Below are 70,925 nucleotides of genomic sequence, written 5' to 3'. Positions count from 1 at the left end.
TCTGCACCGTCAGCACAAAGCCCGACCCAGGCTCAAACTCGCGAACCACAAGATCACGACCTGAGTGGAAATCAAGTCAGAGGCTCAACTGACTGAGCCGCCCAGGCGCCCCTGCTGTTGCTTAATGCATCTTCTCAAAAGTGAGTGTTTGCGTTCACTAAGGAAGAAACTTGGAAAGTTCAAGTCCCTTGAGGTTATACAGCAAAAGGCCTGACTGGCCAGAACATTCCTACAGTTTCTATGAGCCCTGCGGGTCCCACATTGGGTCATGACCTGTATCACCTCAGGAATGAAGAAATTAGACAGATCCAAATTAAAAGCCACAGGGAAGAGTCTTGGATGACGGTGGTGGGGGTGATGGCATAGTATTTCAAAATCCGCAAATTCCTACATAAAAACAGTTCAACCAGGAAAGCCCACCCAAATCTCACCGACTAGATCCACAACAAAACCGGTGACAAGGACTCAAACTCTCACGAAGGCGCACTAGGGTGTCTGGGAGCCCTCCCTGGGGAATCTGTCACAACATTTTTGGAGGATTAAAAATGGCCCCTGATCTTTTAAAAATCCGTCTCACTAGGGTTATGTTATCTTCCCTTGAACTAGAGTGGCCTCTGTGGCTGCTTCGATCACTAGAATACCAAGAAATGATAATGTGCCAGTCTCTGGGCTCAGGCCTTAAGAATCTTGCGGTTCTGGGGCGCCTGGGTGGCGCAGTCGGTTAAGCGTCCGACTTCAGCCAGGTCACGATCTCGCGGTCCGTGAGTTCGAGCCCCGCGTCGGGCTCTGGGCTGATGGCTCGGAGCCTGGAGCCTGTTTCCGATTCTGTGTCTCCCTCTCTCTCTGCCCCTCCCCCGTTCATGCTCTGTCTCTCTCTGTCCCAAAAATAAATAAAAAATGTAAAAAAAAAAAAAAAAAAGAATCTTGCGGTTCTCCCTTCCTGTCCCACCCACCCTGAGCCCGCGGCCAATATCAGAAGTCAGGCTACTCTAAGGAAGCCCACGCTAGCCACAAGGAAAGGTTGCATGAAGAGAGGTCAAGGCCTGACCGGCCCCTGGTGGGTTGAGCCCATCCTGGTCCAAATACTGGACAGGTGAGCCAAAGCCAGTAGCCTTTGGAAAATTCCAGCCCCAGCCACCATCTGACTGCAACTATAGGCGAGATCCTAGGGGAAAACCACCCAGCTGAGCCCCATCAACTCACGGAACCATGACAGTTTAAAAGATTGATTTATGCCTCTGTGTTTTATGAAGCTTTGTCATGAAACCACAGATAAACAGAAGTACCTTGCAGCAGGAGGCCAGACCTCCAGCAGCCGGAGGAACTTGACAGAAATTCTGATTCCTTGGGCTAGACCCCTAGAGTCAGAATCTGCGAGAAAGCTTGACCCTCCAACCGTTGTTCACACAGTTCACTTTGTGCCGCCTTGCTGCTGCTCTGAGCGGCACTCACGGTCAACCCTTGCGTGAGCCACGCCGGATGTCTGTGTTTTTTTTCTGTCACTCGCCCTGAGTACGTTCCTACTCCTGCACACAGGAGGGTGGTTTGGTTTTTTTTTTCAATTGAGATATAGCCCACCTGCCATAAAACTCGCTATTTTATTTTATTGTAATTATTTATTTTACTTTTTATTTTTAAAATGGTTATTTTTGAGAGAGAGAGAGAGAGGCAGAGCGTAAGTGGGGAAGGGGCCGAGGGAGGGGGAGACACGGCATCTGGGCTCAAGGCTCTGAGCTGTCAGCACAGAGCCCAATGTGGGGGTTCGAACTCCCGAAGGGTGAGATCGTGACTTGAGCCGAAGTCGGATGCTGAACCGACTGGGCCGCCCAGGTGCCCCTAAAGCTCACTATTTTAATGTGTACAGTTCAGTGGTTTTTAGTAAATTCACAAGGTTGCACCACCCTCGCCCCCATCCAATTTCGGCGCACTTTCTTCACTCCCAAAAGGAGTTAATAGTCACACCCCTTCCCTCTCTGCCCCGTTCTCCTCACCCCTCTGCCTCTGGCAACCACTGATCTACTTGCTGTTTCTAGAGATTCACCTACTCCGATTCTTGACTCAAAGAAAATCACAGGGGCACCCGGGTGGCTCAGTCGGCTGAGCACCCAACTTAGGTCCAGGTCATGATCTCACGGTTCGCGAGTTCGAGCCCCGCATCGCTCTCAGCTCAGAGCCTGCTTCGGATCCTCTGTCTCCCTCTCTCTGCCTCTCCCCTGCTGGCACTCTCTCTCAAAAGTAAACATTAAAAAAAAAAAAGAAAATCACAGATGATGTTGCCTTCCGCGCCTGTTTTCTTTCACTTAACATAATGCTTTCAAGGTTAATGTCCATCTCAAAACATAGTTCACCAAACCTTTGCTGCCATATAGCTCCATTCTTCCCCTTCTTTACGCGGTTACTGTCACAACGTAAATATACATTGTGTGCCCATCCACATAGATTTGTAAGTATTGCTTTATGTGGTTGTCTTTTTTTATATTTATTTCTTTTTTACTAACCTCTATACCCGACGTGGGGCTCAAACTCACAACCTTGAGATCATGAGTTCCACACTCTTCTGACTGAGCCAGCCAGGTGCCCCTGTGTAGTTGTCTTTTAAATCAGATATGAAGGGGCATCAGGGTGGGTGAGTTCGTTAAGCGTCTGACTTTCGCTCAGGTCATGATCTCATGGTTCATGGGTTTGAGCCCCATGTTGGGCTCTGGGCTGATAGCTCGGAGCCTGGAGCCTGCTTCCGATTCTGTGTCTCCCTCTCTCTCTCTGCCCCTCCCCCACTCGTGCTCTGTCTCTCTCCCTCTCTCAAAAATAAATAAACATTATGGGGCGCCTGGGTGGCTCAGTCGGTTAAGCAGCCGACTTCGGCTCAGGTCATGATCTTGCGGTCCGTGAGTTCGAGCCCCGCGTCGGGCTCTGTGCTGACAGCTCAGAGCCTGGAGCCTGTTTCAGATTCTGTGTCTCCCTCTCTCTGACCCTCCCCTGTTCATGCTCTGTCTCTCCCTGTCTCAAAAATAAATAAAAACGTTAAAAAAATTAAAAATAAATAAATAAACATTAAAAAAATAATAAAAGAAATCAGATGCGAAAAGAAGGGCAGCTTCAAACTAAAAATGTGATCACATTGGCTTCTGTGTTTACCTATGTAGTTACCAGGATTCAGAACAATGCAGAGAGAAGGGTGGGGAATGAACGGGTCGGGAAGGGAAGTGCACAGCACACAAAGATTAGTTGCTCACCAGGATGATTTGGAGGCAGTCCACTTGGTGCTGAGCTCAGGACCGTTACCCATGGTTGCAGAAACACCTTTTCACCCCAGATTGCATGAGGAAGGTTGTCGCCCTGGTGACTGCTGGCAGTCAGGGAGGAAGCCATTGTAAGAAAGAAGGGCAGAGCAGACAAAACGGCAGAGCTTGATCAAACCCCTCCTGAAGCTCATTTCACTTGATCCCATAAATCCCCTTTATTGTCAGGATTCCTGTCTCCTGAGTCTGACAGCACCCTGACTGCAACGGCTTCTCTCCCTTCACTCTTCTCATACACCAAGCCTTTGCACTTGGCCCTCCCTCCGCTTTGAATGCCCTTCCCTCATGCCCACCTGGCGCGAACCTAGGTATCCTTTAATAGCCTTCTCAGTGAAGCTTTCCCTGAGTTCCCAGTTGGGGCTGACTCTTCTGCAGCACAACCAGAGGTCCCAGGGCACGCTGCTATTGTGTAATCACTGCGCTGCCGCGATTAGTTCTTGATCCGTCCATCCCTGGAGTGCAGACTCCTATGGGGAAGGGCTCGGTCCAGTTTTCTCTTGACCCTCAACCTCCAGCACAGAGCTCAGTCTACACTTCTGCGACTGATTTACCCATGTTGATAAATGTAGCAGCAGCAGCTGCCTTTCATTACTTCACTGCTCCGTAAGATCCCATGATATCAGGCCGCAGTTTCTTTGTCCATGCTCCTGTTATCAGCTGATCCCTGCAGTCATTTCCATCTTTTTTGCTATAACCAATAATGGTGCCCAGAACACTCTTTCACATGCCTCCTTCTCGGTTTACTAGGATTTTGTTTCACTGCTAAGTACTAGGGACACGAATAACAGTGGCGTACTTGGCCGGACCACGGCCTCCAAACGCTAGCTATCAAGTCTTAATCCCCGGAACCTTGGAAGTATTACCTTATTCGGGGAAAGGGTCTTCACAAATGTAATTAAGTTAACGGTCTTGAGATAAGGATTTCCTCCTCCTCGTAGGCCAGGAAGCAGAGGGGGAGTTGATGTGCACACAGAGAAGGCAGTGTAGATGGAGGCAGAGATTGGGATGATCTAGTCACAACCAGAGGAAGGCTGGAACCCGGAAGAGACAAGGAGCGAATTCTCCTTTAAAGCCTCTGGAGGGACTGAGGCCCTGGTGACTCCTTGATTCTGGCCCAGCCCTACTGATTTCAGCCTCCAAAACTGTGAGGTGATAAATGCGTGTTGCTTTAAGCCACCCATTTGTTACAGCGGCCACAGGAAATAAACACAAACGCTTGAACAAGATAGAAGATGACACCCATGGGGTGCCTGGCTGGCTCCATCAGTAGAGCACGCGACTTGATCTCGGGGTTGTGAGTTCGAGCCCCAGGTTGGGTGGAGAGATTGCTTAAAAATAAAATCTTAAAAAAAAAAAAAAAAAAAGAAAAGAAAGACTTATGCATATAAGTCTGAGCATGGACAGCCCAGGGTTGCCATGGTGTCTCCAAAGACAATGATGATTCAGGCTGACTTAGCTTTCTGTTTTCCCATCCCTAGGGTATGTCCCTGTCCTCATGCTCCAAGAAGGCACTCCAGCACCACATCCTATTTTTTTATTTTATTTTTTTTAATGTTTCTTTATTTTTGAGAGAGAGAGAGAGAGAGAGAGAGAGAGGGAGAGAGAGAGAGAGGAGCAGAGAGAGAGGGAGACACAGAATCCGAAACAGGCTCCAAGCTCTGAGCACAGAGCCCGATGTAGGGCTCAAACCCACAGGCTGCAAGATCATGACCTGAGCCAAAGTCAAATGTGTAACTGACTGAGCCACCCAGGCACCTCCACATCCCATTTCTAAGTGTGTGTTTGGGGCGGCGGGGGGGGGGGGGGGGGGGTTAGCGAGGATGGGCACCCTTGAGCTGTCTTTTCAGAAAACTTCCCAGAAACTGTCATGTAACACTTATGTCTCATCCATTGGCCACCCTAGCCACAGGGAAGCAGAAAAGTGGGAAATGTAGTCTCTCTTTCAGGTGACCAGCTGACCAGCTGAAAATCAGGAGATTTAAGAAGGGGAAGACAGGGGCGCCTGGGTGGCTCAGTCACTGAGGCGTCTGAGTTCAGCTCAGGTCATGATCTCGCAGTTCACAGTTCATAGTTCGCGAGCTCAAGCCCTTTGTTGGGTCTGTGCTGACAGCTCAGAGCCCAGAGCCTGCTTCAGATTCTGTGTCTCCCTCTCTCTCTCTGCCCCTCCCCTGCTGGCACTCTGTCTCTCTCTCTCTCTCTCTCTCAAAAATAAATAACATTAAAAAAAATTTTTTTTTAAATACAAAGAAGGGAAGGACAGATACCCAGGTCAGCAGCTGGCTAACTCTTTGTGCTATTTGTCTACATTCTATAAATTTTTGAAAAAGTTAAAAAACATCACCGTGAATAATTTGTGTATTTTTTAAATGTTTGAAATGAAAAGGGAAAGAAATGAAAAACTTCTAAACGTTTAAAAAATATCATCATGTATTATTTAATACGCAATGAAATGTTTGAGTTAAAAGGAAAACAATTGTTTTTTTAGTTTATAAAAATCACCATGCACTATTTGCATATTTTTTTTAATGTTTGAAGTAAAAAAAAAAAAGAGAGAGACAGAAGGCAGGATGTAGTAACTTACTGCGTCCAGGGCCTGGCCATCCATGGGGAGCTGGTCTGGAAGCAGGACTGGGGGGAATGATTCTAGGAGAAAACAGACTGAACACCCAGAAAACCATTGTGAGCAGGACATATGGTCTGACAGATTCCTGGAACAGTCCCCTCCCCAACCCCACTAAAGTGACTGTCACACCAGAGTCAGCAGCAAGTTCCTGGGGGAGCATCAGCTCAGAGCACGCAGGATGGGATTTCCAGCAGAGTCCTGTTGAGTGCTGTATTGGGTTGAATAGTGCTCCCTCCTACACACACACACACACACACACACACACACACACACACACACGCACACAAAGTCATGTTCAACTGGAACCTCAGAATACAGGTGTTCTAAGTTAAGATGAAGTCATACTGGGATGGTGGGAGCCCTAAAGTCAATATTGCTGGTGTCCTCAAAAGAAGAGAAGGATGCAAAGACACAAGCATGAAAATGCCTTGTGAGGACTGATGTGGCAATGCTGGGGTTCAGAGAAAATGGAAAAGAAAGAATTTTTGAAATGTCTTCAGTACAGAAAGCTGATTTTATTAAAGCAACAGGGACAGGACCCGTGGGCAGAAAGAGCTGCACTGGGGTTGTGAGAAGAGACTGATTATACACTTTTAAGTTGGGAGGGGGTTAGGGATAGCGTTAAGTCTCCGAGGAATTCGGAAGCAGGGTTTCTGGGACCTTGAGAGGCCTAGGTGTCGTTAGGAAAAGGTTGTTCGTTACTGTCTAATACAGCCTTAGTCATGAGACCCTTCAGACGGATATCAGTGGGCCATTCGCTTGGCGGATGATTGCCAGCATATATCTCGGGGGGTAGAGATAAAGGAAGTTTCCAAATGAAATTGTTTAAAGTTTATTTATTTATTTATTTTGAGAGAGAGAAAGCATAAGTGGGATAGGTGCAGAGAGAAAGGGAGACAGAGGATCCCCAGCAGAGGATCCTCTGTGCTAATGGCACAGAGCCCAACGCAGGGTCGAGACCCATGAACACACTGAGATCGTGACCTGAGCCAAAGTCAGACGTTCAAGTACTGAGCCACCCAGGTGCCCCCCAGAGGAATTTTTTAAATGCTTATTTATTTATTTATTTATTTATTTATTTATTTAGAGAGAGAGGTCGGGAGACAGAGTGCACGTGCACAAGTAGAGGGGAGGCAGAGTGAAGGGGAGAGAGTGAATCCCAGGCTCCACGCCGTTAACGCAGAGCCGGGCGTGAGGCTGGATCCTACAAACCATGAGATCATGACCTGAGCCAAATTCAAGAATCAGAGGCCCAACCGACCGGGCCACCTAGGGACCCCCCACCAAAGGAATTTTTATGTGTTAAAGTAGACCTATAGGATCCTGGAGGTCAGGGTAATGTTAAGCTAGGATTGCCTTTTGCCCTTAGCAAAGTGTCATCATCGAGGCAGCTGAGCTCCCAGAGGAAGGCCACTCTGCCTGTCTCAAGGGCTTGTCAATGGGCTGTAAATGGTACGCATATTTTTTTTTTCTTTTGCCTTTGTTTCCCACGTTGAGGACAAGGCGGAGGTTGGAGACAGGTATTACAAGTCAAGGATAACGAAGGACTGCCAGCAATCACAGGAGCTGGGGGCTGGCCTGGTTCGGCTGGAAGGGTGGAAGGCTGCAGCCAAGGAAGCTCGGAGGGCGTGGGGAGGGCGAGACGTGCGGAGGCCTGGGCCCAAGTTCATTCTGGGCTTGCCTGTTTGTGTGTTCGGTTGGCTCTGGGATGGATCTCTGGGAGGAGACGGGCTTGCTGTTTGGGGAGGCATAAAGTTCTGCCTTAAGCCACATGATGCTTCAGTGTGACTCTTTTCTACCTCTATGCTTGCTCAAGTGATGGAGACTGGGCTGTGCTACAAATAAATCATTTTCTTGTTCTTGTTGTTGTTGTTGTTGTTAAAAAAAAAAAAAAAAAAAAAGGCCAAGAAGGATCCTGCCTTAGAGACTTCAGAGGGAGAGGGACCCTGCCCACACCTTGACTTCTGACTTTGAGCCTCCAGAACCATAAAAGAATAAATTTCTGTTGTTTCAGGCCCCCCAGTTTGTGGTATTTTGTTATGGCAGCCCACGAAGCTAATACAAACACCTACTATGTGCTAGACATTGTGTCAAGCCCTAAAGACAACAGTGAAAGAGTGAGCCAAGACCCGCGTCCTGAAGAGCTCTCAGTCTAGTGGGGGAGGCGGACTTGAGCTGAAACCCAGAAAGCTGTGGGTATAAAGGGCAGAGTCCCCTAATCAAGCCCCTGGTTGGGAAAGTTCGCCAAGCAAGGCCCGGAAAGCTGAGCTCTTTGGAGGGACATTTTCCCCCAGGTGGTGGCCAAGCTGATTCTCCTTCCCTGTCATCCCCACCAGGTGCAGTCGGGATCCCTCAACCTTTTCTGGGTCACTACACATGCCATGGTGCTCTGTGCTTGCCCTGAATCACGGTAATTGGATTCCATGTCTGTCTCTCCCTAGGCTGCAAGGACCAGGTCTTACTGATCTTTAAAATCACTGATATGCTTAGCCAAGTGCCTGGAACCAAGGAAATGCCTAAAGGCTGTTGAAAACAAGGAGGTTAAAACCCAAGCTAAAAAGGACATGAGAGATCTTTTTTGGAGTGAAGGAAATTTTCGATACTTGGTTCATGATGGTGATTACACAACTCCACAAATTTACCAAAGATCATTTGTGACTTGTGAACGTTACAGTATATCAGTTATACCTAATAAAGCTGTTAAGGGGCGCCTCGGTTGGCTCAGTCGGTTAAGTGTCCGACTTGATTTTGGCTTAGGTCTTGATCTTTGAGTTTCGAGGGATCGAGCCCCGTGTCCGGGTTCAGCGCTGACAGTGCAGAGCCTGCTTGGGATTCTCTTTCTCTCCCTCTGTGTCTGCCCCTCCCTCGCTGTCTCTCTTTCTCTTAAAATAAATAAATAAAGTAAAAAAAAAAAAAGCCTAACGGATTTGAATGGCCACAATGGAAAAGACAGAAAATACCTGTGCAACTGGAACACTGTTGCACCACGGATGCGCATGTAAATCAGCTCAACTGTGTTGGAGGCAGCTTGGCAGTAGCTGCCAATGCTAAACAAATATTTATATAACCAACGGTCCAACAATCTCATTCACCGGTATACACCCAACAAAAATACATATAATCTCCGTGAAGTGAAAGATTCATAACAGCGTTATGCCTAATGGCCCCAAACCGGAAATTACCCAAACGCCCATCAACAACAGAAAGGACAAGCCATGTGGGAACTACAGAACCATAATGAACTGTGTTCATTCAAAAATACAACTACAGGGGTGTCTGGGTGGCTCACTCGGTGGAGCATGTGACTCTTGATCTCGGGGTTGTGATTTGGAGTCCCTCTTTGGGGGTAGCATTTACTTGACAAAAAAATAAAATAAAATAAAACTGGGGCGCCCGGGTGGCTCAGTCGGTTAAGTGTCTGACTTTGGCTCAGGCCATGATCTCACAGTTCTTGAGTTCAAGTGCAGATCGGGTTCTGCGCTGACAGCTCAGAGCCTGGAGCCTGCTTCCGATTCTGTGTCTCTTTCTGCCCTCCCCCACTGACACTCTGTCTCTCAAAAATAAACATTAAAAAAAATACAACTACACATGACAACATGGATAAAGCTCACAAACGAATGTTGAATGAAAAGGCCAGACCCAAAGGAGCACACACGGTATGACTGTTTGGGTGTAAATGACAAAACAAGAAAGATTGATGAACAGAGGGCTCTGTGAGTCAGGACAGTGGTGATCTTTGCACGCGGAGGGAGGAGTGGGTTGGCAGACGGCAAGAGGGAGGCTCCCGAGGTGTTGATCATATTCTATTCTGCCTCTTGAGATGATTGAATGCTGGCTACATTCATTTTCTCTGTTTGTGAGAATTCATTGAACTGAATCTGTAAGATGCACTTTTCTATATGTATTTTATACTTCACTAGGAAGTAAACAAAAACCGGACTAGCGACAGGTTTCTCGCCTCTCTATCTCCACCTCGTGGTCACTTTGTGAACTACGACACCCAGCCAGTGCTGGCTCCAGACATGGGCTGGGCTGAGCGTGAGGAAAACAGGTTAATTAATACTTGGGGGAGAAGAAAAAAAAATCCAGCCAACCAGCCAAGCGCACACTGTGTCCAAAAAAATCACTGTGGGGACTTACAGGTTGAAGAAGTACTCAGAACCAACTAAAATCCAAATGTCCTCTGAAGTGGGTTGGCACCTGGTCACCAAGTCAACTCCCTCTCGGCTCTCATCTCCCACAGCTGCCTCTAACCCTACCTTCCAGAATCCAGCCACACCCAGTCGTCCCCTCCCCCGCCTCCATTCCTAGGGCTCTTTGCCCCTGCTGACTCCACCCTAGATCCAGGTGTGGGGCATGTGACTCAGGGTAGGCCAATCAGGGCTAATATTCCCTGGCTTAACTGATTGGCTCAGGGGGTGGGACTGTGACCGAGCCTGTCCAATCAGAGTGAGCCTGGGACTTTGGCGGCGAATGCGAGCGCAGAGGCTGCTGAATGTCTTTCTGGAAGGAGACAGCTCCAGAAGCTGTTAACCACTGTCTGATGAGCTGTCTACGAGTGGAAGCAACACTACGGATGAAAAGCGAGTGGTGGGGAGAGAAAAATGGGGGCCTGGACTCATCTGGTCTCTGGCACAAAACTTGACTGAAGTGGAATCTAGGACAATTTGCTTATGTGGGAAAGTTTCCCTTTGGGGAGGGAGGGGGCGGGTTGAAGGTACTGTGTGTGTGTGTGTGTGTGTGTGTGTGTGTGTGTGTTGTTTTGTGTGCCCTGCAACTGAAGGAAGCCAACAGAAAGGGTCCGATGGCATGTGCTTCCAGAAGAATTAGCATTTGGATTGCAGGGAGGGTTGGATCCTAGGATCCAATCAACAGTCGGGAGCCCGAGGGCGACTTCACTAAAGGGGAGATCCGTGCTGTGATGTGAGAGCTGGAAGACTTAAACAGGCAGAATTAATTGACAGTAAACCACACAGGAAATAGAAGCAAGAGGTGAATTCCTCCATTTTATTTTTTTTTTTCCAACGTTTTTTATTTATTTTTGGGACAGAGAGAGACAGACAGAGCATGAACGGGGGAGGTGCAGAGAGAGGGAGACACAGAATCGGAAACAGGCTCCAGGCTCCGGGCCATCAGCCCAGAGCCCGACGCGGGGCTCGAACTCACGGACTGAGAGATCGTGACCTGGCTGAAGTCGGACGCTTAACCGACTGCGCCACCCAGGCGCCCCGAATTCCTCCATTTTAGATTTTACTTTTTCTGTTTCCTGCAATGAAAATTTTCAACCGTAGACCCATTGGAAGAACAGCTTGGTTAGCACTTTCTCATTCCCTAGATTCAACAGTAGTTCCCAGTTTGTCTTATTTAACTTTTTGGCCAAAGCACTTCAAAAGAAGGCGCAGAGATCATGGCTAGAGGGAAAGCTGTCAAAGCTGAACTGGGACTTCCTCCTCCAGCCTCAAGAATGTATTTTTGGGGAGCCCCTGGGTGGCCCAGTCAGTTGAGCGTCCCACTTCGGCTCAGGTCATGATCTCGCAGTTCGTGAGTTCAAGCCCCGCGTCGGGCTCTGTGCTGACAGCTCAGAGCCTGGACCCTGCTTCAGATTCTGTGTCTCCCTCTCTCTCTCTCTCTCTCTGCCCCTTACCGGCTCATGCTCATTCAAAAATGAATAAACGTTAAAAGAAAATTTAAAAAAAATGGATTTTTGGTCTGCACGTAGATGGCGTTCCTTCAGGACCTGTCCTGTGCTGGTAAACGGACCCAAGAATGCTCCTCACTTGCTGTACTTGTCTTGTAGGGTTATTCCTGACATAACGTGTAATTGACTGTAGCTTTACCGAAGAATAGGAAGGAGCCTCTTAACCTTTACAGGGCAACTTAACTAGCAAGGGACCCCAGAGCCAGTGGCTTCCCTTTGTTGAAGTTGCCTACAGCTAGAACATGCCCCATTGCAAAAATTAAGGACAAAAGAAAGCTGTTTGTGAAGTCCACTTTTCCTGTTCCATGTCCTTTCTAAGAAACTGAGGGGCTGGGTGAGCCGTTGGGCACAGTGAGTTTGATGGTCAGTCCTCACCTGAAACCCACTCCTGTGGTCTTGTAACTTTTCACCTCTAAATACTTAAGCATGCACCTCTTTAAATAAGAATATCTTACATTAACAGTGGACAAGACCACTGTCTGGATGGGGTCTGCTTTACAGATGGTTGTCCTAGGTTCCCCTTCCAAAGGAAAGTGGTGGATGGCATTATTATTCACAAGGGAACAGTGCTACTTGCTGGAGAACTCTCCTCCCCTTCTATGCAGGGCAGGATTGGTCACGTGACCTCCTCTGGCCAATGGGAAAATGACTCATTCTGATGGTTGTTTAAGAGTGGTAAGGTGGGCTTTAGTCAAGAGGGCCAATCAGGGGGCGCCTGGGTGGCTCAGTCGGTTAAGCATCTGACTTCCGCCCAGGTCATGATCTCCCGGTTGGTGGGTTCCTGGGTTCATGAGTTCGAGCCCCACGTCAGGCTCAGAGCCTGGAGCCTGCTTCGGATTCTGTGTCTCCCTCTCTCTGTTCCGCCTCCACTCATGCTCTGTCTTTCTCTGTCTCTCAAAAAAAAAAAAAAAAAAAAAAGAGGGTCAATCAGGGTAAGTATAGGGACCACTGCAGTGGGGTTTTGCAGTGGGGGAGGGAAACTGGGCTCAACTCAGAACTCAGAAAAGTGAAATTTATAACCAAGGAGTAGGGTGGGGCTAGTGGATGAAAAATTAGGAAAAGAAATGTCAGGAGGGGATTCTGGTCAAATGAGATTTTAGCCGGAGACGGGCCAAGGTGATGAGACACCGCCTGGATGACGGTGGAGGACTTTGAGGAACTCCCTTAAGATAAGGAGGTGATGGGAGGAGGGCGGATTCTGGCTAGACTGAATCAGCAAGATCCTTGCCCAAATTGGACAATGCAAAGAGGAGCACAGAAATCCAAAAGTCATGCCCTAGTCCAAAGAGAACTCAGAGGAGCCTGAGGAGAACTTGGTCAAGGAGAGTACCTTTGTCCAACGTGAGGAGAAGTGACACATGTTATTTCCCAGCAGAAGCGGTAACGGTTGATGCACAATTAGCGACAGATCTCTTTTTTCTCTCCGCTGGGAGGGGGACAGTGGCCCGCGTGGGGGTTGTGGCTTCAGGCTGGCAGGAGCGTGGGCCATGTGGATCAGAGCTTCTAGATGACCCACGGTGGACACATGGCATCAGAAAGAACTCTTTATTGATATGACCAATGATGATTTGGGGCTCATTTGTTGCTGCAGCAGAACCCAGCCCATCCTAACCTACAGAGGTGTCTCTGTTGCCATTCCCAGTGGCTCCTCCCCGGTCAGGACAGGCCCTGTGCTGGCAGCTCTGACCAGCTTCCTGAGGCTGAGACGAGAAACCGGTTTCCGGGCAGTTCCTGCCCTGACTCCGTTTCGAGCTGCTCCCTCCCCTGTGACAGCCCTGCAGTGATTTCCGGTGGGGGAGCCTCTCCAGGGTCCATGTCCAGGATCTTCAGGAGAGCTTCCACTTTGTTTGGCAAACTTCTTTGGCACCAAGCCTAGGGATTAGGACTATCTCAAGGGCCTTCATTTATATTTGAGACCTAGATTTTTTTATGTTTATTTTTAAGAGAGAGAGTGAGAGAGCAGGGGAGGGCCAGAGAGACGGGGGACAGAGGATCCAAGCAGACTCTGTGCTGACAGCAGCGAGTCCCTTGTGGGGCTTGAACCCCCAAACTGCGGGATCCTGCCCTGAGCTGAAGTCTGATGCTCAACCGATTGAGCCACCCAGGTGCCCCAAGACCTAATTTTTTTTTTTAATTGCATCCAAAACATTTTTTAAAGCCCTGCAAAACCAATATTAATAAATGTGTTTTTATTAATTTTTTAAAAATGTTTATTTATTTTTGAGAGACAGAGAGAGAGACAGAGAGCTAGCAGGGGAGGGGCAGAGAGAGAAGGAGACACAGAATCCGAAGCAGGCCCCAGGCTCTGAGCAAGCTGTCAGCACAGAACCCGAAGTGGGGCTCGAAGCCACGAACCATGAGATCATGACCTGAGCCGAAGTCTACGCTCAACTGACTGAGCCATCCAGGTGCCCCAATAAATGTTTAATTAAAGGTCCACAAAGTGTAACATTAGACTCAACCTCTTCATCATTAAATCTAATGTCCATACAATTTTCAGGACAGTGGAAAACATGGGGCTTAGATTTTCTCACTTTGTACGGATTTCCCATAAAGTAAGATGAACGCTGATTGCTTAGAAATCAGTCAGAGGTTGAGGGACTCACCTATGGCCAAATGATTTCAGAAGCACCATCATAAAACACCCTTCCAAATTTTATTTTATAGCAAAGAGTTTAATTTTCCATGATATTCGGATGCATTTTCATATATTTATATAGAGGATGTGGAGGAAGTTTGCAAAGGCAAAGCCTTGGAAGGTCTTAATGCTGTGAGTGCTCCTTCGTGGGACACGGTTCAGGGCCCCTTCCCATCTGTGATGGGAACGGCTACTAGCTCATCAATATTCAGTCTCTCCTTCATCCTTAGAGCTCCCAGAGAGTGGCCGTCAGAGCATGACTGCTGGATGGAGGCATCGAGAGCCCATGGACACTTGTTAGAAATGCAGAGGCTCAGGTTCCACCAGACCTCATTGAATCAGCAACTCTGGGGCTGGGCCCAGCATTCTGTGTTTTCATAATCTCTCCAGTTGATTAAGATAGACACGCAAGTTTAAGAACCCCTGCTTTTCACATTTGTATGCAAGTATGTGTTTAAACAACTGTTTCGGGGGCACTTGGGTGGCTCAGTCAGTTAAGCATCCAACTCTTGATTCCAGCTCAGGTCTTGATCTCACGGTTCGTGAGTCGGGTTCTGTGCTGAGAGTGTGGAGCCTGTTTGGGATTCTCTCTTTCCCTCTCTCTCTCTGCCTCTCCCCTGCGCACCCTGCGCCCCTCTCTCGCTCAAAATAAATAAACCAAAACCCCAAAACAACCATTTAAAATTCTCTTGGGCAGACATTCATAGATGAGCAGACTGAGGGAGAGAGAGAAGTGACTTCTTAGGTCCTGTGGCTAAACATGATAATGATAATACTTGATATTATCGTTTTATGTATAATGATAATGAATGTTATATATACAGTGATGCAGTATCATTTACACATTTACAAAATGTCTATTCTGTGTTTATTTATAAAGGTCTCACTTATATAGTATAGCTTCCCGGGTGCTAAAGCAGGCAGTTGCTAAACACTTAGCATGCAGTGGCTCACCTACTCCTTGGCCATCTCATGAGGTAGGTGATTTGTCATTCTCTCCTGCAGCCCAGCTCTCTAACTGGGTCTGGCACGTGGTAGGTACTCAATCAATATTTGTTGAGTGAACGAACGGAGCTGAAGGTCAGCTAGCAAGGTGGCCAGGGGAGCTACGGGCAGCTTGATGCGGACGAGTAATTTTAAAAGCCCAGGGAACATTGACAACCCACTGGATCAAGTAAAAAAACAAAACCCAAAAATGATAGTGCTCGGTGTGAGCGGGGATGAGGAGAAATGGACACTCCTCATGTTTTTGGCGAGAATGTAAATTCGCACAGAGTTTCTTGGGGACAAAATTTGAAAAATTGCATACCCTTGGACCAACAAGTTTACCTCGCGTAATTGACTGTGAGAAAACACTCGGGCAGAGGTGCAAAGACAGCTTGTGTATCTTAATGAAAAGTGCTCAGATTTAGAGACGGGTTAAGACCGTCACAGTCCATCCATATCACCGTAGTGCAGAGTAAGTGCAGCGAACAGAAAGAGGTTGGCAACAGCGTGCCAGGTAATAACTCACTTGGTCACCACGACAACCCTAGGAGGTAGACACTGCGATCATTCCCCTCTTACAGCTGAGGAAGCAGGTATAGAAGGGTGAAGATCGCATAGAGGAGAAGGACTTTAGACATAGGCTGACTGGGTCCCAAGTCTATGCTGTTTTTTTTTTTTTTAATTTATTATTATTTTTTAATTTACATTCAAGTTAGTTAGCATCTAGTGCAACAGTGATTTCAGGAGTAGATTCCTTAGCGCCCCTCCCCCATTGAGCCCATCCCCCCTCCCACAACCCCTCCTGTAACCCTCAGTTTGTTCTCTGTATTTAAGAGTCTCTTCTGTTTTGTCCCCCTCCCTGTTTTTAAATTCTTTTTCTTCCCTTCCCTTATGTTCATCTGTTTTGTGTCTTAAAGTCCTCATATGAGTGAAGTCGTAGGATATTTGTCTTTCTCTGCCAAGTCTGTGCTGTTTAGTCCATGGTACACATGATGATGACCTTGACTTAAGTTCATTAACGTGAACCATGTCTGCAATAAATTGTTAAGTGAAAAAGGGAGATTAAAAAAATGTCGGGCGTGATCATCTGTCCATGGTGAGATAATGGCAAATATCTTTTTACTTTTTTCTCTTTGTGTGTTTGCATTTTTTTTTTACATGTAAATATTAATAATCGTGAAAGATAATGAAGTTTTTTTCATTTTGGGGGAGAGGGGGACTAGAAAAAGGAGAAAATCCAGAGGATGAGGGAAAGGGTTCAATGATGGAAACTTACAAAGTTCCCTTGACTAGCGAGCAGGCCCCTGGTCCCTGCTGCCTTCCACAGCCAGACCAGCTGCCATCCTCCTCCACTTGGAGAAGAAACAAAGCCACTGATGGCCAGCGATGCAAGAGTGGAGAGACAGCTGCCAGAGAGCTTCCTCTGGTGGCCTCTTAGTCCTGGATCCCTCGGAGAAGTCATTTCCTACCTGGAATCCCCATACAGCCACTAATCTTAGTTAGTATCCATTTTCCAGGTGAGCAAACTGAGGCTCAGAGAGGTGCCCTCACCTCTCCGTTGGGGGTCATTTCTGCAATGAGGGGGCAGGAGGCAGACACTGGTTCTAGTGACTGATGGTCAAGTCCCTGAGTTCTCATTTCAACATGTATTTGGAGACGCCTGTATTTTCTGCTATACCACTCTGCTGAAAAACTTCTCCAAAATGATAGCAAGTTTCCTCTCCCTTTAAAAAAGAGTTTCATTAAAAAAAAAAAAAAAAGTTTGAGAGGGAATGGTTTAGGTGTGGGTGTCTTGATTCATATTTTACATGCAACAGTTCAGCCCTTGAATGTGGTCAACAATGTGATGCAGGCAAGCTGATCACTTCTGTAATACATACAGACTCAGTAAACCTCCAACTGTGCAAGGGATTATCAAGGCTTAGCAATACACTAGCCCAAAACTGCATTAGGGTGGAAATGACCATGGCCTTTACATTTTTTTTTTTTAATGCTTATTTTTGAGAGAGAGTGAGAGCACACGCATGAGAGGGAGACACAGAATCTGAGGCAGGCTCTGAGCTGTCAGCACAGAGCCCGATGCGGGGCTTGAACCCACAAACTGTGAGATCATGACCTGAGCCGAAGTCCGGGACTTAACCAACTGAACCACCAGGAGCCCAACTATGGTCCTCAAATCCTGGCTCTGCTCCTTTCTCTCTCATTACCCGTAACTGTGTAACAAGACATCTCCAAACTCAGTGACTTAATACAAAAGTTGATTGTTATCGTTCAATGGTCTGTGGATTGATTGGGCTCAGCTGGGTGATTCTCGCTCGAGGGTCTCTCGTACAATTGCAGTCAGGTGGTGACTGGGGCTGCAGTCACTGGTAGGTCATCTGGGCCGGATGCCCACCACAGCTGACTCCCATGGCCTAAACCCCAAGGATAATGAGAATGGGAGATGAGACATCAGCTCCCAGGGCTTTCAAAAGAGTCTTTGGAGAATGGAAGGCAGATGGACAAGTGTTATCTGATATAGCAGGGCAAGGGAAACTAGAAACTAAGTGCCTGCAGTGGGGGGAACTGAAGAGAAACTAGCCATTTCACTGGAAGCAATGCTATGCGGGAGCAGCCCATACTTGGCTCAGGAAAGCGGATCTGTAAAATTTCCAGAACATTCTCTTTGTGTTGTGCAAATACTATATAATTCTGTACCATTGCCCAACTCCTTTCTACCAAGGGGCTAAGTCTCAGGTCACCCATTTTAGAGACATTTCTTGAGTACCATACTTGTGTTCGACACTGTTCTGGGTACTGGGAAATACTGGTCAGCAGAAGACACAAACGGCCTGCCCGCATGGGGCTTACAGCCTATGGGGCCTAGGATAGGGATATTTATGAAATAATCATCCAAGTAAATGCATGATTAGCAATAATTGGCAATCATGATAGGCTTGGTGAAGAAAAAGTACACGAAATAGGTTTTTTGGTTGGGGAGGGGGCCGTTTGGGGAAGGCTTTTAAATGACAGTCGTGTTAAGATGCAGGGGGAGAGGACTGCAGGAAGAAGTGCCTTCTGGGAGGCAGAAACAGCACGTGCAAGGACCCTATAGCGCGGAGAGGGAGGACCAGGCTGGTGAGAAAAAACAATACAGAAGCAGGGGGAGAACACGCAGGCCCCTGAGAATGATAGAAACCCAATTCACGCTGGCTTAAGAGGGTGGAGGGGAGAAACTTACTGGCTCCCATAAATGAAAATCCAGGGAACTCCAGACTTCAGGCTCAGCCTAAATTCGACTGGGCCCATCTGTTCCTCTATCAGCATTTTTTCCCGGTGGTTCCCCTCTAGGTATCCTGACAAGCAGAGCAAGAGAGCGAGCCACCCGCCACAGTTACCCACGCGGCTCTGGCTTGTGTCTCTTGGGCTCCCATTGGCTCAGCGGCCTATCCTTGGAGCGAATCAGTGAGCTGAGAGGGATGAGCTGTCCCGATTGGTCCGATCCATTCGTACCGCAACATGTGACCTGAAAGGTGGATCCCGTGCGGCTGGTCGAAGCAGGCAGGTGAGGTTGGGCAAGGCTAGATTGCAGCGCAAGAGAAGTGAACAAAACCCAACGATGGGCTGCTGGACGAGGATTCGGTTTTGTCCCGCGAATGAATCAGTGGGCTCACGGGTCGCGCCCTTTGCAAGAAGTATGTCCCTGTAAAGTTGTCGGGCAAAGGAAATGTCTTAACGCCATTTCATGAAGGATCACACAATTTATAACTCATAAATCGCGATGCTTGTATTCCCCAATTGTAAAATAAGAGGCTGGCTGCTTCTGGCTAGCTGCCCAACCTTTAATGAATGATTCCATGCCTCACGCTTGTGAAAAATCCAAAGCAGAATTGGAGATGCAATGTGGTATAGGGATCAGCATAATGCAGAGTTTGGTGCCAGGCCTCCTGGATTGCAATTCTCGTCCACTTAGTCATTTGTCAAGTCATTCAGTGTGGGTGTTTCAGTTCCCATAGGTATTAAAATGAAGAAGACGGTAATGTCTACTTCACGCCCTTGTGAGGACTAAATACATTATGGTTAATATATGGTAAGGACTTAAGAGGGCTTGTTTTGATACAGGGTAAGTGCTACATATGTATTTGCTTTGTTTGTTTGTTTAGGTAGGCTTCATACCCAGCGCAGAGCCCAATGCAGGGCTTGAATTCAGGACGCTGAGATCAAGACCTGAGCTGAGATCAAGAGTCAGAACTTCATGACTGAAGCACCCGGATGCCTCTGCATTTGCTATTATTATATATATATATATATATTTTTAATTTTTTTATTATTTATTTATTTATTTATTTATTTATTTTTTTGGGACAGAGAGAGACAGAGCATGAACGGGGGAGGGGCAGAGAGAGAGGGAGACACAGAATCGGAAACGGGCTCCAGGCTCCGAGCCATCAGCCCAGAGCCTGACGCGGGGCTCGAACTCACGGACCGCAAGATCGTGACTTGGTTGAAGTCGGACGCTTAACCGACTGCGCCACCCAGGCGCCCCTGCTATTATTATATTTAAAATTAAAATAAACCATATAATATGGTTATATTTAGATTATAAAGAATTCAGGCAATGGATACCAAAAGCACCAATTCCTTTACAAAATAAAAGAAGAAAGGTTGGGGTGCCTGGGTGGCTCAGTCAGTTAAGTGACTGACTTTGGCTCAGGTCATGATCTCACGAGCCCTGCATCGGGTTCTCTGCTGTCAGCGAGGAGCCTGCTTCGGATCCTCTGTCTGTCTCTCTCTCTCTCCAAAATAAAAACAAACGTTTAAAAAATGTAAAAGAGGGGCGCCTGGGTGGCTCAGTCGGTTGAGCGTCTGACTTCAGCTCAGGTCATGATCTCACAGCTCATGAGTTCGAGCCCCACGTCGGGCTCTGTGCTGACAGCTGGGAGCCTGCAGCCTGCTTCAGATTCTGTGCCTCCCTCTCTCTCTGCCTGAACCCACTCGCATGCTGTCTCTGTCTCTCTCAAAAATAAATAAACTTCAAAAAAAATTAAAATTAAAAAAATAAAAAATATAAAAGAAGACAGGTCAACAAAGGAAATAATGATACCAACTGATTGTTTACTGCATGGCAGGAATTGAGCTACAAAGCTCTGCAGGTGTTATCTCACTTAATCCTCATAACCCTATGAGATAGGGTTAATCCTCATAACCCTATGAGCTACTGTCATTTTCATTTTTCGGATGAGGAAATTGAGGCTCAGAGAGGTGAAGTGACTTTGCCCAAGGTTACAAGCCACTAAAGACTTGAACCCAGACATTTGTAATTCCACACCTTTGCTTTCACAGCCACCGCATCCCAGGGGTCCAAAGAGGCTCAGCCCCGTCCACCTCCCCGCCCCTCTTGCCAGCACGGCCCCACCTCTCTAGCCTGCACCTCCCCCGCGCCCCCTCCCCGCTCCTCCCCTCGGGTGGGCCCCGCCCACGGCCCGCGAGCCAGGTGCCTCCGCAATCCCGGCTCCCGGCCCCGCCCTCTGCCCCGCCCACAGGCCTTGCAGTCGCCGTGGACGCCGTTCTTGCGCATGGAGTCGCCATTTTGCTCCTAGAGAAGCTGCCTGGAGAGCCGGTGCTTTCTTCCTTCGGCAGCCGAGGCTGCGGCGGGGCCGGGGCTGGGGTCGGGGCCAGGTAGGCGGGCGGGAGCCAGCGACGAGTGGCGGCGCGGACCGGCGGGCTCCGGCAGTGCGGGGCGCAGGTGCAAGGGGCGGGGAGCCCCGCGGCGCCGGCTGGCGGACGGGTCGCGCGGTCCCGGGGCGGCGGCTGGGCGGGGGGGGGGGGGGGGGGGGGATACGGCGGGGCGACCCCGGGCTCGCGCCCGCAGCCGCCCCCTCCTCCCTCCCTCCCTCCCTCCCTCCCGCCTGTCCTTCGCGGGGCCCGCGGGGCTCGGGCCCGGCGCGCGGCCCCGGGTGACCCAGCTCCGGGCGCCTTTGAGAGTCGAGCCCTAATTACGGGACCGGTGGCTCAGAAAACGAGCCTCCAACCCAGCCATCTCCAGCCCCTGGTCTGACACAGCCCCTGATTCCAAGTTGACTGGCCTTGCTAGTCGCGGACCATTTCTGTTCTTCTCTGGCCGGTTGTTGTTGTTGTTTTTTTTTTCTTTCCACCCAGAGCTCACCCAGCAGAGGTTGAGGGAGGACCTCGATGTGATTTTCAGATACTATTTGACTTTAAAATGTTTTTTCCCCAGCATATTGCCTTGACGATAGGGTTTTCCCCCCTTTATTTTAATATTGGCGCAGTTTGGGTGTTTAGCTTTTATAAAGAATAAGGAAATGCAGACTGGGGATTTGGAGCATGAAGAAGTGTGATTTCTTACGCTTAGAAGATTTAAATGAGCAAATAAAAATAATTCAGCCACATCATTGAACTCCGCTAAATCCTACCCTTCTTCCTGGCCGTGTTCCTACCCTGACCCGGTCTATACCATGATTACCCAGTTTTGATTAGCAGAGAGGAAATTCTGCGCTTATTCACTTAACATAAGCACTGTACAGAGTCCTGGATATTTACCGTTTTTATTATGTTGACTATATATTTCCGAATTTTACTTAATTACCCCATTATGGATGCTTTCTGTCCAGTGTTCCTCTTAAAAAGAAATCTTGTAGTGACCATCATTGAACATATATGGCTTGTTCTTTTCTTTCCCTGGTACAAATGACCAAAAGGGGAAATACTAAAAGTTATGTGTTGTGTTCTTTCTTCAACACCTGGTATAAATTGTATTTCAAACAAGGCCTGTCTAGACATTTAAAAAATCTGGGTGTTTGTCTGATTCTGCTGTGATGCTGAATTCAGCATGGGAGTATCATCATTTTCTGTGCTGTTGCATACAACTGTCTGCTACAAGTCAGACTGAAACTCAGCTGTCGTCAGCTGCTTAGAAGCCGCACAGCCTTGAGCACGTTTCTTAATCTCCGGCCTCATTTCCCCATGTGTAAAATGGGTCCACAAGAAAGCAGGTCCACCTGCTTTCTTGAGTTGCCGTAAGAATTCAGAGCACTTAGAAAACAGCGTTAGCTGTAAGAAAACGTGCTGCTGGAGAGACGGGCAAAGAGCCTGGGGTCACAGAGACACGGAAGATTAATTCGGCTTAGGTTTTGCCCTAATTCTCTTCAGTACTGATATAAAAAGCAGTTGTTTTTGAGCGAGGTACGTCAGCAGTAAAAATAATAATTGTTTGCATCTTATGATGCTTTTTAGTTTGCAGACTGCTTTGAATACCATTTGTCAATTGTTGCGACTCAGTGAGGTCAGGCTTTATTCAACAACTGTTTGTTACTTTGGCAAACACCGTTGCGCCCCCATGTGCCAGGTACTAGGCACTGGATATACAGCAGAGAATATAATGGTGGGGAAAAAAAAAAAAATCTCTGCTGTCCTGGACCTTCTGTACTGGTGGGGGAAGCTGATCTTCCCAAACATCTATCTCTGTTGTCAGGAAGGGAAGGGCCAAGCCACCTACCCAAGAACGGGTCGCTAGTAACCACGGAAGGCAAGCCTGGGATTTCACACTTACTCCGGTGTCTTTAGAAAGGAGGTGTTTGCAGCGGATGCTTTGGAGGGAAAGCATCACACTTTAAGGCAAGCCTTCCTCATCTGAAATGCGGAAAAGTGGTTTTGGAAGGACTGCTGGCAACATCCAAAGCGAGTGGTCTTTCAGTGTGGATTCATTCAGGAGACTTCATAGATTGTCCAGTCTCATTCAGAGAGGAGTAGGGTTTGCTTTTCGAAAGGTACTGAGAGCCTCGGAAAAGGACGTGTTTTCATATGTGTTATAAATAATTCTCACACATTCTGGGGTAAATTTAGGATAAATGTAAAAGCAGCTGTAGTTCACAGGGTTGCGGAGCAGGGAGAATGGGAGTGCTCTCTTCACTTTCCATTTCACGCTAAAGCTTTGTGGTAATGAGCCTTCTGCCAGGCCCCATCCTGGTGATTATGTTTCTGAGGATAATCTCTAAAACTCACTTTTTTGAAGCTTGGTAAAGAGTACAACTTGAATTTCCAGTAGGGAAAAGGAGAACCCAAGCTAGCAACAGCCCTTAAGTTTGAACATCTTGTGCAGTGAGTAGGTGCAGAATATGACTGTCGATAACCATTTCCAAATGGATGCCCCTACCTGTGCCATTTTGATGGTGGTGAGTTTTGGTTATAGAAACCTGATGTCGGAAGACTTAGGACTTAAGAGACCACAGTCAGTGGTGAAGGGCGTTCAAACTGTGACCAATAACGAAAGGCTGCAGGAAGTATCCTGGGGAAGAGAAGGCACAGAGGCAAGAGAGCCATCTTGAGATAGGTTGAGCACTGCCCAGTGGAAAAGGAATTTGATGTTTCCTGTAAAGTATCAAGGAAAGGACAAAGACCAGGAGGTGTTGAGGGCAGGGAGAGGAAGTTTAGCGTGTTCTAAGGAAGAATTTGGAATGATGGGCCCCTAGGATATGGGCCTTGGGCTCGAGCTGTTCAGGCACCTGGAGTGGCTCCTTGGCGGGAGTCCTGTAGATGGGCCTGGTTATCTCTCAGAGCTCTTTCTACCCTCAGATGCTTTCGTTCTGAGTGTTCCATGTCCTCTCAAGAACACTGTGGTACCTTAAGAAGCTTCTTATTTGAGGTTTGGGGAACGTAACAAGATGGCCAACATATGCATGTAACCGCACTTGTTCAGTAGAAAACCAAAACCTTGAAAGTGGATACCAATGTAGCTAGCTTCCATTTACCAAGCAGATCCTCTGTGTGGCACACTGTGTTAAGTGCTGTACAGAAATTAATTTTACAGCAACCCTGTAAGGTCACTTTACCCTAAGGCTAAGAGAGAGTCATTCATACAGAACCTCGCAGTGAGTTGAGCCCAGATGCAATCGTGAATTTGACTCCAAAGCCTGTATTTATAACTACAGGAGAATGAGTTTTTACTGTTTCTGTCTCCAGACCTGTGCTATCTGTTCCTAAAGACAGACATAGCATTGGTTGAGAGATGGTGTTGGAAGATACTTAAGATCTCTTCCAACTTTGAGTATTGATGACTAAATACATTCTTTTTTTCATCTGTACCAGCCACTCTGGCCCACACTGCCCTAAAGCAGGTGTCAGCAGACTTTCTGTGGAGGCCCAGATGATCAGTTGTATGGCCTGTACTCAACTCTATCATTGTATTCATAGACGGTTTGTAGGCAGTGAGCATGGCTGTGTTCCAATACGATTTTATGTACAGAACGAGCATTTGGAGGGATCTGGTTTGGCCCGTGGGCTGTAGTTGGCTGATCCCTGCTCCCGAGCCACTTTCCATTGTAGGTATCCTCGTCGGTCTCCTTAGGGCTTTGGTCATTTGTGCATGTGTTTGTGTTTGGAATTCATACGCTGTAGGTCAGTTTTCATTGTAGTGCTCCATTTTTCCCATCACGGGATGCCCCATAAGAGGCACTCTGGGGAAATGTGCTCTCGTAGCCTGCTCGTGCATCCGTACCTATAAATTGCCCTGCCCCAAGGACCCAGTGGTTCTTGCAATTACAGCAGAGACACGCACACGTGCGCTAGGAGCCCTGTTTAGGATGGTGACTCGCAACGTGTTCTATCTCCGCACCATGGAGTACTCGAAGCAGTTCAAAAATATATTTTGTAAATATACAACCCCCGGGTTGTCAAAATACATCGTTTAACAAAAAAGATTATAGATAAATTTGCACAATGATTTTTTTTACATTAGAAAGGTATTTTTGTATATATTTTTTTATGGGGTGGGGGTCACATGTGAATGGGTACAGGTCAGGTGGTGACCGTATCAAACTGATAAGAACTGTCCGTTCCTGGGGACGTGGGTGGGAAGGAGCCTGGGATTGGTGCTAGTGATGTTAGCCTAAACATCAAGTTTCAGTTCCTCACAAGGAGAATGTGTGTGTACCAGTGTAATTAAAATTTCAGAGTAACAAGAAAGATCCGCTTGGCTTCGGTCTTGGCTTTGTCATCTTCCTGGAGCCATCAACCGAGGAAATGCAGTGGGCTCGCCGGGCAGGTCCCCCGCCCCGTGGCCTGCTAGGTTATTGCTACGGCATCTAGTCCTGCACCTTCCTTGGGTGATAAGGACTCAGCCCAGAGAGTGGAGGAGCACATGAACGGCCCGTGGGATTACCACCTCGGCTCTGATGACTCTCGGGCCGGGGGTTTTTCTGTTTGTGCCCTGCTGCCTGTCAGTCGGGTGGTTGCTTTCCTTCCCTTTGGGGTTATTATTTGGTCTCAGCCTTGTGTTCCAGTTCAGAAAAACTTAGATGCCAAGGTCCAGCTTAGACATGACTCAGGGCATCAGAGAGGCAGCTGGCAGCCAAGGGGGAGGTTTGGGGGTAAATAGTTATTATAGGAAAAGCTGGGCACAGATGGGCTATTTATTCGTCATTGAAGGATCGATCAGTCCATGTCCTTGCTAATGGCTCTGCCATTTTTCTGTGTGTTAATCCAGGAGGAATTTTGTTGTCAGAGAATAAAAGGAGGTTGTCCATAATTGACTTTAAGCAGCAAACAGTAAAACACTGAGCTCTTCAGCTCCGCCTTTCTTGTAAGTTTGTCGTTTGTTCCCAGTGGTCATGAAAACTAATTAAATCATGCAGTAACATTTTTCCATAAATCCGGAACCCTGAAATCCAAATGAACTTTTTATTTGTCCATACATTTATTTAATATAAAAGACTCCATCATGGCGAAAACTAATTTCCTTCAGCTTAAGTCATTTGCTAGTAAAAAAAAAAAAAAAAAAAAAGTTCATTCAGGTGAATTTCATATTCTGTGGTGGTTCTTAATATACTTTTAATCCTCCTAGGCTCTGAGAATTGGAAAACCAAGAAGGTTTTGATGTTTTGTGTGGCGCCACCTGAATTAGAAACCAAGATGAACATAACGAAAGGAGGTCTGGTGTTGTTTTCAGCAAATTCTAACTCCTCGTGTATGGAGCTTTCAAAGAAAATTGCTGAGTGAGTACTTCGTGCCATTAAAATCCATATTCAGTATGTCATGTTGTAAGAAAAAAATTTTTTTTTAATTTTTTAATTTATTTTTGGGACAGAGAGAGACAGAGCATGAACAGGGGAGGGGCAGAGAGAGAGGGAGACACAGAATCTGAAACAGGCTCCAGGCTCTGAGCGGTCAACAGAGAGCCCGACGTGGGGCTCGAACTCACGGGCTGTGAGATCATGACCTGAGCTGAAGTCGGACGCTTAACCGACCAAGCCACCCAGGCGCCCCGAAAAATTTTTTTATGTTTATTTTTGAGAGAGAGAGAGGCAGAGGCAGACACAATCTGAAGCAGGCTCCAGGGTCTGAGCTGTCAGCACAGAGCCTGATGCGGCCTCGAACTCACAACCCGTGAGGTCATGACCTGAGCTGAAGTCAGATGCTTAGCTGACTGAGCCCCCCAGGCTCCCCTCCTTATACTTTTCTGATGATCACTTCAAGTATGATGATCATTTCGAGGAGCCAATGGAGGTGAAGGTTCTTCATTTCTTCCAGTCACAGGCGCCCTCATTATGTCATGTTTTAAATTTGACTATCGGAATAGCAACTGATTGTTTTTTTTTTTTTTTTTTTTTTAAATTTTTTTTTCAACGTTTTTAATTTATTTTTGGGACAGAGAGAGACAGAGCATGAACGGGGGAGGGGCAGAGAGAGAGGGAGACACAGAATCGGAAACAGGCTCCAGGCTCCAAGCCATCAGCCCAGAGCCCGACGCGGGGCTCGAACTCACGGACCGCGAGATCGTGACCTGGCTGAAGTCGGACGCTTAACCGACTGCGCCACCCAGGCGCCCCAGCAACTGATTGTTAAACTTGAGAACAGATGTTTTGTAGCTGGTCTGTGTATCGTCTGTATATTAAGGGCTAACTTTTTTTGTGAACTGGCGTAACTCCCTACACGTTCGTTCGGCAGACATTTATCGAGTCTTTATAAGTGCCAGGGATTGTGTTAGGTGCCGCATATGTGGAGAATTACTTGCGTATGAAGAGCAATGAAGTGTATTCTGTATGAACATAGTTTACATAGATTGTAGTTCAGTCTAGTTTTAGTTATTTATTAAATAAAGTTTGAATCCCCTACTATGTATTAGACCTTGATCTAGATATTGGGGATTAACGGTGAACTGAACAGTCAGGATCCTTTCTTCTATGTAGTAGGGGAGCCAGACAAGAAGAAAGTCAACAAAACAAACAAGAGAATTTCAGGTGGCGATGGTGTGAAGAAAACGGGATGAAGGGAAAGGTTTGTGCAGGTTGTTCTGTTTTAGCTCAGGTGCCTTTTAAGCCCAGGGGATGGTATGTGAATTGGGAAACCCTCCAGGCAGAGGGAACAGAAGGTTCAAAGGCAGGAGGGGTTGGTGTAGCCCAGGGACAGGCTTGATCAGGCTAAGCTGGCCTCCGGAGGCCTTCTTGGGGAGGCGTGGGGTGGGGGTTAGGTAACGGAGCGACAGACAGTATCGTATCCACTTTCAATTTTATAGTAAGAGTGCCTCTGTTTTATTTCGCTTTGTCTCATTTTTAATCAATTTATGAATCATCCTTAAATAGTAAAGATGTTGAATCGATTTTATTTCTATTACCTTTTCAGCTTTTTCCCCCTTTTCTCTTCCCTAGGCGGCTGGGGGTGGAGATGGGCAAAGTGCAGGTTTACCAGGAACCTAACAGAGGTGAGCTATCTCTCAGACATGCGTGTGATGTTGATCTTTTTGTGGAATGTGACGTTCTGGCTCTGTCCTTCATCCTCTGCTCTTAAAATAGTTGGACCCAGCGGCCAGTTATTTCCGCCTGCGGGAAGTCCAGCGGGCAAGGTGGCGAATACCAACTGGACGTAGACCATCTGGGGGCTTGAACTCCAGTTCTCAGACCTCATTCAGTAAAGACTGCAGACATGCACGCAGCTGGCCCACTGAATAGAAATCTAGCTCAGCAGTTGCGTGAATTTGTGTCCCCTTAGGTGGGATGAGAAAGCCCTGTGTGGCCACGGTATTAACTGCTTGCCATTCTTTATTCCCCATAAATTGCCGTTAGGAAATGCTTTTGTTAATTGATTTCCGTCATTACATAAACACCCCCACATTGTGCACTTGTTCACGTGTTACTTACTCTTTGTAATTTCTGTAGAAATGGTGGATATTTGAAATTATCCTAGCAGGAATGATGGACAGCTTACCAGGACCCGAGGGTCAGACGACTTATCCTTGGCGAGTTATTTAATTTTTTTAAACTGCGAATGATTTGTGCTGCTTTGAGGATTTAATGGGATAATTTGTGTGCCTTCGCACTTCTTGGTGCGTAGTAGGTGCTCGGGAAACACTGGTTCCCTGTCCTTTTCCACTGTGGGATTTTGGCAGTTACCTAAATATTGGGAGAACTTACGAGACGCTTTGATGAAAAGGCACAAATTTGTTTCCCCCCTATTTATTTCTACCATCACTGACTGCCACCTTTTTTCTGTCTCCCAAGATCCCCCATGTGGCTTCAGTAGGAAAAATGTGTAATTGAAGAAAATACGCAGGGAGAGTTTGGAGAAGGGTCTGCTGCTAAAGCAGATTGCGTGATGCCCTTTGTGTAGCCTGGAAGGGAGGGTTAGGGAGAGCTGGTGGTGGGAGTCTCGTCCCAGGAGGAAAGTTCGTCTGCCCTCTGGGTTCCTGCCTGAGGGTGGGGAGAATACTTGGTGTCTATCGGGAAGGAAGGCTGGAACTGATGTTTGTGGATTCCTCGCTGTTACCAGGGACTGAAGCCCTGTGTTCAGGGGTGATGTTAGGTACAAAGTCCCCAAGTCCCCGAAGTGACAGAGTCAGGATTCAAACCCAGCTCTCCCCGACCCTAAAGTTCATTTTCTTTCCTTGGTACTGTATATTCCTTTGTAAACACACATTCTGTTTTTTCCCAACATTTTTAACAAAAATGTTTGGACCTGTAAAAAAGTTAAGAGACTAGAGCTGTGAATATCCCACGTGTATGTCTGCCGTGGACTCAACAGCTTACATTTTGCGACATGAATATGAATGCGTGCAACCTTTTGAAAGTAAGTTGCAGGCATCAGGTCACTTAAGCTCTGAATGCTTGGCTGTGCCCCTCCCGAGGAAAAGGACTTTGTTCTGCATGAATACGTTGTCTGGTTTAAAGAAATAAATGACCATTCTCTAATTATGTAATATCTCGCCAATATTCAGATTTCCCTTGTTGTCCTGGAGAGCCTTTTATGGCTATTCGGTTTTTTTTTTTTTCCAAACCAGGATTCTTGGCTCAAGCAATGTGTTTTTTTTTTCACTGTTGTTTTTCTGTTTCTGTTTTTTTTTTTTTAATGTTATTTTTGAGAGAGAGAGAGAGAGAGAGCACATGAGCAGGGAGGAGCAGAGAGAAGGGGACAAAGGACCCACAGTGGGCTCCATGCTGACAGCAGCCAGCCGGATGTGGGGCGAGAACTCATGAGAGAACTCACGTGAGATCATGACCTGAGCTCAAAGTCGGATGCTCAACCGACTGAGTCACCCAGGCGCCCCTCAAGGGATGTGTTTTCTGTATCTCTTTAGTTTCTTCTCATCTAGGACATTTCTTTTCTTCGTGTGATACTTTGAAGAATGCCCCATTCTTCATTTGTTTAATTGTTTCCTTGTGGCCATTGACAAGATTTTTCGAGAGTAGGGATGTTAAACCTTCTTTGTCTTTATTCTTATAATGTTTTTGTAACACTTATTGCCAAATAAGTTAATTGTTGCTGCTTTTATGAATGAGTATGTAGTTTCCCATAGAGATACCCTGCTCAGCGTGGCTCAGTGCTCCCTGCCTGTATGGAAGTAAGAAGGGTAGATTACTTGGTCCAAGTGGGAAATGGAATTCTCTCAGTAGCACGAACTGTAACGTTGACATGTTTAAAAAGGGCGATTGATGCCAGTGTGTTCACTATCATTTACAGCACCAAAAGCCTTGTGAATGTTTTTAACAGTTCCGTTCTCCACATTTTGTGACACTGGGGATGAGGAAGATTTTTTTGTGCATTTTCAAAAATTTAAATTATGTGCCGTCTTCACCACCGCCTCTTTTTTTCCTTTTCCCGCCAGAAACAAGAGTACAGATTCAAGAATCCGTGAGGGGAAAGGATGTTTTCATCATACAGACTGTCTCAAAGTGAGTCCTTAGCCAACAGACACGGGGTCTCTCTGGGTTTCTTTCTGGGCAAGAGTGCTTGGAATCATAAGAGCTGACTAGACAGGAAGAAGTATGACCATTTTAAAATTGGTATGTTTTATTTTGCTAATTTTTCTGACATAACTGCTGACTTTTAGGTGTTCTTTCAGGGTTCTCGAAGGGTGAAAGTAGCCAGGTACTGGAGCGGAGGCTCTTAACGAGAATAGGGCCGATGACGTTGCCCCTCAGTAGCCGGAATCTTATACAGCTTGCCGGGAAGCTCTTCTGGTTCCCCTAAAAAAGGCAGGGGGAGAGGGGTTTACTTACTTGGGCTTCTTAAAGCTTTGACTGCAGGTCATTGAAAAATCACCACTTATTATCATGTAGATTAAATGAGCTGAGAAGGTAAAATAATGTATTGAAGGGTGTATTCCTGTGTGGTGTGTGACATTTGACATACGTATGTGTGTGTTTGGAAAGTTGTCGAGGCCACAGATGTGTAAGGTGGGTGTGGAGGAGTCTGTGCGGCAAGGTTCTCTGCACCGTTTTTTTATCAAATGCCGCACTGTCCATGGACGCCTCCGAATGCCTCTGTGTATGAAAGTTCTTCACCTCAAAGTGGCTTTTAATAATGTCTGAAAATCAGTTCATATAGCGTGTACCATTTTTTGAGCTTAGAGATGCTAAATTTTGCTGCATGTTAGATTTGTGTTTACATGTGTAAAAAATACCAAAGAAAGCCTGGTCTCGGGAGAATTTAGCCTCGCAACACACATACTTCCACCGAATGTTGAACATCTATCCTGGTCCTTGGTTCATCGGGATGAAGTCTCGTAGTCCCCTGGCTCCTCTGGGAAGAACAGTTGACGGGGACCTGTCGTAGCGTCCCATGCCTTCCTGGGAGCATGTGTGCCGTGGAGAAGGGCGGGGGCCGCTTGTTTCGATCCCTCTGCCACGTAGCGTCCTCGGCAGACCTGGGCGGGGCTGGGGGCACTGAGTTCTTGTCGCCTTTCTGCCTGGCATGCTGAAGGGCCAGGGTGCTGGTGGAGAACTCCCTTGTGGGCACCCCTTGCCCTTCACCTTCCGGCATCGGGGTGGGGAAAGCACAGAGCACAGGACGACTTCCGTCGCTTCTGGCTCCTGCGTGTCTGGGTGCTGTTACCTCCTCAGAGACACGTGTGACTCCATTTTGGAGAAGTGCACGGAAGTGTTTGCGTCACACGGGAGAAGTGGGCATGGAAAGCCAAATCGGACTTAGAATTCAGGGCTTCAGAGGGGGACTCGTGTAGTCCTTCCCGTTTCCAGGTCCTTGCATTCCTTTCCTGTGTTTTGGTTTATTTCAACACTTATCATTTTGCCCCCCGCCTTTTTTTAGTTTCTTCCTGTAGTGAAACCCACCTGCTCGTCTCATCCTGCATCGTTCCGAGATGCGCCGTAGGCTTGTGCGAGCTCTGCGTTCTTAGTCTTGCCAGGTTGCCGGAAGCCTGGCCGTTGTGGTCTTTGCCAGATAGTTAACGTTGAGATCTGATGTCGTCAGTACATCTTCTGTTTCATTTTAGTACAGGCTAATGGTGGGCACTAAAGTATTAGAAAAATTTTAAATGGAGGCAATGCTGTCCAGTAGCTCAACTTCTGCAGTCACTCAGACAAGTTCATGATCAGAGGTTAGCGCTGGCCAGCCTGTCAGCAGTTCACAGGAGACAAGTGCTCCCGCATGCATGATTCGGGTCCCTTGGTGTAACTCTGTACTCCCTGTCGGGTCCTCTCCTCCTACTCTTTCACTTTCGGGGGTGGGGGGGTTGGGGGTGTGTGACCTTGAGTGTCCGGCATCTAGAAAGCCATGAAACTCGATGAGGAGCCCAGCGGATGAGGCGAGGTCGCAGGAGAGGGCAAATGAATGGGCATTAGGCAGGAAGGTAGGGAGAGGAGAACCGGCACGGGAAGCCAAGTGGGGCAGCACAGGAGGAAGTCCTAGAAGCCAAGTGGGTCAAGCAGGGTGAGCAGCCCGGGGAGTTGAGGTGAGAGGAGGAGGAGAATTGACCTTGGATCTAGCTGCGTGGAGGTCGTTGATGACCTGGATTGGAACGTGTTGGGAGAGAGTGAGTGGAGATGAGCTGATGATAGCAGTGTAGACAGCTCCCTTGAGACATATACACGGGACCAAAGAAGTTCGGGGGCAGTGGGAAAAATGGCCACTAGTTGTTTTTTTTAATTTTTTTTTTAATGTTTATTTATTTTTGAGATAGAGGGAGACAGCGCGCGAGTGGGGGAGGGGCAGAGAGAGAGGGAGACACAGAATCCGAAACAGGCTCCAGGCTCCGAGCTGTCAGCATAGAGCCCGACGTGGGGCTCGAACCCACGAATCGTGAGATCATCACCTAAGCTGAAGTCGGATGCTGACCCGACTGAGCCACTCAGGCGCCCCACTGGTTGTTTTTAATGTGACAACAGAATGTTTATAGTCCGATGGGTATAGTCTGGTCGGGGGGGGGGGGGGGGCATACCAAACTGATGATGGAGGCAAGAGAGGGAGGATCACTGGAGTCCTGTGGAGGAGGGGTGGTTAGTGGGCCATCTGGAGGGCTCATTTCAGAGTAACTTTGGTGTGGAAAGTGTGTCTCTGACTGAGGGCGGAGGGCGGGCAGACCTGTAGGTGCAGATACGTGTGTCGGTGGGAGCCCATGGAAGCTCGCTCTTCTGACTGCTATTTTTAGGAAGAAAGGAAGTAGTGTCATGGGCTGGGAGGGAATGTGGGACCTGTTGGTTCCTCTTCTGCGTCTCGAGCCTTGAGACTTGGTAGAGACAGAAGTAGCACACTGCTGACATCTTGTTGGAACAGGCGTCTCACGTTCCTTGCTGGGACTCTCCCTCTCCCTCTCCCTCTCCCTCCTCCCTCTCCCTCCTCCCTCCTCCCTCTCCCTCCTCCCTCTCCCTCCTCCCTCTCCCTCCTCCCTCTCCCTCCTCCCTCTCCCTCCTCCCTCTCCCTCCTCCCTCTCCCTCCTCCCTCTCCCTCCTCCCTCTCCCTCCCTCTCCCTCCCTCTCCCTCTCCCTCTCCCTCTCCCTCTCCCTCTCCCTCTCCCTCCCTCCCCCTCCCCCTCCCCCTCCTCTCTCCCTCTCTCCCTCTCTCTCCCTCTCTCCCTCTCTCTCCCTCTCTCCCTCTCTCCCCCTCTCCCCCTCTCTCCCTCTCTCCCTTCCCCCGTCCCTCCCTTCTCTCTCGGAACACAGGGATGTAAACACCACCATCATGGAGCTCCTGATTATGGTGTACGCGTGTAAGACCTCCTGTGCCAAAAGCATCATCGGCGTGATTCCCTACTTTCCTTACAGCAAACAGTGCAAGATGAGAAAAAGAGGCTCCATTGTTTCTAAACTGTTGGCTTCGATGATGTGCAAAGCGGGTAAGAATGGCAGATATTTGATGCTTAGCGGGACCCGGGAAGTTTATTTTTACCTTAGAAATTGTAAAGCCTTGTTTTAACTAAATGCGAATGCTAAACAGAGCGAAAGACTTTTTCTTGTTTTTTAACGTGTTTTATTTATTTTTGAGAGAGACCAAGTACAAGTTGGGGAGGGGCAGAGGGAGAGGGAGACGCAGAATCTGAAGTAGCCTCCAAGCTCTAGCTGTCAGTACAGAGCCCCATGCGGGGCCTGAGCCCATGGACCGTAAGATCACGAGCTGAGCTGAAGTCAGATGCTTAACTGACTGAGCCACCCAGCGCCCCAGGAAGACCGTTTTTAAAGACAGCTTATGTATAACGAGAAAGCAGTGCAGAGAATTCTCTCCTGTTCCCAACTCCCTGAAACACACAATTAAGGAGAATGACTTATTTTTTCCTAATTTCTTTGTTTAAAAAATGACACTGAAGCAACAAATTACACTCACATTTAAGTCATTTTTGAAGGGGAAAAGGCATTTGGAACCGAGCATTTTAACAGCAACAACTTCCTTTAGCCTCTTCGCAGCACACATTGGCATATTTTGCAAACCATATGTGGTAATTTGTGTTGCGCCTTTTCAGGTAGCCTAATTGTCTCCCCCTTGTTTCTGAATAACCTTCAGAGTTGTGCACATGCCTGTGTGGGCACGTGCATGCGTGTGTATGATTGTAGAAGCCACATATCCTGGAGCACTGGCACAGAGAGGGAAGGATTAAAATATTCCCACATCACTGCGTTTGAACACAGTCACTTACTATGGAATAAATTTTCTACTGTAGCATTCCAGAGAAGGCAAAGAAACAAACAAAACACACCATAACTTGGTGAAACTTGAACCCCAGCAACTTCAGTGTTACAACCTATTGAAAAGTCAGTTTTCAGAGTTTTCAAAGCTGGCTGAAGGGAGCAGGCTGGCTCACTGAGCCTTGCGAAAAGATGCTTGTCTTCTCTTCTGGCCTTGATCCTGGATGGGCCACCAGGTTGACTTTCCTGGTTTTTGGGTCAAGTTTGGCTTTTAAAACTTTTCCAATTAGATTTTCCTTCTACTTTTATTTTCTTTCTTTTTTTTTTTTTTTAATTTTTAAAATGTTTGTTAATTTTTGAGAGAGACAGAGCGCAAGCAGGGGAGGGGCAGAGAGAGGGAGACACAGAATCGAAAGCAGGCTCCAGGCTCTGAGCTGTCAGCACAGAGCACGACGCGGGGCTTGAACTCACAAACCGTGATACCATGACCTGAGCTGAAGTTGGACGCTTAACTGACTGAGCCACCCAGGTGCCCCTCCTTATACTTTTCTGATGATCATTTCAAGTATGATGATCATTTTGAAGAGCCAGTGGAGGTGAAGGTTCTTCATTTCTTCTAGTTACAGGCCTGTGCAGTTTGTCTTAAGATCTTAAGACAATATTTGTCTTAATATGGCTTTGCTGTACCTATTAAGGAAACTTCAAGGAGATGTAACTTGCTCTAATACAATTATAAGAGACCTTTCTTCGTTACTATTACCTTTGCTGTTTTAAGACTATAAATTGATGTGAAAATCATGTATCTCTGTGTAAGAAAACCACCCAGTCTTTCCCTTCTGAGTGGGGAAAAAGCCAGTTCCCCTCCTGTGTATCTCTTGTACTACTCACGCAGAAGATGTCACTTTTGGTCACCAGATGTGTAGAGGTTTTTCCCTACACTTAGCAATTCTCCATGACATCAGCTGGGTATCCTACGGTTTTTGTTTTTTGTTTTTTGTTTTTAATGTTTATTACTTTTGAGAAAGAGAGAGAGAGTGTGAGCGGGGGAGGGGCAGAAAGAGAGGGGGACAGAGGATCTGAAGCAGACTCCGTGCTGACAGCAGAGAGCCCAGTGTGGGGTTGGAACTCACAAACCATGAGATCATGACCTGAGCCGAAGTCAGATGCTTAACTGACTGAGCCACCCAGACGCCTCTGGGTATCCTACAATCTAACTGAATTCTGACACTGTCTACCTGGAGGTAGACACCTGTGCTTCTGACCAATCTGCTCTGAATCAGAAGCTCCCAGGACCCATCCTCAGATTTGATTATTTGCGGGAGCAACTTACAGAACTCGGGAAAACTGCCCACTTACTGTTTGCCACTTGATTGGAAAAGCGTAAGATAAAGAATACAGGCGATCATCCTGCTGGAGGGGATGCGAGGCCCCACATGTGGGGAGGGCTGCGGAGCCCATGACCTCTGCCAGCACCTCCACCTGTTCACCTACCTGACAGCTGCCCGAAACCTCTGCTTCCTCGTGCCTGCTCCATTTCCGGCCCCTTCCCCTGCCTCTGGAGAATGGAGGTGGGGATGGGGTGAAGGCTGAAAATTCCAAGCTCCAAGAGCCCACCAAGAGTCACCTCATTAGGGGGCACCTGAGTAGCTCAGTAGGGAGACTTCAGCTCAGGTCATGATCTCAATGGTTTGTGGGTTCGAGCCCCACATCGGGCCCTGTGCCGACAGCTCAGAGCCTGGATGGAGCCTGCTTTGGATTCTGTGTCTCCCTCCCTCTCTGCCCCTCACCCACTCATACCCTGTCTCTCTCTGTCTCTCTCTCTCAAAAATAAATAAACATTAAAAAAAAATTGAAAAAAAACCAAAAGTCACCTCATTAGAACAGAAGGTGCTCCTAGCGCTCTTTTCTCTTAGGAATGTACCAGGGTTTTAGGAGCTCTGTGTTAGGGACAGGGGTCAGAGACCACTATATGTTTTCTGTTCTCTCACAGTGTCATTGAATTAAAAAACCTGAGAGAGAGAGACTCTGAGTCTTTTTGATTAGAGAGCAGTTTTTTAAATGCTATTATATATAGTATGTATATATGCTTATTTCATGCAATACAGCTGGTTATTTAGCTCTTCATATGTTTGTGTCTGCTTTGTTTCCAAAGGTCTAACTCATCTTATTACTATGGATTTGCACCAGAAGGAAATTCAAGGCTTCTTCAACATTCCTGTTGATAATTTAAGAGCATCTCCCTTTTTACTGCAGTATATTCAAGAAGAGGTGGGCTAGCTCATACTTCTGTATTTTAACATTCTGTTTAAGGTTGAAAAGATGCATTTCCATTTCCTTGGGCCACCTGTCAAGGATTAAAACTTGGTGTATTCTGCTTAAAGCACGATTTACTTTATAAATGTAATTCAGTGTATTTTAAAATTCTTTTTTTTTTTTTTTTTGTTAAAGTTTATTTATTTTTGAGAGAGAGCGTGAGTGGGAAAGGGGCAGAGAGAGAGGGAGAGAGAATCCAAAGCAGGCTCGACACTGTCGGCACAGAGCCTGACACGGGGCTCGATCCCATGAACTATGAGATCGTGACCAGAGCCAAAATTGAGAGTTGGACGCTTCACTGACTGAGCCAACCCAGGTGCCCCTGTGTTTTCAAATTTTTAATCTGCAGTTTGTTTCTTTTGTGAAGCTCTTTAAATTGTGTTTTCTTTTGGACCTCAGGTACCTAGAATTGAACTAGTTGTGATCATGGTCAACTAACTGTCGTCATTGGTCCACACGTGCACCTGGCCCTCATTTGTGTTTCCATCGCTCTGCCTGTCTCTCTGTCCATCTGTCTGTAGTGGTCACCGGCCGTGATCCTCCCGCGTAGGAAGAAAACTAGATCCGTCATAACTGACATCCACTCATGTGGTCCTTTTCTGTCACATCCCCCTGCCTCCTCCTGCCCAAGGGAGCCACTATCCTGAGTCTTGCTTCATCGTTTTCTTGACTTCCTTTGTAGATGGTCTTATCGCATATGTACATACACATACAGGTATTATTCAAAGACAAAAACAATACACTTTTTTAAGTTTATAAAGAGTCAGATTGTGTGATTTGGGGGCAGTTTTCACTTGCTGTTACGTTAGTAAGACTCATCCATGTTATGTGTCACGGTGCATCCATTTTGACTGTTGAGAAATAGTCACTGTGCAGCCTTGTCACAGTTTACTCATAGGTTTTTGCTCTTGTGATTGTGTCCTGTGAACACTCTTGTAGGTGTCTCCTGTGGTGTGCAAGCAAGTGTATCGTGATTCTATATTCATCTCTAGATGGCATGGTCTGTGTTTAATTTTTCCCAAAGCAGTTACACCTTTCCGTTCTGACCAGCAGTGAGTCAGGTAGTCTGTGGATCCATCTTTGTTTCAATACTTACATTACCAGAGTTTAAAACTTTTGCCTGTTGAATGGCTGTGGCCTGGTGTGTTGCTGTCACGTCGATGGATATATCTCTGATGATGTAAGAAATCGAGCGTCTCTTCGTAGATTTCCTTTTCTGTGAAAAGGTGCTTAATGCCTTTTGTTTGTGTGTTTCCTCAGTGGTTTTGTGTGTTTCTTTCTGTGCCACAGGCATCCTTTTTTAATTCTTGATTGTAGCCATTGGTTAGTATTTGTTTCACATATATCTGTTTGTAACCTGTAGTTTTCTTTAGGGAGTCTACATAACCAGACATGTTCAGATTTTTTTTTTTCATTGAGGTAAAATTCACATAACATAAAATTAACCACTTTAGGGGCACCTGGGTGGCTCAGTCGGTTAAGTGACTTTTAAAAAAAAAAAAAAAATTTTTTTTTACGATTATTTGTTTTTGAGAGACAGAACACGAGCCGGGGAGGGGCAGAGAGAGAGAAGAAGACATAGACTTGGAAGCAGGCTCCAGGCTCTGAGCTGTCAGCGCAGAGCCCAGTGCGGGGCTTGAACTCACGAACTGTGAGATCATGACCTGAACTCAAGTCAGATGTTTAACTGACTGAGCCACCCAGGCGGCGTCCCAAGGGTCTGACTCTCAATGTTGGTTCAGGTCATGATCTCATGGTTTGGGAGATCTAGCCCCAAGTTGGGTTCTGCGCTGATAGCTCAGAGCCTGCTTGGGATTTTGTCTCTCCCTCTCTCTCTCTGCCTCTCCCCTGCTCACACATTGCACATGCATGCTCGCTCGCTCTCTCTCTCTCTCTGTCTCTCTCAAAATAAATAAACTTTAAAAAAAAATGAAGTACTCTACAGGAGCTCACTGTTTAAAAGGACTTCTGTTCTTTTTGCCTTTTACAGCGTGCTTGTTTTAGTTGACCATATCTTACCGAATCGAAGATGCCATCAGCTAAGCTTTACATTATTTAGGTCATCAGGAAGGAAGGAAACACTGTGGATTAGCTGTGTGACACAGTGCCTTTGTGTCCCTCAGTGATCCTGTTCTGCAAGGCTGATGCTGACATTTTCCGATCTGACAGCTCACATATTTCTCTCTTGAGCCGTCACTGGAATTGAAGCCCTTTCTGCCAGAGTTGGAAGGAAAGTCCCGATAATTGGATGCTCATGGCCTTGAAGCTTTGGGCCTCTCTCCTGGGAGTTTGGCAGGTTCTTCTTCCTTCAGTCGCGGTGTGGTGTGCGTGTTAGGTGTCCTTTGAGATTCAGTCCTTTCCAGCTTCACTGGCAGTGCACAGCCTTCCTTTGTTAGGTCCCACAGAGCATTCCATTATCGCCTTATGGGAAGATACTCACTTGCAGTCATTCCTCCAGCGATGACTGCTTGAGCCACGAATGTGAAATCTACACCCTGCTGTCTACGTGCTGTGTCTTTCTGCATGCACTGTCGCTGTTCGTTTTAATGCCGAATCATAGGGAACTCTTGCTGGAGACGTTTTAAATGGCAGTCAAACCCGGCCCGTATAGAACCAGCAGTGCCTGTGGCTTGTTTGAAATGAATGCCATGGCCTTCTTCACATGTGTGAAGGGCTGGAAAAGCACATCACAGCTGCTGTGGGGCCGACAGCAGCTGTAAGACACTACTGAGTTTAGGACATCCAAATCAGAGAGATACTAAAATATGACTGAAATTGGCTTGGGTATTGATTAAACACAATGCGGTATTTTAAAAAAATGACAAGGTATTACGGTGACAGTTCTAGAGATCATCGGTCTGCACCAGGATTCTTAAGGAAATGATGAAGAGGAGGGCCACAAGTATATTTCTCTGGTGTATGTAGAGATCCCATCCTATCTCATCAATTTTTAAATAGGAACTTCTAGAGTTATCTTGTTTCTTTTTTTTTTTTTTTTTTTTAATTTTTAATGTTTATTTTTGAGAGAGAGAGAAAGAAAGAGACAGAGTGAGAGTGGGGAAGGGGCAGGAAGAGGGAGACACAGAATCCAAAGCAGGCTCCAGGCTCAGCTGTCAGCACAGAGCCTGATGCGGGGCTTGAACGCACAAACCATGAGATCATGACCTGAGCCCAAGTTGGACGCTTAACCGACTGAGCCATCCAGGTGCCCCTGGAGTTATCCTGTTTCTGATTCTTGAGTTGCATCCCTCCTCCCCCTGACCTCCCACCCGACCCCAGTGTTCTTCTTAGTGTCTTTGAATCCAGCCACTCTCTTTACAGAAATGAGATATGGCAGGGGATGAGAAATCAGGACAGGATAGGGGTGTATAGCAAGGGAGTATGAGGGTGTAGGGCAGTTTGATTCTTTGTGGTTCCACAGTGGCCCTGGATGTTGTTTTCCCTTAGTGGTTCAGGAGAAAATTACTTCAGAGTTTGGAAGCTGGAAACTGGATATGGGGTATGTTTTCCCTTCTGCCTGATAGAGTCATTTTCTTCTAAAGTGAAAAATGAAACTTTATGTTGACAGTGGCAGTGACAGGGACATGCATGTGTGTATATAGTAATTCTGACCATACTGGTCAGGCCCCAGCTTCCCTGGGCCACCAGCCTGGTCCTTGGCCCCTCTGCAGGGGTAGCCCTTGTTGCCAGCTTGCTTTGTGCCCTGTGTCCTCCCAGACTTCTCTGTATTCGCCTCCTTGTCTATATACATAGTTACAGATGTTGATTTGTGGGTGCTTTTTTGGAAAAAAACAAAGAACAGAAAACAGTTAACATATTGTTTGCCTTGTTCTGCAACTTGTTCTTTCCATTGCTACGCTGGTGTCTGGAGGTCTTGCCATGCTAAGATTCATAATTGCTACATCGTAGTTCTGAGTTTAGATCAGTGATGGCCAGTAGAACTTTCTGTGATTGTGAAAATGTTCTAGCCGCTGTCTAGTATGGTCGCCCGTGGTCGTTGCATGTGGCTAGTGTGACTGAGAACTGAATCATTTTCTTTGAGTTTAATTAAGATCAAATGGCTACGTGTTTAAGTGTTTAAAGCACAAGTTTAAATGAGCCACAGTTTTTTCAACCGTCCTCCTCTTGATTGGATAATAGGTTGTTTTAATTTTTCAACCTTTTTTTTTTTTTTAAAGGGCTGTGAATGTTTTATCTTCTTTTTTTTTAATGTTTATTTTTGAGAGAGAGAGAGAGAGAGCGTGCAAGTGGGGGAGGGTCAGAGAGATGGAGATAGAGAATCCAAAGCAGGCTCTGTGCTGTCAGCACAGAGCCTGACACAGGGCTTGAACCCACAAACCATGAGATCATGACCTGAGCTGAAGTTGGACACTAAACTAACTGAGCCACCCAGGTGCCCCGATTTTTCACTCTTTTAGAGGAAATATTTTACTTAAAAATTTATCGTTAAATAATGCTGCATTGGAAATTCTTGTACTTACCTTTCTGATTACTTACATGTTTTTTTGAAAAATATTGGGGAGTAGAATTGCTTGATAGAAAAGTAATCTACATTTTTAATGCTTTAGTAGATATTGCAAAAATCTCAATTTCCTGAAAAATTAATATTTGAATATCATGAAAATTTAATATTTCAATATGATATCATGAAACTTGCAGTTCTCCGAAGGGGCTGTATTAATTGATACTTTCACTAACAGTACATATGATAGTGTCTATTTCCCTGTGCACTTAGTTTTGCAAGCTTAATGACCAAAACAATGCTATATGATTTGAATTTTTCCCTTTCTTGAGTTTTAGCGTGAGTGTGCGTCCAGTGTGTTTTTGGGGCAGGCAGGAATTGCCCCCATGGTGTCTCATTTTTCTGCTGTGGTTTGGAAACTTCCGCATGATGTGTCTGGGGTAGATCTTTTTTCCTTTCATGTCACTAGATACTCCCTGGGTCTCTTTCATTCCCTGGGCATTTTTCCCCCCTATTATTTGAGTATCTCATCTCTTCTGTTTTCTCATTCTTTGCTTTGGGAACTGTTAGATGTTGAAAATTTTGGATCTAGTTTCTGTTGTTTCACTTTTTGTTATTTGGTCTTTTTCAAGTTTTGCATTGTTATATATAGTGTTGTGGGAAAATCCCTTGGCTTGAAGACCCAGGCTTGTTTATCTGTGTCCATTCTGCCACCGTAAAAGCCCGTTAGTGAGTTTCTTATTTCCACTGCCTAGGTTTCTTTTTGGTTCTTTTTCTTTCTTTTTAATTTTTTAAAAATGTTTATTCATTTTTTAGAGAGAGAGAGAGAGAGCGAGAGAGCGAGCGCGCGCGCACAAGCGGGGGAGGGGCAGAGAGAGAGTGGGAGACACAGAATCTGAAGCAGGCTCCAGGCTCTGAGCCATCAACCCAGAGCCCAACGCCAGGCTTGAACTCATGAACTGCGAGATCATGACCTAAGCTGAAGTCAGACACTTAACTGACTGAGCCACCCGGGCGCCCCTGGTTCTTTTTCTTAACAGCCAGTTCTTTAAGTGTACAGTTTCCTGTTGTAGCTCCTGGGGAGAAAATAGACCTGTTTTCGTTTCTTTCTTTTTTTTTTTTAAAGCAAACTTTACTCCCAACATGGGCTTGAACTCACAACCCTGAGATCAAGAGTCTCATGCTCTACCAACTGAGCCAGCCACGTACCCCCGAAATAGACCTGTTTTTATTAAAGAGTCCTTTCTTTTAAAGTCTCCTTTTATTTGCTTTATTAACTGTTTTCCTTCATTGTTACTTCTCCTCTTGGCTGGGCTTGCGCTGTTTGATGATATTTGGTGAGAGACAAGGAAGTCCATAAAACAGTTTAGGAAGACTTCCAGTGAAAGTAAGGAAAATACCCATGTGTATTTTTTGCTCCCTTACTCCTTGGTAGTGTTGGACGAATTAGGCTGCCCTATAAAGATACCCGACCCATGTGGTTATGCTGGGTGTTTCTGCATTAGAGCGTTCTTCAAATCAGTGTTCTGTTTATCTACTAAGTATTACTTAGTGCTTCCCGTGTACTAGGCATTGTACAAAGTGTTAGATGTTATTAATGCTTATATAGAAATTCATTGATATAGCATAGTTGTGAGAAAAAAAGTGAAGAGGGTATATTGAATGAAATAATACCATTTAACGAAGTGTCTGAATGTCAAGAACGTAATTTGAAACTACTGCTAGGATGAAGTCAGAAATAAATCACTGCACAGCTTAAAAAGAGTTCTGTCTTATAAACTCTCAGAAGTCGATAATGGGTATATCTTCAATTACAATCACTTCAAATGTTCCAACAGTAAAAGGCTGCAGAGTAGACTGATATTTTAGTTATTTTCTTAAGGGTTCTTCATATCTTTAAAAAACCCCACCATCCTGACTATCCTTTAACAAATTGGTTTCTTCAAAATGCCATGACTCAGATATGGGAGTCATTCGTATGGAGTGTACTAATTTGGAATGTGACAGTTGCCTTGGATTCAGGTTGGATGCATATCATCCTTGCACTGTGAAATTGCATGTAACGGGGATTCATGAGAGGAATTCCTGTTGACTTTATAAAAACGTTTTTATACCCCATTACAGTATTCACTGGCCCCTGGATATCAGCTAATCACTGATTAGCATTACTTTTTGTCTTAAGTCTGTGAGGCTCATACCTCCGTCATATTTTTTCCTAGGTAGTAGGAGTTTCTTCATTTTCCAAAGGGGAAATTTACTTTGAACTTTTTCTCTTTTTGGAAGACTTTTCATGTGACCAGATGACAGTTTTGAGTCTAGGAATGTTCCTTTTTATTGACTGTCAGGTGCTGGCGTGAACAGCCTCTGGAGTAATCCCTGACCTCTTAATCTGTCACAGATCCCGGACTACAGGAATGCAGTGATCGTGGCCAAATCTCCAGCCTCGGCCAAAAGGTAGGTGGGAGCTCATGACTACTCCTTGGGTCCATGTGGAGAATCACATCCCCAGTTGGATCCTGGACATTCTGGATTCTGTCTCAGCGGTTCCCTTAATTCTGTGGGCTTTTAATTTTTTTTTTTTAAGCTTATTTATTTTGAGAGGGAGAGTGAGTGCACGCGCACAAGCAGGGAGGGACAAGAGAGAGAGGGAGAGAGAGTTCCAAGCAGGCTTTGCACTGTCTGTGCAGAGCCTGATATAGGGCTCGAACTCACAAACTGTGAGATCATGTCCTGAGCTGAAGTCAAGAGTTGGATGCCTAACTGACTGAGCCCCCCAGGCACCCCTGTGGATTTTTAGTTTAGAAGATTGTCTGCTTGGGGCGCCTGGGTGGCGCAGTCGGTTAAGCGTCCGACTTCAGCCAGGTCACGATCTCGCGGTCCGCGAGTTTGAGCCCCGCGTCGGGCTCTGGGCTGATGGCTCGGAGCCTGGAGCCTGTTTCCGATTCTATGTCTCCCTCTCTCTCTGCCCCTCCCCCGTTCACGCTCTGTCTCTCTCTGTCCCAAAAATAAATAAAAAACGTTGAAAAAAAAAAAAAAAAAAGAAGATTGTCTGCTGGCTCCATTTTAAAAATGATGATGTATTTTCGTCTTTTTTTTTCAATCCCAATATGTGACCAGTAGTCAGAAACCTCCAGGTGTAGGGATGCCTGACCTAGTTCTTGATTGGCAGCCGCTCGTCGGTCTTCAGATCTGCCCTTTAAAATACCAGTGAATATACTTTGTGACTGTTCACTGCCTTTTATTAGAAGAACAGTAATTTATTAACAGAATTATATCCAGCCAAGAGGCCACTTACTGGTACATGTTAAAAGGTGACATTTTACTGAAAGGCCTACAAATAGGGCAGTGCTGAGGGTTCTGTGTAACCTGGAGTAACTGATGAATCAGTAATACAGGACTTAAAGAGGCTTGGGGTTGAGAGGATTTCCTACACCAGCGTTTCCAACAAAGTGGGAAAGGGAGAGAATAAAAGCAAATGTTGGAAGAAAGGCTTTTTCCTAAAAAAGCTCTTTTAAAATTGTGTCCCGGAATTATCCTGCCTTTGGTCACTGGATCCCTGTTAAGCCCTGTGGTGTGTAAGGAGGCCACAGGCACCTACCTCTGGCCTGGGCCCGCAGACCGTTGCTACTGAAGGATGAGGAGAGCTCGCGGACAATAAGCCGCTGGTTTCGAAGGTATTACGATAAGTAGTTTTCCGTGGTAAACGAGGAATGACATTGGGTCTATTAACAAGGTTGGCATTACTGCTAAAAACATGAAGTTGTGTCCAGTGCAGCCAGTGCTGTGTCCACACAGCGCTTCCGTTAAGAGTCTTTATCAGCAGAGTCTTGTCCATTTGATTAAGTTGGAGCCAACCGTGACTCGTCTTGGAACATAAGATCCCATTTTTCCAAGCATCGTGCTGGATCAGATTTAATTTAGTAATTTGTTTTTCTCTGATACACATGGTTTCAGTTGTCGTGAAGGTGAAAATCGTAGAACGTGGAACTGATCGTTTTAAAGTCTACAGTTCATTGGCAGTTAGCGCCCCCACAGTGTTGTGCAACGACCATCACTCTCTTGTTTCAGAACTTTCTCATCACTCCTGAAGGACACCCCGGACCCGTTAAGAAATCACTCTCCATTCCCTTCTCTCCCCAGCCCCTGGCAACCACTGATCTGCTTTCTGTCTCTGGATATGCCTCTTCTGGACATTTTATATAAATGGAATCGTACACTGGGTGGCCTTTTGCATCTGGTTTCTTTCACTTGACACAATGTTTTCGGGGTTCCTTCACGATGTCGCCTGTGTCAAGATCTCAATCCGTTTTATGGCTGACTACTCTTCCAGCCTGTTTAGCCATCCACGTATTGAGGGACGTTTGGGTTGTTGCCACTAGTGGCTGTTGTGAGTAGCACTGCCGCAAACATTTGTGTACCCGTTGCTGTGTGGACGCGTGGTTTCCTTTCTCCTGGATGGATACCTAGGATTGAAAGCGCTGGGCGTATGGTAATTCTAGGTTTACATTTTTTTTAAATGTTTCTTTATTTTTGAGAGCGAGAGTGTGAGCAGGGGCGGGGTGGAGAGAGGGAGACACCGCCAGGGCAGAGCCCAACCCGGGGCTCGGACTCACAAACTGTGAGATCATGACCTGAGCTGAAGTTGGATGTGCAACCCACTGAGCCCCCCAGGTGCCCCCTGTGTTTACCTTTTTGAGGGGCTGCCACACCATGTCACATTCTCACCAGGAACGTACGAGGATTCCAATCTCTCCACATCCCGACCGACGCTTATTTGCTGTTTCGTTACTGTTACAGCCATCCTGGTGGGTGTGAAGTGGTGTCTCGTTGTTTTGATTTGTACTTCCCTGGTGATGAATGATGTTGAACGTCTTTTCATGTGCTTCTTTGGAGAGATGTCTACTCAAGTCATTTGTACTTTTTTTTTTTTTTTTAAAGAGAGAGTGAGTATGAGCTAGGGGAGGGGCAGAGGGAGGGAGGGAGGGAGGAAGAGAGAGAGAATGAATCCTAAGCAAGCTTCATGCTCACTGCAGAGCCTGACGCGGGGCTCCATCCCACGACCCTGGGATCGCTACCTGAGTCAGAATCAAGAGTCAGATGTTCAACCGACTGAGCCAGCCAGGTGCCCCTTTTTGCACATTTTTTAACTGGGTGGTTTTTCTTTTTGTGGTTGAATTGTAGGAGTCCTTTATATATTCTGGAGACTAGATCCTTATCAGATACGTGGTTTGTAAATATTTTACCCCATTTTGCAGGTTGTCTTTTTCCGTCTTGATATGGTTCTTTGACGCACAGAAGTTTTTAATTTTATGGAGTCCGGTTTAGCATTATTGTTACTGCTTTTGCTTTTGGCATCGTATCTAAGCAGCCATTGCTAAACCCAGGGCATTAAGTTTTACTTAATGATTTCTCCCAATAGTGTAGTTTAAGCTCTTAGGTTTGGGTTGTCGATCGATTTTGAATTAATTTTTGTGTCTGCAGGGAGGTGTAGGTAGGGGTCCAGCTTCTTTCTTTTCCACGTGATTGTCTGGTTGTCTAGCACCATTTGTCAAAAAGACTGTTCTTTCCCCCCTTGAATGGCTTTGGCATTCTTGTCAAAAATCACTCGGCCATAGATGTTTGTGTGTATTTCTGGACTCTCAGATCTGTTCTGTTGACTGTATGTCAGCACCACACTGTTGTGGTTGCCGTGGCTTTGTAGGAAGAGTCGGATGAAGACACTCACAAGTGGGTCAGAGTGCGAGCACCGCTCCCTGGGAATCCTCTGCTGACACAGGTGGGGAGTGGCCCTGTTACCACTGACTGACGGGGCCCCATCTGACGCCACCTCACAGGGGAGGGGGAAGGGCACCTCTTTACTGCCGAGTCGGGGTGGAAGTCCAGGTGTCCCTCTGCACTGACACCCGGCGGGGCGCGGTGGGTGATGACCGCCCGGTGGGGATGAAGAGTGCCAGCCCCCTACTTGGCCGTCTCTTCAGCTACCCCGTTGGCGGGTTTGGGGCTCATCGTTATCGCCTGGCAAGGGAGGCGGTGCAGGCCCCCTGCTTGACCTAAACTCGTGTGGGCGAGTGGCATAGCTGGTTTTTCCTGGGGTGGCCGGGGGTAGGGTTAAAGTTTTCTGACGTGGGAGGCGGTCTCTCTCTTGGTCCTGTGGCTGGAGAAAGCAGGCTTTTGTCTGCGCTTCTTTGGTATGTGCCTCTTGGCATTTTGGGTCGCCCGCCTCTCCAGCTGCGAGTCTGGGATATGGGATAACGAGACAGAAAGACCAGAGGGCTCAGCACCTTGTTATCCCCGCAGTCCCGAGGTCCCCGGCCAGTCTGTGTCTCCTGTCCTCTTCAGAGGCTTCTTAGGTTTGTTTCATGTGTAACATCCGGGTTTTCAGTTCTGCTCCGTGGTGGGGGGCCTTCCATCTCGGCGGAGACCGGAGTAGCAGCAGTGTGTGTCGATCGGTTTTTTCCCACTAAATACCAAAAGAATATGATGAATTTTCATTTGACTCGCCCATATGGATAGGCTTTTGGTAACTTTTATAATACTCAGTTTACATCTAACTTCATGTGTTGATGGGATTTTATCATTGTAATAGATTCATTTATTTGGCATTTGTTGGTACAGTTGACTCTTGAGCAACACAGGTTTTAGCGGTGCCGCCCCCCCTGTGCTTCAGAATCCACGCATAACTTGGACTCCCCCAGGTCTTAACTACTGACAGATCACTGTTGACTAGAACCTCACTGATAGCGTAACCAGTCAACTAATACAAATTTTGTATGTTACGTGTAGCATACTGTATTCTTACAATAAAGTAAGCTACAGGAAAGAAAATGTTATTAAGAAAATCATGAGGAAGAGAATACATTTACAGTATTGCACTGTATGTATATAAAAAAAAATTGGCTATGAGTGGGCCCACGCAGTTCAAACCCATATTGTTCAAGGGTGGGCTGTACCACACTGAGTTTGTCATTTACCCATTCAGATGTTTATTGAGAAGCTATTGTGCCGGGTGGATGAGGCCCGAGAAGGTGCCCTCAGGGAGCTTAGGTTTAGCGGCAGATGTTTTAGCTGCTATTGTGGACTGAATGTTTGTGTCCCCCCAACATTCTTGAAATCCTCACCCCCACTGTGATGGTTTTAGGAGGGGAGGCCTTTGGGAGGTAATTAGGTCACGAAGGAGGAGCCGTCATGTATGGGCTTAGTGCCCTTAGGAGAAGAGACCAGTGCTGCAGGGGCCGTCTGTTCTCTGCCCCGCGAGGGCACAGCGAGAGACAGAGGCCGTGTGCAAACCGGGAAGCAGGCCCTCATCTTGGACCTGTAGCCTCCAGAACCGTGAGAAACACATTTCTGCTGTTTAAGCACCCCCGGTCTGTGGTATCCAGTTACAGCAGCTGGAACTAAGACGTCTGTGTTACCTCACTTGATCTTCTCTAGCTAGGAGGCCAGTGTCTTCTCTCTCTCTCTTTCTCTCTCTTTCTCTCTCTCTCTCTCTCAGACGAAGAAACACACCCAAGGGGCTGAAGAAGGCGATCCATGGTGATTGAACTGTGTATGTTCACTGGAAAGTAATGGCACCGCTAATCACTTCTCAGGGTGTTTTCCACATCAGTGATTATGGGATTTGGGTGTTGGCCAAATATGATTCAGGTGGACTTGCCCCTCCACTCGGTAGATATGTAAGTGCTACTTAGACTTTGAGAAAGGATACCAAAGTTGGAGATGTAACACTGAAGTCAGGACTGACCATAAAGCTAAAGCAATCGTGATTGTGTGTGATTGGGAAAAGATAGAAAAATAGCTCAGTGGAACAGAACAGAGTCCAGAAATAGACCTACGTGTATCTCGAATACTGATTTCCAGCAGAGGGGCAGAGGCAATTCTGAATGGAGAAAGGATAGTCCTTTGAACAAATGGTGTGGGAATGACTGGAAATTCATGTGCAAAATCATCAATTCTGAGCCATGTTTTACATCATATACAAACATCAACTAAAAATGAATCCCATACCTAAATGTAGAACCTAAAACTATAAAGCTCCCAGAGGAAAACATGGGAGAAAAATCTTTGTGACTTTGGTTGGACAAACATTTTTTTATTTTTTTATTATTTTTTTTTATTAAAAAAAAATTTTTTTTTTAACGTTTATTTATTTTTTGGACAGAGAGAGACAGAGCATGAACAGGGGAGGGGCAGAGAGAGAGGGAGACACAGAATCTGAAACAGGCTCCAGGCTCTGAGCTGTCAGCACAGAGCCCGATGCGGGGCTCGAACTCACGGAGCATGAGATCATGACCTGAGCCGAAGTCGGACGCTTAACCGACCGAGCCACCCAGGTGCCCCTGGACAAACATTTTTTAAATATGACACTAGAAGTCCGTTTTATAAGAAGAAAGTTGTCACATCATGTGTCATCAAAATTAAAACTACTCTTCCAAAGACTTTATGAAGAGAATGACAGAAGACACAGACAGAGTGGGAGGAAATATTGGGAAAGCCTGTATCTGATAAAGAATTTGTATTTAGAATGTGTAAAGAATTCCCAAAACCTATTAGGGAACTAACAACCCAACTGAAAAATTGGCAAAAGATGAACAGACCCTTTACCCCAAAGTATATATTCAAATGGCAGGTAAGCACGTGAAAATGTTCAGCACCATTTGTTATGAGGCCAGTCCAAACTGAGGCCACGGTGAGGCACCTGGACACGCCGTTAGCATGGGTAGCAGTTGAAGTGACTGACCACACTGAGTGGCAGAACTTGGAGGCACTGGAGCCCTCGTGCGCAGTTCGTGGGAATGTAAAATGGTATAACCACTTTGGAAAAGAGTTCGTTGTTGTGTTTTTAATTTTTTAATGTTTTTTTAGTTTTTAAGGGGGAGAGACAGAGACAGCACAACGTGGGGAGGGACAGAGAGAGAGAGAGGGAGACAGAATCCAAAGCAGGCTCCAGGCTCTGAGCTGTCAGCACAGAGCCGACATGGGGCTTGAACCCATGAACTGTGAGATCATGATCTGAGCTAAAGTTGGACGCTTAACCATCTGAGCCACCCAGGTGCCTCACGGTTGTTTTTTTAGAGAGCTAAATATATGCCTGTCCTATGATCCAGCCATTCTACGCCTAGGTATTTACCCTGGAGAAAAGAAAACATAAGTCCATGCAGAGATTTGTACACGAATATTCAAAGCAGTTTTGTAATGGTTCAAAACTGGAAACAATGCAGAAGTTCAAGTGAATGGGGAAACTGATAGACCCAAACAACAGATTGTGGCAGTGTAAGGGGGTGACTTTGGTGTCCCATGTAAAATGGATGGATCTCCAACATGTTATCCTTAGTGAACGAAGAAAGACAAAAAAAAAAAAAAAAAAAAAAAAGATACTCTGATTCTACTCACAGAATTCTAGAAAAGGGAAAACTATGCTGACAGAGAACAAACTATTGGTTTGCCTGGTGCCGGAGGGAGAAATTACAGAGGGGCACCAGGACGTGTCTGGCAGTGAGACAGATTTTCCTGGTCTTCGTTGTGCTGATGGTGGCACGGATGTGTACGCACATCAGAGCCTATGAGATTATACAGCGTAAACGCGTATATTTTTATGGTGTCTTCGTTCTGTCTCAGTACAATTTAAAAATCGACGCTCACTGCTTTTCTGAGGCTGTAACGCACCTTGTCTCCTGCGGTTGGTTCTCACTATGAAGTACGTGGCCGGGTGGATTAGCAATTAAAAGCCGGGAGGCTGAGGCTTCGCGGAGTCGCTGCTGTAGGCTCCCCAGTGGGCCGAGCACAGAGCAGGCTGGCCGCCGCCCATCGCTGCCCCGGCCAGAGGGACACGCTCGTCACGTGGGGACTCCACACTTTGTCCTGCATCCTAACACTTGCAGGTCACCTTCTTTCTCTTTTCACGAATTCTTTCGGAAACCGCGTCTGATTTATGTTGTCTTCTGTTTCTCCCGCGAACGCTGGAGAACAGGGGCTGCGTGATTTCTGAACTGTGTCTACTGCTCTCCCTCAGGGCACAGTCTTTTGCGGAGCGCCTGCGACTGGGAATTGCGGTGATCCACGGGGAAGCGCAGGACGCCGAGTCCGACTTGGTGGATGGACGGCATTCCCCGCCCATGGTCAGGAGTGTGGCTGCCATCCACCCCAGCCTGGAGATCCCCAGTAAGTGCGCTGGCCCCTCTTTGTCACTTCCCGCTTTGGTTTTAAGGCTGACTGAATTTGTCGTTTTTCAGCTGTGAACTGCCTCTTCTCTGTTTTTTCTTTAAGTTGGCAAAAATGACTAATACTTTTCCTGGCCTGGCCTGGTTGTCACAAGCGCATTTCAGAGAGCCCTGTGGACTGTAGAGCCTTCTAGAAGCAGTCGGTGTGATCACAGCAAGAACTAGGAAAAGACTCCATTCTGGCACTTCAGGGAATTTCATTCATTCAGTAATATATCCTAGAGAAGGGTTTAACATAAGCAAAAAACTTTGTATGCGCAAGTTATTCACTATAGTGTTATTTTGAATGCAGAATATTGGAAAAGTCTAAACAGCTTAGCAGAGGGTAGGGCTTGAATTATGCTGTATCAGCACAGCTAATTATGCAGCCTGTTGACATAATTAAGACTGTCTGGACACAAGAGAAAAATCTGGAACATATGGGAATGGGCAGAACATGAGAGGGTATACCTGTGTTTGTGTGAAGCCCGGGAGGGAATATGGAAGATGAAAATACTGGTGACAGGGTGGTAGGGTTATGAATTTGCTTTTGTTTCTAAGAAACTTCCTTCGTGCTTTATTAACATCTTCTTGATTAAAAAAATACTGCCTTTGTTTGAGTCTGATGGGGAGGAAAAACTTATCCTCTGCCCTCTTTAGGTTCAGGCTTTGGGACCTGCAATAAAACTCACAAAAGAAGGCACCTGGGTGGCTCATTTGGTTAAGTGTCTGGCTCTTGGTTTCGGCTCAGGTCATGCTCCGAACTTGTGAGTTCGAGCCCCGTGTCCAGCTCTGTGCTGATAGCGTGGAGCTTTCTTAGGATCCTCTGTCTCCCTCTCTCTCTGCCCTTCCCCACACTTGCTCGCACACACTCTCTCTTACATACATAAGTAAACATTAAAAAAAAAAAAACTCACAAAAGATAGATTAGTGCGAGAAAAGACAGGGTTTAGGATTGGGGGCCTCTATACCATTTTAACAGGGGAAGCGGAAGCTAGAAAACAGGTGACTTTTAGGAGAGATGAGCGGCTTCTCAGCACGGATGGCAGTAGGATGGCTTTGTGACAGTGTCTGTTGAGGTGTGGTGCTGACCTCTAGTCTCCATGGTAGGTCAGTCCTTCCTGGTTGTTGTTGGAGTAGATTTCTGACATGGGCATTCTTTTGAATGGGCATTCTTTTGGGGGGCTCCGCTTTTAGGCAGTAGTGGATGTCAGGAGCCCCAGGGCCTTCGGCTCAAGGGATAAGCCCCACCCCTGAGCGTGGGGGAAAGCACGTTCCTGTTCAGTTTGGCAGTCACGTGGGCTCCATTCAGGAACACATCCTGCAGTCTTTAGACGAATCAGCTCCCTTTAACTTCTGGGTCTTAGCTTTAAATGTGGTCTTAGCTAGTGGTTTCTGGACTGCAGAAATGGAGCTGCTGGTTTCCCGTCTGCAAACCAGGGAATGGGGGGCGCCTGGGTGGCTCAGTCGGTTAAGCGTCCGACTCTGGCTCAGGTCATGATCTCGTGGTCCTTGTTGGGTCCATGTTGGGGTCTGTGCTGATGGCTCAGAGCCTAGAACCTGCTTTGGATTCTGTGTCTCCCTCTCTCTCTGCCCCTTTCCCGCACATGCTTGCTCGCTCGCTTTCTCTCGCTCGCTCTCTCTCTCAAAAATAAATAAACATTAAAAAAATTTCTTTTTTAATTAAAAAAAAAATGAAAACCAAGGAATGGGACTCTCTGACGTTTCCTCCATCTGTTTATTTGCTCTCTCTGTTTCAGCTCGTTTCATTCACGACTTTAATTATAACATTTCTGTGCTTATGTTTTAACTCAGGTGGTGAACGCTGGAAGATTTGGGGGGGATTATAATTGAGAAGTTGAATTTCACAGCTCCTACGTGTTGCACTTTGCTTTTGCACATTTGATGGCCTGACCCTCTCTGTGTAATACTTGTTAAAGTTAATAGCAAATAGATACATGACAGCAAAAGAAAGCATTGTTCCTGTGGCATCTGACGCATCTATTTTGAGATTTTGATTGTATCACAAGATTTTTTTTTTTTTAATTTTTTTTTTTTTTCAACGTTTTTTATTTATTTTTGCGACAGAGAGAGACAGAGCATGAACGGGGGAGGGGCAGAGAGAGAGGGAGATACAGAATCGGAAACAGGCTCCAGGCTCCGAGCCATCAGCCCAGAGCCTGACGCGGGGCTTGAACTCACGGACCGTGAGATCGTGACCTGGCTGAAGTCGGACGCTCAACCGACTGCGCCACCCAGGCGCCCCGATTGTATCACAAGATTTTGATATTTAGTGTTAGATTTAAAAAATTAGTTTGTGGGGCCCTGGGTGGCTCAGTCGGTTAAGCATCCAACTCTTGATCTCAGCTCAGGTTTTGATCTCAAGGTCGTGAGTTCAAGCCCCGCTTTAGGCTCCGTACTGGGTGTGGAGCCTACAAAAAAAATTTAATAAAATAATAAAATGTTAGTTTGTACATTCTGGTTTCTTAAACATGAAAAACGCCAACTAAAATAGAAAACAGTTCTTTTCCAGAGTGTGTACACGTTATATAAATATTCCAAACATTCCGTTATAAAGGAAGAAAATAATCATCAATGCTACATCCAGAGACCCATTTCTCTTTTCATGGGTCTCTTCTCAGGTTTTCCTTACTTGTGTTAAGGAGATGCGGTGCATCCTGGGCACAGAACGCGCGCCTCCCTCCGTAACGTACCTTCGCCCACGTGATTAAAAACTTGCGTAAACAGCATTTTTAATGGCTGTTGAATATCCCATCTTAAAGATGTGGCTTAAACCTAAGCCTGAGCAGGGTCTGGCTGGTACTTGTTCTCGCCTGCTCCTTGCCAGTAGAATGTTGCAGTGCGCGTATGTGGGTAAAAACTTCTGCACTTGGGTTTATTTCATTGTGAGTTTCTAAAAGTGAGATTAAGGAGGCCCAAGCTGAGAGTGTTCGTATGGCTCTTTGTTGGGTTGATTTCCTAAAGGCTACACCGCTGTGCTCTTTCCCCGGTACTGGTGTCAGGTGCCTGGGAAAAGTGTGGAAAATGTAAAAAAAAAAAAAAAAAAGTCATTTCAGTTTTGGGATTTGTCTTGCTCTGTTGGGTTTTGCATTTCTGTCGTACCCCGCTGCCCCCTGCCCGCCCTGCCACCTAGGATCACACATTGCGTTGAATTGTCATACCCCCTTAGCTACCCTTTTAATCCACAGCAGTGATTCCCAACCAGGGGGTGCCATTGGATTTTGTCCCATTGAGGACATTTGGAGGTGTCTGCAGACATTTTTGGAGGTCACAAGTGAGGGGGCTGCTCCTGGCATCTAGTGAGAAGAAGCCAAGGACACTGTAAAGGTCCTGTGACACACAGGACAGCCCCCACAACAAAGAATTATCTAACCCAAAACGTCAGTGGTGCCGAGGTGGAGCAGCCCTGATCTGGAGCACTCCTACTTTTTCCTTCAGTGACCCTGACCTTTCTGCAAAAATTGAGTGAAAGTCACATAACCTAGAATCAGCCATTTTCGAAGGTACACAGTTCACTGGCGTTTCGTACGTCTGCAGCGTGGTGCAACCACCATTTCTCCCTGGTTTCGAACACCTCATCCCCCCGGAAGAACACCCCTACCCATTAAATTATCACCCCCATGCCCCCTTTCTGTTGCTATGAATTTGCCTGTTCTGGACATTTCATAGAAACGGAATCATACAGTCTGTGACCTGCGTCTAGTTTCTTTCACTGAGCGTAACGTCTTTGACGTTCATCCAAGTCGTTGCGTGTACTGGGACTTGATTCCTTTCCGTGGCCGGATGCTTTTCCGTTGTGTGTGGATATGGCACAGCTTGCTTGTCATTCCCCCACTGGTGGGCACTGGAGTTGCATCTGCCTTTGGCTCTAAGGCTGTGACGTTCATTCGTGTGCCCGCTTCCCACAGACCTAGGATTTCATTTCTCCAGGGTTAGAATTGCTGGGTCTCGTCGTAACTTTATGTTTAACTTTCTCAGGAGCCCTTGAACTGTTTTCCACAACAGCTGTGCCATTTTACATTCCTCCCAGCCGTATACAAAGGTTCTGATTTCTCCATATCCTTCCCAACACTTATTTCCTGATTTTTAAAGATGTTTGTTTATTTTTTGAGAGAGAAAGTGAGCAGGGGAGGGACAGGGGAAGAGAGAGAATCCCCAGCAGGCTCCGCGCTGTCAGCCCCACCGATGTGAGGCTCCCTCTCAGGAACTGTGAGATCGTGACCTGAGCCGAAATCAAGAGTCAGATGCTTAACCGACTGGAGCCACCCAGGCGCCTCTCCTGATTTTTTTTTATAATAGTCTCCCTAGCAGGTTGAAGTGGTATTTTGTTGTAGTTTTGACCTGCATTTCTCTAATGGCTAATGATGTTGCATGTGCTTGTCCACTTGTATATCTTCTTTGGAGAAGTGTCTATTCAGATGTTTTGCTTATTTTTAAAATTGGTTTGTTTGCCTTTTTATTGTTGAGTTGTAAGAGTTCTTTATATACCCTAGACACTAGACTAGCGTGAGTGTGAGATCATGACCTAAGCCGAAAGAGTTGGACGCTTAATTTGACCAAGCCACCCAGGTGCCCCACTTATATGTGGCATCTAAAGAAAAAGCTCAACTCATAGAAACAGACAATAGAATGTTAGTTGCCAGGGCCTGGGGTGGTGGAGGAAATGGGGAGATGTTGGTCAAAGGGTACAAATTCTGGGGATCTAATGTACAACATAACTGTAAATTAATAATACTGTATTTTATACATGAAAACTTAAAAGTTACTGAGAGAGTAGTTCTTAATGTTTCTCACTACACACACACACACACACACACACACACACAAATTGTAATCATGTGAAGTGATGGATGTGTTAATCAATCTTACTGTGGTAATCATTTTGCCGTATGGATGTGTATCAAATCATTATGTTGTACACCTTGAACTTAACAACTAGTTCTTTATCAGAGACATCTCAGTAAAGCGGGGGGGAAAATTGATTGACTATAAATGTTTATTTCTTGACTCAGTTCTTTTCCTTGATCTATATCCTCATCGTTACGCTAGTACCACATATGATTAATACAGCTTTGTAATAAGTTCTGAAATAGGGAAGTGTGAGTCCTCCACCTTGATTCTTTCTTTTTTGAGATTGTTCTGGATATTTGGGGTCCCTTGTATTTCCATATTTCAGGAATTTATGGTCAGTTCATTTCTGTCAGAAAAGCAGTTGGGATTCTGATAAGGATTGTACTGAATCTCTAGGTCACTGGGAGCATTGCCATCTTAACAGTGTTAATACTTACATCCATGAACATGGGCTGTTTTTCCATTTATGTATGTTTTCTTTAATTTCTTTGAGCAGTGTCTTAATTTTTTCTTTTTTTTAATTTTTGAGAGAGAGAGAGAGTGTGAGCTGGGGGAGGGGCAGAGAGAAAGGGAGACACAGAATCCGAAGCAAGCTCCAGGCTTTCAGCTGTCAGGCTCTGAGCCAATGTCAGATGCTTAACCAACTGAACCACCCAGACGCTCCTGAGCAGTGTTTTAATAGTTTTTAGTGTACAAGTGTTTCACCTGTTTGGTTAAATTTATTCCTAGGTATTTTATTCTTTTAGATGCTTTTATAAATGGAGTTGTTTTCTTAATTTCTTCTTTAGATTGTTCATTGCTGGCATGTAGAAACAACTGATTTTTTTTTTTTTTCAACGTTTTTTATTTATTTTTGGGACAGAGAGAGACAGAGCATGAATGGGGAAGGGGCAGAGAGAGAGGGAGACACAGAATCGGAAACAGGCTCCAGGCTCCGAGCCATCAGCCCAGAGCCTGACGCGGGGCTCGAACTCACGGACCGCGAGATCGTGACCTGGCTGAAGTCGGACGCTTAACCGACTGCGCCACCCAGGCGCCCCGAAACAACTGATTTTTGTGTGTTACCTTACAACATTTGCTGCATTGGTGTATTAGCTTTTGTAGTTCCTTGTGGATTCTTTGGTATTTCTTATATATAGGATCAAGTCACTTGCTCATAGAAATAGTGTTACTTCTTACCTTCCAATCCGGATGCCTTTTATTATGTTTTTTTCTTGCCTAATTGCCCTGGCTAGCACCTGCCTCCTGTACAATGTCGAATAGCAGTGGAGAGGATGGGCATCCTTGTCTTGTTCCGGATGTTAGGGGAGAGTTTTCAGTCTTTCATTAAGCATCATGTCAGCTGTGAATTTTTCACAGTTGCCCTTTATCAGGTTGAGGAAGTTTCCATCTGTTGCTAGTTTCTTGAGTCTTTTTATCATGAGACATTACCTTCTTAGAGGCTGTATCGTACGTTTTAATATAGAAACTTTGTGTGTGTGTGTTTTCTTCTGACCAGTGCTAATTCCTAAAGAAAAGCCCCCAATCACAGTTGTTGGCGATGTGGGAGGAAGGATCGCCATCATTGTGGTATGTAGACCTCTTTTATTATTCATTGTTGTATTTTGCTGTTGTTACTCTGCTGAATTATTTGCTAATGATGTGGGGATAGCGGTATGGCCAGGTAAGTCTCATTTAAGTTGGTACCTGGGCTCAATGTTTACTTTGGTCCAAAAATTGAAAATTGTTATTAGTTTACTAAGAAATTACAACTCCTTAGTCAACTAAAATACGTGCAGCTGATGTTCATAACATGGGAAATTGTTTTGTGCTGAAAGCGTCCGAAATTGATTACGACTGTTTAAAACACACATCCTCTTGCACCTCATAAAACTAGCGCACGAAAGGAGCGTCTTTAATGCCGGTATAGTTACAAGAGGAATAAAATGAACACGTGGGTCCCCCATTACTCAGCCTGGAATCAGAACATTGTCCTGTCTCCCTGAAGCCAGCTCTGGGCTTTGCCCTGGTCTCCCCTTCCTCTGTTCCCCGCAGAGGTTGTCAGCAGCCTGAAAGTCGTCATTTGTACCCTTACTTGCCGTTGCAGTCTGCCATGAGCGCGTGTGTCCGAAACACTAGGTTGTTTTCGCTTGCAGGTTTTTCATGTTTATATAATGAAGTCTTTGTGTACTTTGTGACTTTCTGCTCAACGCTGTTTTGAGATTCCTCTGTGTAGTTAACATGTGGTTGCACGTTACGTTTCTTCATTGCTGTGTGCCCGTTCCATGGTACAGCCAACACTCACCTTACTGATCTGTTCTCCAGGCATTGAACATACAGTTTTTCTTTTTTTTAATGTTTATTTGTTATTATTATTTTAAAATTTTTTATTTATTTTTGAGAGAGAGAGCACAGGGGAGGGGCAGAGAAAGAGGGAGACGCAGAATCCGAAGCAGGCTCCAGGCTCTGAGCTGTCAGCACAGAGCCCGACGCGGAGCTCGGGCTCACGGACCGTCAGATCATGACCTGAGCTGAAGTCGGACGCTTAACCAACTGAGCCACCCAGACGTCCTTATGTATTATTTTTTTAATGTTTATTTATTTTTGAGAGAGAGTGAGAGCGTGCATGCGTGTGAGCTGGGGAGGGGGCAGAGAGAGGGAGGGAGACGCAGAATCTGAAGCAGGCTCGAGGCTCTGAGCTGTCAGCACAGAGCCCAATGCGGGGCTCAAACTCACGAACTGTGAGACGATGACCTGAGCTGAAATTGGATGCTTAACTGACTTAGCTACCCAGCGGCCCTTGATTGTTTATTTTTGAGAGAGAGCGAGTGAGCAAGAGCAGGGAAGGGGCAGAGGGAGGGAAACAGAAGATCCGAAGCAGGCTGTGCACTCGAACTCACAAACCATGAGACCATGACCTGAGCCGAAGTCAGACGCTTAACTGACCGAGCCACCCAGGCTCCCCTGAACGTAAAGTTTTTCTGTTTCCAAATAATACTGTTTTCAACAGTGTTGCGTCTCTTTTCTGGTGCATACACGTTAGACTTCCTCGGTGCCTGGGAGTGGGGCTGGGGGGTCTAAGGCACACACATTCCCAACTTCACTGGCTGGTGCCACATTGTTCCCAAAGTGGCCGCGCCAATTAACCAGGGCTCCCTGGTGCTTATAGTTTTGTTTGTACTTTTTCTGAATCAGAAAATCTCCGATGTCACCCTATAGGGTAATAATAGCTGTGCCCGTTATTTTATTCCTTAATCAGCAAAATCTGTAGCAACCAGATGCTGTGAATTCAGTAAAGCCTTTGCCCCCTTTCTGCTGCAGCTACATTTAAGACAAAAACACTTTTTTTAATGTTTATTTTTGAGAGAGAGAGACAGAGACAGAGAGACACAGAGAGAGAACGCACGCTCATGAGTGGCGGAGGGGTAGAGAGAGAGGGAGACACAGAATCCGAAGCAGGCTTCAGGCTCTGAGCTGTCTGCACAGCCTGACACGGGGCTCGAACCCGCCAATCTTGAGATCGTGACCTGAACTGAAGTTGGGACGCTGAACCGACTGAGCCACCCAGGTACCCCACAGCTTTTTTATTTTAAAGTAATTATTGATTCATAGGAAGTAGCTCCCCCCAGATTATACAGACACATCTTGTGTCCTCTTTATCCAGCGTCCTCCTCCTTGCTTAACTGTACCACAATCTGGAAATTCAGATCACCACCACTCATAGAGCTGCTTCTGATATTGCCGGTGTTGCATACGTGCATATGGACGTGGAGCTTTGTGTAACCACCACTGCAATCCAGATATGGAACTGTTCCATCACCACGAAGCTCCTTTGTGCCACTCCTTTATGGCCACACCCCCTTCCTGCCCACCTGATCACTAACTTGTGGCCGTGTCTAGTCTGCCCTCTTTTTTACTTAAAATTTTTTTTTTAGTGTTTATTTTGGAGAGAGAGGGAGAGACCGAGCGTGAATGGGGGAGGGGCAGAGAGAGAGGGAGACACAGAATGTGAAGCAGGCTCCAGGTTCTGAGTTGTCAGCACAGAGCCAGATTCAGGGCTTGAACTCATGAACCACGAGATCATGACCTGAGCTGAAGTCGAATGCTTCACCGACTGAGCCACTCAGGTGCCCGTGTCCTCTGTCTTTATAACGGTTATTTCAAGAAAGTCATATAAGTGGAATATATAGTAGGTAGCCCTTTAAGATTGATTTTTTTTTTTTTCACTTAGCACGTCTCCCTGGAGATCCATCAAGTTGTTATGTATATTAATATTTGCTTTTAGTGCTGAACAGTATTCCATGTAGGCTGGTACCCCAGTTGAACCACTCACTGATGAAAGGACATTTGGATTGTTTCTAGTTCTCTGCTATTAGATATAAAATTGCTCTGTGCTTTTGTGTATGGGTTTTTGTGTGAACAGAGTTTTCCTTTTTGTGGGATAAATGACCAAAAGTGCAATTGGTGGGTTGCATGGTAATTGCAAATACAGTTTTATAAGAACCTGTCAAGCTCTATTTCAGAGTGGCTGTACAATTTTATCAGCAGCACTTTTAAGAAAAAAAAAAAATTATTTTGAGAGACACAGAGACAGCGCAAGTCGGGGAGGGACAGAGAAAGAGAGGGAGAGAGAGAGAATCCCAAGCAGCCTCCACACTGCCAGGGCAGAGCCCGATGCGGGGCTTGAACTCATGAAGCCAAGAGACCATGACCTAAGCCAAAACCAAGTTGGACACTTAACCGACTGAGCCACCCAGGCGCCCTTACCAGTAGCACTTTTAAAGTAATATGTATTGGGGGCGCCTGGGTGGCTCAGTCGGTTAAGCGTCCGACTTCAGCTCAGGTCATGATCCCACGGTTGGCGAGTTCGAACCCTGCGTTGGGCTCTGTGCTGACAGCTCAGAGCCTGGAGTCTCTTCAGATTCTGTGTCTTTCTCTCTCTGTCTGCCCCTCCCCCACTCACACTCTGTCTCTCTCTGTCTCTCAAAAATAAGTAAACATTAAAAAAAATTAAAGTAACATGTATTGGGGCGCCTAGGTGGCTCAGTCGGTTGAGCATCAGACTTCAGCTCAGGTCACGATCTCATGGTTCATGGGTTCGAGCCCCGCATTGGCTCCATCCAGACAGTTCAGAGCCTGAAGCCTGCTTTGGGTTCTGTGTCTCCCTCTCTCTTTGCCTCTCCCCAACTCATGCTGTCTCTTTCTCTCAAAAATAAACATTAAAAAATATATAAAGTAGTATTTTTTTCTTTGATCATAGTAATATCAGTGTACATTTGAAAAGAATATATATATACATATGGCAAGGACGTTATATATATATGTATACATACACACACACATATACATACATACGTGAATATTTATTCAACTCTAGACAATGCTTAATACCGTAATGGGGTTCAAATAACTTTGGTAGCCTGGGTGTGATGAGGAAAGACTCCGTTTTCCACCTCATGTGTCTCTCTCCCGTGTGTCTCCTTTATTGCTGACACAAATGTGTGGAGGTTTTTGTCTACAACACCAGCTGGGTGCCCTACAATTTAACTCGGTTCTGACACTGTCTACTCAGAGCTAGGGTCTGAGCCCCAGGGGTTAAGGGTCAGTCCCCCAAGACTGCTCCCACCCTACTTCAGTTGCCCCAGGTTACCCACAGCTTCTGTACAATATGACTACAGATTGGAGGTTCCCATGATCCCGTTCCCAGGTTGGATTCATTTGCTAGAGCAGCTCACGGAACTCCGGGAAACACATTTACCAGTTTATTAAAGGATGTTGTAAAGGATACAGATGAAGAGATCTGCATAGGGCGAGGTCTGGGAGGGTCCAGAGCACAAAATCTCCCGTCCCCGTGAAGTTGGGGGCACGTCACCGTCCCAGTATGTGGATGTTTTCACCAGTCTAGAAGCTCTCCACACCTTGTACTGTGGGGATTTTTATGGAGGGTTCATCACAGAGGCATGATGGATCATTAGCTCTGTTTCCAGCCCCTCTTCTCTCTCTGGAGGATGGGTGGGGGAGCTGGAAATTCCAAGCTTCTCCTCATGGCGTCGTCTTTCTGGTGACCAGCCCCCATTTGGGAGCCCACCGAGACTTCCCTCTTTAGAATAAAAGATGCTCCTAGTATTCTTACCACGTACGAATTTACAAAGGTTTTAGGAGCCCTGTGTCAGGGATGGAGTCAAAGACAAATACTAGAATAAGACATGTTCCTAGTATCCTTATCACAGGAATTTACAAGAGTTTTAGGAGCTCTGTGCCAGGAATCCGGGGCGGAGGCCAATATTTTCTATCCTGTCATACTGGGAATATGTGGTCGATAGAAGGGAAACCATTGGATTGCATATTTTGTTAAAATAATAACTATTAGTGTTTTTCCCATTATAAAAACGTATATAAAAAGCATATTTGCCATATGCCCAGCAGAGAAAATTTGGAAACTGAAGAAAACTAACAGGAAAAGAGGAGAGGTCTACGTAGAGTCAGAAGCCTTTCCTGACAGCTTTATTATGCATTTCAAAAACCAAAAACCCTTCAGTGAACATTTCTGGAGCCCCTGCAGGGTGAGGGCACAGTCCTAGGCACAGTAAGGGATGACACAGAGAGGGAGGCCCCAGGGAGCCTTGGGTGTGGCCAAGACGCCACCTGTAGATGACAGGCACCTGGCAGAGGAGCCTTGCTGCAAAAAGCCAGCAGGGAATGTGGTGGCGTCGCAGCCACTTAGACTCGCAGTGTGACCTTGCCGTCGGGGCGTTACACGCAGCAGCAGATTTGCTAGAGTAGAATTGGACCCTTTCTTTTTCCTGGCTTTGCGCACGTGTTCATGTGCCTTCCACTCGCTCTGTGATTGGACAGGATGACATCATCGATGACGTTGACAGCTTCCTCGCTGCAGCAGAGACCCTGAAGGAAAGAGGCGCATACAAGATCTTTGTGATGGCGACTCACGGCTTGTTATCCTCGGATGCTCCGCGGCTGATCGAAGAGTCCGCCATTGACGAGGTAACAGCCGCCGTCGTGGGCACTGCTGCCCTGGCACTCCTGTGCCCCCTCGGTCCGGGTTATAGACAGCTGGTGAAGGAGGAGTTCTTTTGTGGTTACGAATGGACTGAAAATGTGGGTTATGTTTGCATTTCGTGGGCTGTAAGCCTCTCTCTGCCTTTTGCCCCTGGTAATAGTTCAGTCTTCCTAATTCTCACAAATGGTGCGTGTGGTGCACAGTGCTGTGCCCACCCTCCCTCGCTCGAGCTCCATCACAGCCCCGCAGGGTCCCCGTTGACACCACTTTCAGAGAGCATCAGAAAGGGTGAGTGACTTTTTAAGGCCACACAGCCAGTAGGCTGAGCATTTGTGATCAGACCTTAACTTGCCTGACTGCAGAGCCCCGCTCTGTCGCCGGTGCAGACGCCTGTTGGGGGAGACTGGGGGAGACAGGCAAACGGGGCACATTTCCCAGTTGCACGCGGCTCCCTTGAGGCTGAAGCCAGGCCATTCGGGTTTACTCACCTCGCTCCGTCCACCCCCCTGGGTCCGCTGGCTTGTGTGCTTTGACGGCATACGTCACATTTTCATTATGTCTTAAGAAATGGAAGTGTTTATGGGGCGCCTGGGTGGCGCAGTCGGTTAAGCGTCCGACTTCAGCCAGGTCACGATCTCGCGGTCCGTGAGTTCGAGCCCCGCGTCGGGCTCTGGGCTGATGGCTCAGAGCCTGGAGCCTGTTTCCAATTCTGTGTCTCCCTCTCTCTCTGCCCCTCCCCCATTCATGCTCTGTCTCTCTCTGTCCCAAAAATAAAAAAAAAAAAAAAAAAGAAATGGAAGTGTTTTGCCGTGTATGTTCCTGGGTATTGAATCGTACATTGGCCAGAATTGTAAGATTGGTTAAATCTTACATTGGATTTACTTTTCCGAGTTCCGCTTTTGGACTCTTCAGCGGCAGATTTCCTTGAGCTTGGCCCTGTGTTTATGGGTCCAAGGTGCCTTCACACAGACAGGCCAGGCTCACGTGGCTCAGGTCAGATCCAGCCTCCTTACTCAGCTGGACAGACATACTAAGGGACCAAGAATGATGCTACAGGCATCCAGGGCTGGAGAATCAATATGGAATTCACATGTTAAGTAGGCTAGGAAGACTTCAGGCCCACAGCAGCTCTCACTGGTCTGTCCGTGTGGTTCTCACGGGTGCTGTTTGCGGGCAGAGCAAGCCAGAGGCCTGTGGGGGAGCTGCTGGAGAGCCACGCCTCCCAGAGCTCACTGGACTTCAGAGGAGGCGTAAAAGTAGTGGAAGCTGTGATTTCACGTGAATGGTGTAGAAAGTTCTGTGTTTGATACCAGTTGGTGGATTTTTTTTGTGGGGCGGGACCTGTTGTGTCTTGTACAAGCTGTGATGCTTACATTCCTCTTCATGTTTCCATTTTTGCCTCAGTTGCTAGGAATATGAAATACAAAATGATGAGTCACAATAATTGCATGAGGCTAGGTTTTCCTGTCCCTGGTGCTGGTTCTGAATAATTCCTGGTTGTTATGTCTGTTTCAACAATCTCATTGTGTATATGCATCTCTATTATAAGTTGTCATGAAGCTTGTTTTGGAAGCAAGGAATGTATATTATAAATATGATCTAAAAATTATTCCCATCCCTTTTTTTTAAATTTAAAGTTTATTTATTTTGAGAGAGAGAGGGAAAGAGAGAATCTCAAGCAGGCTCCACACCGTCAGCACTGAGCCCCAGGTGCCCCAAATCCCCTGTTTTGTTGTTGTTGTTGTTGTTTGTTTTTTTAAGAAAGCTGAGTATTTTAATATTTTTTCCATTTGTAGCTGTTGGAAAGTGCCTGTTTATCTTTTTTTGATCTTTATCAAATCTTAACTTTAAGAAACAACTTTATTGAGATATAATTCACATACCGTACAGTTCACCCATTTAGAGTATAAAATTCAGTGGTTTTAGTATATCCACAGAATTTTATAGCCATCATTCTCATTCGCTTCCCCCCCCCCAAAAAAAAAACCCTGTTCTCATTAGCAGCACCCCCCCCCCCCCTCGTTTCCACTCAGCCTTAGGCATCTAGTAATCTGCTTTCTGACTCTATAGGTTTACTTAATTGGGACATTTCACATACACGAATTGTGTGATGTGTGACCTTTTGCGTCTGGCTTCTTTCAGTGAAGATACTGTTGTGAAAGTTCATCCTTGCCGTAGTAGAGTATCAGTACTTCCTTTTTATTTGTTGTTGAATATTTCATTGAATGGATATACCACATTTTTTTTTCATTCATAACTTTAAGGAAATTTGGGTTGCTTCCACTTTTTGACTGTTGTAAATAATACTGCTATAGGCTTGCCCGGCTGGCTCAGTCAGTAGAGCATAGGACTCTTGATCTTACGGGTTGTGAGCTCAAGCCCCACGTTGGGCATGGAGCCTACTTAAAAAAATACTGTTACAAACATTTGTGTACAAGTTTTTTTGTTCTTTTTTAAAATGTTTATTTATTTTTGAGAGAGAGCACAAGTTGGGGAGGGGCACAGAGAGAAGGGGACAGAGGATCCAAAGTGGGCTCTGTGCTGTCAGCAGAGAGCCCGATGCGGCTTGAACCTGTGAACTGCAGGACCATGACCTGAGCTGAGGTTGGACGCTTAACCAACCGAGCCACCCAGGGGCTCCTTGTGTGCAAGTTTCTGAACGAAGATTGGTTTTCATTTCTCTTGGGTCGTATGGCAACTCTGTGTTTAACCTTTTGAGGAACTTCCAGACTGCTTTCCAAAGTAGCCAAACCATTTTACATTCCCACCAGAGGTACCTGAGGGTTCCAGTTTCCCCACATCTTTACCAGTAGTTCTTTGTTTTTATTTTTTAAAATTTACATCCAAATTAGTTAGCATATAGTGCAACAATGATTTCAGGAGTAGATTCCTTAATGCCCCTTACCCATTTAGCCCATCCACCCTCCCACAACCCCTCCCATAACCCTCAGTTTGTTCTCCGTATTTATGAGTCTCTTCTGTTTTGTCCCCCTCCATGTTTTTATATTATTTTTGTTTCCCTTCCCTTATGTTCATCTGTTCTGTGTCTTAAAGTCCTCATATGAGCGAAGTCATATGATTTTTGTCTTTCTCTAATTTCACTTAGCATAATACCCTCCAGTTCCATCCACGTAGTTGCAAATGGCAAGATTGCATTCTTTTTGATTGCCGAGTAATACTCCCTTGTATATATATACCACGTCCTCTTTATCCATTCATCCACTGATGGACATGTGGGCTCTTTCCGTACTTTGCCTGTTGTTGATAGTGCTGCTAGAAACATGGAGGTGCATGTGTCCCTTCGAAACAGCACACCTGTATCCCGTGGATAAATGCCTAGTAGTGCAATTGCTGGGACGTAGGATAGTTCTGCTTTTAGTTTTTTGAGGAACCTCCATACTGTTTTCCAGAGCGGCTGCACCAGTTTGCATTCCCACCTTACCAGTAGTTCTTATTCTCTTTTTGCCTGTGGCCATCTTAGTGGACATAAGGTTATCAGATCTTGACCTAAGAATCACAAGTAGTGTTCACATGGACTGAAAACACCATCAAAGGTACGGTAGACCCACTGTCCTGTCCAGTCAAACTACAGAGATTTGAGAACATATCACATTTTCACATCCAGCCGGGAAGCTACCTGGTTTTATGATGCTCTTGGTTTTTCTCCTCTCGATTTGCAGGTGGTGGTTACCAATACGATTCCACATGAAATCCAGAAGCTCCAGTGCCCCAAAATTAAAACGGTGGATATCAGCATGATCCTTTCGGAAGCCATCCGTCGGATTCACAATGGGGAGTCCATGTCCTACCTTTTCAGAAACATAGGTTTAGATGACTGAACAGCTTTCCTTTCTTAAAACTCCCAAGGGCCAAACTGGAAGCGGAGCGTACTGTGAGGGCTCACACCTGATTTGATGCACTTCACGGGGGCCGATTATGCTTTCTTCCTTTCTCTTTGTTAATTCCTATGAAGATAGACCAACTTTTTATGTCGGGTTAGGTGTTCGTGAGTTTTTGGGGCGATTTTTATAAGAGAAAAACTATATTCTCCTCCTAAATAAATTAACGATCTGGTTGTTTGTAGTTTATTTCAAAAATAGCTTGGAATACGATTTTTTTAAGCTCACAGACAGCCTTTTTCCAAAGTTGCTAGAGCCCAAGTGCTTAAACAAGTTAATGAAATAAAATGATCTACTGTGTGTTACTTGCAGTTGAAAAGCCAAAAAGATAATACCATTAAATCCAGTAAGTGACATTTTTAGAAATGCTTTTATAGACAAGCATATGTGAGTGATTATTACGTGACCATTATTTATTTTCTGCAAAAAAAGAGGGAATAAAAACTTACGTTGTGTGTGTGTGTGTGGTTTTTTTTTTAAAACTTTGTGTATTGGCCATTGTTTTATAATTAAAATAAAAAGAAAGCTGAATATACGTGCCGTGGGTGTTGCAATGTTCGTCCGCCCGCTCCGTTTTGTCTTCTGCATCTTGTCGGGGCGAGACAGTGGCCTCTCGGGGATGTAATATTTCCTGTTCTGTTTGTCCAGGACCCGCACATTTCTGACGTGTAATGGCTGTGGCAGGAGAGGAACTCGAGTCCCAGGCTGTGAGCCACGGGGGGCAGGTCAGCGAGTTGGTGTGAGCATCTCGGCATGGCTTTGTTCTGCTCCCTGTTCGACAGCACAGCCATTCTCTGAACAAAACTCACCTGTGCATGCTCTGGACGAGGACATGCTGGAGGGTGGTCACAGAGGGCAAATGACACGACCCTTGTTAACATCAGGCCTCTGAGGACCGTCTGCCCTCCAGTTCGGAGTGCAGAACTCAGAACTTCTACATTGGAGTTTTGTCAGACTCCGGAACCCTGGGGTCCCGTGAGTTAGGCCAGCACGTTCTCCGGCTAAGCTCATGTAATGGCGGTCCCGTCAAATTCATGGAGGAAGAGATTAAGATTTTCTCACAAAGAAAAGGATTACTTTTGCTTTTCTTTTTTTTCCAAGTCAGCTCCACCCTGCTTTGTGGGGCTCGAACTCACGACCCCAAGATCAAGCATGCTCTACTGACTGAGTCAGCCAGGCACCCCAGAATTATTTTTCCTTCCAAAGAAAACCTAAACCTGTGCTTTCTGCCTGTGTTAGAACCCGGAATAAAACAGCAGTTGCCTTGGCACAAAATTAAAGATGAGTCACTTACCGTTTGCCGTATCAGGGTTTCTTGCAGCTCCCAAGAGAGAAGCCTGACTCTTGGGGGCTTGCTCTGGAGCAGGTCTGGGGGCCCGCGTGTGCAAAATCATCGAGGCCTCTGCTTCTGTCAGCCGCCCTGGGTATTGGATGGTCTCCTGCTCATCTCTCTGTGCTCATCACAGCCGGCAGTGTCCAGACCCGTCCCGACGCCATGTCTCAGCCAAACACCCCGTGATGGTTGTGCTCCTACAGGTGCATGAAAGGAAGACATATTTTGCTAATCGCATAACGTAATACACACAGATGCTCGGGTCTAATCAAAGTGGAAGTCTGCATTGTTAACATGGCACATTAACTCTTGGCTTAGAACAGTGCGGCCTCACGCTCTCTCCTTTACAGTTTGCGAGCATGATTGTCTCTGCTTTACGAAACCCTGGAAAGTAACCAAGTTTTCCTTTTAGCTCAAGAAGAATAAGCTGGCAGATGTCTACGGGATGGTGGAATGGGGAACTCCGAAAGTCCCTTCCTCTGTAAAAAAGAAGAAATCGGCAGAAACTGTCAGAATCAACATTATTGGGACTCTAGAAAATAACCAAAAGTTTATGGCAACCCGGAAAATTGTTAGTCAAACCAAACCACTCCACCACCACCACCAAACGGCTGAATCTTGACAAAACTGCTTTGTGGCACTTTAACTTACCCCCGGTCCCATTTGTTACCTGCTTCCTGGCAGCCTTGAGGACAGTGGCCTGCATTCCTGGTACGTGTTCCTGGTACCAGTGGGAGTAGAATACTGTTCTCACAGAACCGTGGTTATTTGTTTGGGCCTGTTTCCTGGCTCCTCGAAGGATGGCTCAAAGGACTTGCCTTGGTTTTACCCAACTCAGAACTCTTCAGAGCAGAGGGACAGTTGTTGAAAAAGTATAAAGGCAAATGTATTAGCCACCCCTGTTGGGGCAAACAGTGAGACCATTAAAAGCTTGGAGGAAAGGCTAGAGAATGAGGTACATCAGGGGTTGGGGGGAAAAGGACTTTACAAAGCTCCCGTATGTTCCTGGGGATATGAAGGGCACGGGATTGCACAGGGCTGAGCACATGCCCGGAAAAGACCCAAGAAAGCCTTAGACTCTCACTTCGGGCTGACCTTCGGGCTCTGTGCAAGCATGAAGTGTGGGCTAAAGCAGAATTATAGTCTGTCTGAGCGTTGAAGGTGTGTCCCAAGACAGCAGCCCATCTGCAGAGTGGGTGATTTTCCTTCCTCCTTCCCTCCCTCCCCTCCCACCTTCCCCTTTCCCCTTCCCCTTCCCCTTCTCTTGTTTTCAGGCATTTAAGGAAGTCTATGATGACTCACCATTCAGCTGACTGAACAGAGATTTCAGTTACCATACATGACGATACAGACTTTACAAACATTAGTTGAGAAACGCCACCAAACAGGCAACTACAAGCAGCAGTAAACCCTGGGGAAGGAGGAGACTCTGATTCCAGACTTCCCCTGTTATAAAAATGCCCAGACTTCCCCTGTTATAAAAATGCCCAGTTACCAACCAAAAAAGTTCTGAGGCATGGAAATACACAAGGTTGGGCCCATACACAGGAAAAAAACTTAGAAGAAACCATCCTTGAAGAAGTATACACATATTTACTAAAGGCTTTATTTTTTTATGTATTTGAGAGAAAAAGTGCGAGTGGGGAAGGGGCAGAGAGGAGAAAACGAGACTCCCAAGCGGGGATTCTGTCAGTGCAGAGCCCAACACGGGGCTCAAACTCATGAATTGTGAGATCATGACCTGAGCTGAAATCAGATGCTTAACTGACTGAGCCACCCAGCTGCCCCTTTACTAGACTTTAAATCAATGATTTTAAATATACTCAAAGAGCTAAAGGAAATCATGAGAATGATGTCTCACCAAACAGAGCATATCAGTAAGAAATAAAAAAGAAACAGGGTTTGGGGAAGACAGTAGAGTGAGAAGCACCAGGAATCTGTCTCTGCACACAGACATTTTCTGTGGCAAAACCTGTCTGATGGTTTTGGAACTCTGGAGTCTATTGATTTGCAACTTCCGGGGGTGGGGGGGGGGGTGGTGGGGAGCCTTGGACAGGAAATTGTCGTTACTTTTGGTCCAATTCAGCTCTTAGTACGGTTGCAGTTACCTCGTCCCCCCCCCCCCCCCCCCCCAGCCTTGTGGCAGGCAGCTGCATCTGTATTCTTGGAGCCACCTGCACACGTTTGTGAGTGTTAGGGTAGGGGGAAAGGACTCTGTTCTTCCAATAGTGGGGATCTGTGCTCTGATAGCTGACTGCTGCTTCTGGT

General features: G+C 46.3%; 1 protein-coding gene across 2 annotated transcripts; it reads left to right on the top strand.

The window, feature by feature from the left end:
- Window positions 1–20,753: 20,753 nt before the first annotated feature.
- On the top strand, window positions 20,754–67,783 carry PRPSAP2 (phosphoribosyl pyrophosphate synthetase associated protein 2). Of its 2 annotated transcripts, XM_058702523.1 has the most exons (12): window positions 20,766–20,903; window positions 25,726–25,821; window positions 26,083–26,233; window positions 27,887–27,939; window positions 30,337–30,403; window positions 33,629–33,801; window positions 36,738–36,853; window positions 43,759–43,814; window positions 51,370–51,518; window positions 57,927–57,997; window positions 63,263–63,409; window positions 67,106–67,783. In XM_058702523.1, exons 3-12 carry the CDS (start codon window positions 26,115–26,117, stop codon window positions 67,262–67,264), a joined length of 1,110 nt encoding a protein of 369 aa, XP_058558506.1. In that variant the 5' UTR covers window positions 20,766–20,903; window positions 25,726–25,821; window positions 26,083–26,114; the 3' UTR covers window positions 67,265–67,783. The 2 variants fall into 2 exon arrangements, with proteins under 2 accessions (XP_058558507.1, XP_058558506.1); XM_058702524.1 differs by lacking the exon at window positions 25,726–25,821 and having other exon boundaries at window positions 20,754–20,903.
- Window positions 67,784–70,925: the final 3,142 nt, after the last annotated feature.

This window comes from Neofelis nebulosa, chromosome 16 (assembly GCF_028018385.1).
Source record: "Neofelis nebulosa isolate mNeoNeb1 chromosome 16, mNeoNeb1.pri, whole genome shotgun sequence".
Taxonomy (NCBI): Eukaryota; Metazoa; Chordata; class Mammalia; order Carnivora; family Felidae; genus Neofelis; species Neofelis nebulosa.
This window is presented reverse-complemented; position numbering and strand designations above follow the sequence as displayed.

Bases quoted from the DNA above. Each gene is read 5' to 3' on its own strand.
- PRPSAP2 (XM_058702524.1), top strand. From the start codon at position 26,115: ATGTTTTGTGTGGCGCCACCTGAATTAGAAACCAAGATGAACATAACG. The intron at 26,234-27,886 runs GTGAGTACTTCG...TCTCTTCCCTAG, and splicing joins CTTTCAAAGAAAATTGCTGA to GCGGCTGGGGGTGGAGATGG. The intron at 51,519-57,926 runs GTAAGTGCGCTG...TCTTCTGACCAG, and splicing joins CCCCAGCCTGGAGATCCCCA to TGCTAATTCCTAAAGAAAAG.